General features: G+C 44.5%; 1 protein-coding gene and 1 long non-coding RNA gene across 2 annotated transcripts; one reads left to right on the top strand and one right to left on the bottom strand.

Annotated features, from left to right (window-relative positions):
- Positions 1-15891: 15891 nt before the first annotated feature.
- Positions 15892-29197, bottom strand: SHH (sonic hedgehog signaling molecule). Its single transcript, XM_064445029.1, has 3 exons — positions 28661-29197; positions 23654-23915; positions 15892-20142 (listed from the first exon to the last, which is right to left on the bottom strand). The coding sequence occupies exons 1-3, from the start codon at positions 28967-28969 to the stop codon at positions 19436-19438; spliced, it is 1278 nt and encodes a 425-aa protein (XP_064301099.1). The 5' UTR covers positions 28970-29197; the 3' UTR covers positions 15892-19435.
- A 10936-nt stretch (positions 29198-40133) lies between these two features.
- On the top strand, positions 40134-42894 carry LOC135311762 (uncharacterized). Its single transcript, XR_010371345.1, has 3 exons — positions 40134-40258; positions 41377-41519; positions 41718-42894. It is a non-coding gene; the product is annotated as an uncharacterized LOC135311762 (long non-coding RNA).
- The last annotated feature ends 28880 nt before the right edge of the window (positions 42895-71774 follow it).

Raw genomic sequence — 71774 nt, 5'->3', positions numbered from 1 at the left:
GAAGGCGAGCATTTTGAAACATCAGAAAACCTGAAAGCAAATGAAAAAATCCCAACATGCTTTGTTCAAATCCGCTGGGTTTTTAAAGTATGGAGTGGGCAACAGAGGGATGTGAACCTTCTCCATGAAGGTGATATTTAGCTATAAGATATTTGGTTTTGCTTCCTGAGGGAAGGTGTGAAGTCACCTGTGACAAGAAACACGAAAGCCAAGCTTCACAAAAGTCCTCAGGGCTTTTTTTCAGTTCGGTTGCCTTATGTTGGTGAGTGTCTCTTAAGGGAGGATGCACCAGTGTGAGAGAGTGAGTGCAGGGCTGCTGCCAGCTCTCTAGAAGGTATTAAGAAAGGTGTTTTGGCCCTTGTTGCAAAGACTCATGCTGGGCATGATGGTACAAGGGCTTTTCTTCTTCCTCAACCTCATAAAGTTAAATAATTAAGTCTGGTATATGTCCTTCAATCACACCTTTGCCCATCCTCAGGCCAACAATTCATGATGCAATTCCCACGGGCGTGGGGAGAAGTCCTGCCCCAAGGAAAGCACCTCCCCCCTCCCCTCCTGAACTGCCTGCCCTGTTCGTGCTGCTTCTCCTAGCGCAGGCAGTGCGGTGCGGAGAGCCCCAGCCCACCTGGGAAGGGGTCCCTCCATCCCAAAAAGAGCCTGAACCCGTCTCTTAACCATTTTGTACTTTAAGTGCTTACCTTCCCGTTCCTTTTCCTCTCTCGACAATAAGATTTCATGATGGAAGGACATAGTCCCATACGGAGCAATGGGGTGGGCAGGAGTGATGCTGGGCCACCAGGGAGGAGTGATGCTGAACTCGTGCCAGAGTTTTGCCTACACCTGCCAGGCCCAGAGGTACCGGGAGAGGGGTCTGAGCAGGGGCTGGTGCTGCCGAGCCCCCTGGGGGGCTGGGGGCTGGTAGCAGGTGGGGAGATCAAGACCCCATTTCCACCAGAATGTGGCCCTTATGCCATTATTAGAAACACCCCAGGGAAACAAAAAAAAAAACCCAACCCAAACCAAACCAAACAACCAAAACCAGAGAGCCCCTTGTTGCAGCTTGAGACCAGTGTTATTTATACCAAATGCCCCAGAATATTCTTAGAGAACCAGTTTTAACAAGTGATTTTGGAAAGGGCATGAAAAACCTTAGGTCAGGCTGAGCCAGAGATGTAACCAGTCTTGAAACCCATTTACAGGAACCAATTACAAAGGGTTTGGATGTATTTCCCCCACTCTGGCATCCCCAGCAAAGTCTTTAGACAGAAGAGTAATGAACAGGCAAGGAAGCAACCAGCTCTGGAAACGCAGCCCGCTGCAGCACGGGATGGCAGGGGGAATGCTTCTTGCCGGACAACTCTCCAGGAGCTGGGCATTTGCAACCTGTAGAAACCAAGTGAAACACCCAGGGAAGCCAGTTACGCAGCTCCTGGTGCCAGCAGTGGAGGGGCCGCGAGCCGTGGTGACCTGTGTGTGACAGCTGGCCCCCTTGAGATGCTCCTCCAAAGTAACCCTGAGAGAAAACATTTAACTTGCTAAAACACTAAGTGAAAGTGAAAAACTAAGTATTGCACCAGGGCCCACGAGCCCAGGTACCCCAAGAATGCCACCCTGCAATGGCAGAGGCACCCCCCCCCCCCCCCCCCCCCCCCCCCCGTGCAGGGGCATCCAGGCTCAGCCTCATCCCCCGTGCTGCCCTCACTGCCCACCACTGCAGGGCTGCAGCCTGTTACAGGCATTTGGCCCTCTCTGCCACCATCCTTGCCGTAGTCAAAGAAGGTCAGGGCAAGATTTGTACATCCTCAGTCCTTTTGCTGGGTTTTGGCCTCGGGGGAGAAGGTTTCCCAATCCCTAGTGTCATCCTTGCTGACAGAAGCAAGGACTTTGCTGGAGGACTCAGTGGAAACACTGTCCAGCTCACAGCCATCCTCCATGTAGGAAACCAAAGTAGCAGATTTACAGAGGAGATCAGGTAGAAAACAATAGTTTTACTCAATTTTGTTGCTTAGTTATAGTGTTTGAGGGATGTGGGAGCCTGGCTAATATGCAGCAGAGGGGAAGGATAATACAGGGGGAGGTGGGAGGAACAAAAAGTGATTGCCGCCAGTGAAACTTTTTTACCTGCTGGTGGATGGCAATGAAAACCATAACAGACCAAGAACTGAGTCTACCGAGACCGTTTCCATATTTCATGGAGCTGAAAATTCCCAGGCCCTGCCTGCTGCTCTGCAAGGCTGGTTTTGGGACGGGTGTCAGCAGGTGGTGCTGGGAGTCCGGGCAGGGTAGTAGAGCATCCCCCAGCCGCTGGCATGGCCTCATCCAGGGCAGGGGAGTGAAGTCCTGAGCGTCAGCCTAACCTGGAAAAAGTGATTTGGATGGTAGTGGGAAAAGTGGTAAGTGGTAAAGCATGCAGTGTGATTTCCATCCTGCTGGCTGCTTTCTAAATTAGTTTCATTATACACATAATTAAAGGAAGAGATTTGAACATTATTTAGCGGTGTTTTAGGGGTATTAATTTCAAGACTGAGGGCACCTGGAGATTAAATGAATTACCTCACAACCGAATGAGGTTAATTGTCATTTTCTTTACCTGGAGTGAAGTTGAAAAAGGGAAGGTTTTGATTCAATAATAACAGTGGATATATTAAAGAAAATTAGGTTCTTGACCAGAAGGAAACTCACTATGAGAAGTGGTGAACTGGAAACCAAGCGGACATGAGCAGAGTCAGGCGGCAGCATGGGATCCAGGGCCGGGGGGATGGAGAGGGCATCCCTGGTGGGCATCAGGGCTGTGACACAGCCACCCACATTCCTGACAAGGGAAGGGGCCCAGACACTCCCCTGCCCTCCCTGTTTCCTTTTGGCCGCCTTTAAGTGGATGCCTGTTGTGTAGTTGGACTGGAAGCTCCCAGTTCCTCCCAGGCACGGGTTGGAGAGCCCATAAACGTGGGGCTCGGACCTGCTGCCAGGCATATTGGTCCTGGGAAGGATGCAGAGCAGGGGAAAAGCAAACATGGAGCCCGGCTTTATGTGCTCAAATGCAGAGCCTGCGCTCAACCTGGAAGCACCCTGCCTGCTGATTAAAGCATTAACCTAGCAAATCTAACAGAAAATGAAGTGCCAATACAACATGCAAATTAATCTTAAATAATTACGGGTTTGCAGTCTCAACTCTTTCCATCAGCTGCTTCAGAGCACTGCCCGGGCTCGGCAGGTCCCACAGCAGGCTACAGCATGGGCAGGACACGGCGCAGGCAGGGATGCTGCTGAGCACAGAGACCTGCCCAGGGCTGGACGCAGATATTTGGGGTGGGTTTTTTGCACTTGAAGGATTGGCCTGGCCCTCCCAGGCATCCCATCCAGGCTGCAGGTCTGCATGCTCGCCCTGCAGCTGAGTCTGGAGCGCTTGCCTGCCAAACAGCTAACCTCTGCGTTTGACATGCCTGATTTACTAGTGCTTGAATCTGGCTGGATATGTTCAGTGTGCTCTATGCATCTATCTGTCCTTTAACCACTGCTCCTACACCTATAGGTTAGGCTTGTCATCCCTGAAAATCTGTTCTGACATATAAGTGCAAGATAAACACTGCTTTGAATAACAGTTAACTATGGAGGTATCTGTGAAACCTGATGAAATTCCTAGAGAGACATGATGTATTGCCGAGTGCTTATTTTTCCATCACTGGTATGAATGACCACTGTTAATGTACATGAAGTGTGGGCAACATTTCAGCAAAGGACCTGTCTCTAAGCCTTCATCTTTCAGGGTCCAGAACCCCCTGCGTTTCTTCCTACATCTCTGTCATCAGACTCACTCTAATCCTAAGCAAAAACTTCAACTTTAAAACCCCTTCCTTTCCATACACATGTGCTCCTTCCCAAAGCTTTTCCCATAACTCTGGTGGAAATACCTCACCTGATACCTCCTGGCATTATATTAGCTTTTTGCATGGGTGTGCCACATTCATGATGCTTATATGGAGGTGGCTAATGCCTGTAGGACTCGTTTCTCCTCTCTTACCTCCAGTTTCTAATAGGAATAACTGTTTTTACTCCTTATGATCACTTTTGATTATTCATTTTCACATAATTTCTATTTATCTAGTCAAGGTCATCTCATGCTTCCTGACCAATATTTTGGTCACTTTTATTGACCGTGGCAGCTCTCGTCTTGTCACCCACCACAGCATGCTCCTAAATTTCTGCCAGGGGTATTAGAACAGATGAGTGAAACAATCAATGCTTGAGGAAATCCATATGTCTCCTCCTTCCATTTTCACAATGAGCCCTTCACAGCCCCTTGTTCTTGTTGCCAAGCCTTCAGCTCACACACTTGTTTCCATCTTCTTGGGCTTAGGTAACATATACTGATGTAACATTGTTGCAAATTCTTAGATCAATTGTTCTGCCTAAAAATAAAATTGCTGACTTCATCGAAGAACCATTCTATGTTAACTGACCCAATCAATCCGGTACTTTATATCCCATTTTCTGTTTGGCTCTCTATCTTTGATCCTTCTTTTATCTAAAATCTGTTCTGTTTCCCTGTGCAATGCTGGGGTCAAAGTATTTGCCCTCTGATTGCTCAGGCCCCCTCCTCCCTACCACAAATTAGAGTTTCTGCCTTTGCAGTTGTCCAGTCACCTGCCAGCACAGCCGATTTGATGGATGTGTTTAACACCATCCTTCCTGGACACATCATCTCACATGTTGGTTCTCTCCCGCGCTGGGAGAGCAGCAAGGCTTGTTTTAAGGGCATAAAGGAACAAGTTGCAACAAGAAGCACTCGGACAAGGCCCTCAGAGACATGGTGTGAATTTCGGGCTGTCCTGTGCAGGGACAGGAGTTGGACTTGATGATCCTGTGGGTCCCTTCCAGCTCAGGGCATCCTATGATTCTCAATTTAATTTCCATGGTGGATGCAGTCATTTTCCATAGATAAACTTGTCACCATTTTTCTATTCCTCCCATGTTCAATATCAGCATCCTCTTGCAAACCACGGCAAGGCACTTCTTCAGCCATACCTCAGTTATCTCTGACTCCCTCCTCTCTGCAAGGTGAACAAAGTTATCTTTGCACAGCTTCATCTTTATCTGGATGTTTCAAGAACCTTTAGCTTTTTCCTATGCAAAGCCGAGCTACAAAACCTGACTTTTGGTGACTTGCCTTGTAAACCTTCAAAAAGATTGGTTTCTTTGCTGCTCAGTGGCTTGCCAGCTTGTCTCCAGGAGTGAGATCTGCCTGCAGTTATGGCAGTGGCTGGTTCCGCCTTGTGCAAGGGTGCCTAAGGAGGACTAGAAATGCATTTTCAACACTGTTGGTATCACAAAATTGGTTAAAACACAGACACAGACCAGGAAGACGCAGGTTAATTTCAATACCTCCAAAGGGCTTCATGGTGCGTTCGGGCAGCACATCAGAATGTTGTCGTTTCAGTTAACACAAGGTTTTGTTGGCAAATCCTTTTTTTTTTTAGCTTTTGGCCCTGAAATGTGCTTGGCAGCTTGTGCAGCCCTGCCGGAGCCAGGGAGCCTTGTGCTGCTAACGTTTTGTGACATGCTCCCCTCTGGTGCGAAGGAAGTCGGGGAGGGTGGCTCCGTTTGGAAACCCATGTCAGGAGGTTGTGGGGAGGTGGGAGCAGAAGGGACCTCCCCAGCCCCAATGTTAGCCGCTCCTCTCACCCGCTCCCTCCTCCAGCATTTCTGAATCCACTCTTGGGTGCCAGGGCAGGAAAAACAAAACTCCATAGATAGTTGTGAAGGGTCTGCAGGAGCATATTTTGCGCCGCTTATTTCGCCAGGGTGTTTGAGTAGTGTCTGTTTCCGCACTCCACCATTGCTTTCATTCCCAGTAAATCCAGTGAGACCTTTTCTAAGGAACACGTTGTCAAACGCACTTTCCTTAGGAAAACTTTCCTTCAGATGGTGGTGAACCCCTTATAAAATACGCAATACCATCATGTTTCACCTCCTTCAACCGAGCGCCCGTGGAGGACCAGGGTGACCTACTCTCTTGTAGACAGCCTGAGATGGGTGGGGTGGTTTCCAGCTGGCTGGTTTATACTTTTCTGTAGCTTCCAGCATCAAAGAATTTAAATGTTCCACTGTGCTACTTTTGACTTGTCTCCTGATGCCAACTTCAATTGTGCAAACCTTACCATGACATAAATATAAGACCATTTTAAACTCGAGTTTTATTTTAATTTGCTTTTTTTCTTTCTTTGCCTCCAGGTCTTCAAGATTTCAGGTTCACCTTAACATCTTTGCTGCAAATGACGAAGGCTGGAAGCTAACCTGAAAAAACACCAACATAATCTGAAATTCGCACGTAATCACATGGCTCACAGAGTCAGAAATTTAAAAATTACTCTAAGTATTAGGATATTCAAAGCAAACAAGAAAGAGGTTTAGTAAAAATACTCTAAAAAGTCCAACTATTATGCACTGTTGTTACTGAGAAGTTCTGTCATCAAGATGATATTTCAGCAGCTTGAGACAGATGAGACTTCTAAAGGGGATTTCTAATTTGTGTTTGTTTTTAATTTGGGGTTTGGATCACAGCAGCAGCAACAATTTGTTTTGTTGTGTATTTATGGCTGCACATGTTTAAAATGGTAAATCTGCAATGACCTATTAGACCACAAAAGTGAAACCAGCTTCTGTATTCTCATTCCTTAGCTGGAAAAATAAACCCACAGCATGCATGTATAAAATAAATTATATTTTTACAGCTTTCGGCTTTGGGACTCAAAGGCTGTGCAAGTATTTCAGATTATCACAGCTCTGGCTTTAAAAATAAGGAAATGGTTCTTTACCAGAATGTGACTCTTTCAAGACAAAATGCATTTTTCTAGCTGCTGCCTTTCATTAAAATTATATAATTTTATCCAAAATGAAGTTAAAATTAGTAAGGAGCTTAATACAATATGCAAGTTTCTTTGGGAAAGAACTGAGCTACAATACAGAAAGATGCTGGTTTGGTTTAATGCCAATAGAGATATCTAGGTCTAAAAGATAATTCAGAGTTACACCGGATCATCCTGCATTGAGCACTCTGCTTCGTCTTACCTACCTGTTTTTATTGGCTTTGCTTCTCGTGACAAATAAAAATGTTTTCCTTCGGTCTCTAAGCCTTAAAAGCAAACACAGGTCAAGTAATATTTGGCTTAACAGAGAAACATGAATAGGACCTGTTACTTGCCCCTCCCCCAGCTCTGAAGGCTTACCCGGGCAGAGCAGAGAGCCTGGGCTGGGTTTCTTTGGTAGCTGGATTCATTTTTTGATGACAAATCTATCTCCTCTGGCCAATGTCTAAGTCCTGGACAAGCACATGCATAATTTCACTCATTCAAGTTGCTTCATGCCCCAGGGTGGAGGAGGCTGAACCCAGAAGATGCTTCTAAGCGGCAGCAGGTAAAACCATAGGTTGACAATTAATAACAGCCCAGTTTCCAGGTCCGACTGGGGCATTTTGGGGGTAGAGAGAAGCGGTTGTCAGGAATACAGCCCAGTTTTATACCATGGACACCCTCCAGAGAGGCAGAAGGGTGCCCCAGCATCCCTCGCAGAGCTGGTGGGGCAGGCAGAGCATTGGGCCGAGTTGGGAAGTCAAACGACACCAGTTGCAAGACTTCTCGTTTCCACGAGAAGTCCTTCTGAAATATATCTCAGGAATGTCCTAAATAATACCTGCTAGTGGGAGTAGAAGATGCTGACAAATCCAGGAAAAAAAAAAAAGGAGCTTTATTGCAAATGGGTGATGAAAGTAGCACTGACCACAACAAGGGAGCACGTTTCATTACAGCGGCTGTGGCACAGCCTCTGCGAAAATTACAGGGAATGCTAAAGCAGCCCTGGAAAGGATTCAAACAGCAATTTGCTCTCGGCGTGACCATCGTGGAGAGCCAGCAACAGGGAAGGAGAGCAAGAGGGAAGCAATGTTCTTGTCCTTCTCCCTGCAGATGCCAAACCTCATGGTCTTTAATGGAGGTGGGGATTGGAAAGAATCAAAGATGAGATTGGAGATTAACTTCTTTGAAACATATATGAAACTAAAGCAGTTGGGCGATTCTTTCCTGGCAGGAATAATGTCCTGTTTTACATACAGTTCTGGTTCAGAGATTGACACGTTTAACCTACAGAAGATATATTTTTTTAAATATCTGCATTCGGAGTCTCACAGAGCTGAGCATCTCCTTCATGTCCGTCCCTCTCCCCCATGCCAAAGGGATCGATGATTTTTGCTGCCTTCCCCAACCCTGAAATATCCCTGGGGAATATTAGGCCAGAGCACACAACTGTCTCGCTGCTGACTGAGCTTCCCCTGTGATGCCTCTGAATGACTGCATTCCACTTCTAACCTCCTTTTCTATTGATTTTCATGGTAAATCGACATAATTTGGCTGATATATATTTTTAGTTTGCTCCACTGCTGATGAATTGTAACATCCTCTCTCTACGCTCTTTTTTTAGAAAAAACTTGATAGTTTGGGAGGAAAAAGATGACCTTGTAGAGGTGAAAATCTCTCTCCTGTTGTCCAGCCTGGTTGAACCCAGGGATGGGTTTGGCTTAGCCCCGCAGGAGCACTCCGCACTCGCTACACAACTGGTAATAATTTTGTGATCAGCCTGTGACTGCTCCAAAAAGTAGGAACAAACGAGTTAAATCACAAATCTAGCGCACTTCCTATCCTGCCTATTCCCAAAGAACAGCACGTCAGCAGTGCCAGAAGACACATGGATGATAAGTTACTAATAAATTCATTGTGTTGCTTATTTTTAATGGGCTAATAAAAACAATCCTCTTCTTTTAACAGTGCACGACTTGCATGAAAAGAAACGGTAGGGTTTGAGAAAATATTTTATACTTGAGTTGTAGGAACGGTCATTGTAACAGTCATTAATTGCTATAATTTAACTTTAATCAGGTATCGATTGCGTTTACAGCAGATGAGAGGTGATCGTACCATTGCACCACTCGTGCTCTGTGCTGGTGGCTGCCGAGCTGCACGGTTAACGGGGAATCACTAGAGGTCACTTTGATTCCACCTAAAGGAACAAATCCTAAAAGATCTGGGGTTTTGTTTCTGCTTCTGTTTTCAGTGAGACATTTCTTAAAAAGCAAACTCTTTTTGCACATGTGTATAGTATTTGTTTATAGAAACTCCTTGGGCTGAATTTTGTTCTGGTGTAAAGAGTGAAACTTTAAAGAAGTTTATAAAGCTGTGCCTATATTCATCAAGAGGAAATTTGGCCCTGAGTTTCTTTTTTAATATGAAACAGCTTCCACTGGATTTGAGATTCGTGATAACAGATGTCATTATTTAACTCTCAATAAATAGTTCTGTCCTGTCAGGATCCCTATAAATAGGGAAAGAATAGCTCCGATGTATAAATCTGCAAGAAGATATTCTAATTTTGCTGCTTATTCTGTTATATCCAAAGGTGAAATAATATTTAGGTGTGTTTCATTCTTAGCTTTGGTTGATAATCAAAGTGCAGACATTTCTTCAATAAGAGAAAAAAAACCCTAAAACTGAACACCTTGTGATCAGGCAAAATCCTTTCCTGCTGCAAAGAGCAACTCCAAGGGGAGATCAAAATTGACTTCTTCTACATTTGTAGAGTGACAACTTGCCTCCTGCAGAACCTACAGCATGAAATCTGACTTTTCTTTCATTTTGGAAATCTGGGCTCACTTGGGCCCTACCCTGCCAGCTCCTCCTGTTGTGGGGTCACAAGCGCCTGAGGAACCCACGCCACAGCTCCCTCCAAAATGGCATCGCTGCCACCCAGCTGCCTGCCCGCTCACTCCCTGATGGGGCGGGGGCTGCAAGGAGACAACCCCCCTGTCCTGATGAGCGGTAGCATCCTGTCCATTACTAAGTGCAGTTGGTTTATTCCTGTTCTGGGAAAAGCAAAGCCCCCTTGCAACTCCAGGATCTTATCCAGGGAGGTTGAAATCTCTTGGTGGTGCTTAGATCCTTCTTGCTGTGCATACGTCAGCTTTTGCTGCAATCCGCTGCAGCATCTGACAGGGTCCACTGGTGAGGTCTCACGAAGTTTCACCTTTTCTTCTGCACCCGGTATTGTTCAACACCTGCTGGAAGGCACGAGGGGAGCCAATAAAGCAGCATGACCCCATGCACTGGTGGGTACCAGCTGCATCCCTTCCACGGTGGCACCACCATCTTAGTTCCAAGCTGTTCAGCACTGACGAAAGCAAGACACCAGAGTTGATTTGAAATGAAAATGCTTCAGAAGGGCTTGTCTCATGTCCTGTGCTCAGTGCAGAGGATGCATGCCCTCACGCTTGGGAACGAAGCCTCTCCCAGAGGTGGAAAACAGCCCTGCTTGTCACACCCTGGTTGCAAGGACCAAGGCACTCGCTTTCTGTGAACGAGCCCTTTCACATCCACACACCACAAAAGGCCTGAGTGACTCCCTGGTGTCTCCATGAGTAACTTGGGAGCAGCAGGCGGGAGAGCTGTAGGCTGTTCTTCTGTGTCTGATGCCCGGGACAGGTCCTGGCATTAGGGCTGAGTCACCGAGACTGAGCGCTGGCGCGCAGACCTGGCTGTGGCATGCCCACACCTAGATGTTTGTGACTTCTCCTGTCCTTTCCATGAGTTTCCAAAAAAGTGGGCTTTGGAGAACAGGATGTTCCTGAGACCCCAAAAGGTCCCAAGCAAGAAGTCAACATTGGGTGGGTGTCAGGGCAAGCCTCCATCCACATGTCCTCACCTTGGAGAGTGGATGGACTTGGTCTCTTGCTTTCTCTCCTAGAAACACGTCTCTTCTTCCCTTCAACAGTGCACAGATTAAGGGAAATTCCTTTCCAGGGGCAGGTCTCCATGCACTCCATGGTGTTCCCTCAGCCCTCCGGAGTTTTTTATCCCCCTGGCACTGTGTGTCCCCCTCCAATTTCACATTAAGCAATGTGATGAGCACCTCTCCCATGAGTATCTATCTCTTCTCCCTTCTTTCCCCCAGGGGAAAACTGAGTGGGAATAGTTTTAATTAACTACACTGTACGTGCACAGTGTTTATACCAACGCAGGCAAGGCTGAACAAGCGTGCTTCACTCTTGGAAAAAGAGGCACTGAGGTTTGTGGCCACTCTGAAGTCCTGAGATCGTCCCACAGCAGAGGACCAGCCCTAGAGAAAGCTCTGGCTTTGGACTATACTGGGCTTACCCCAGCATGGACACAGAGGTGGGGCGAATATGTCAATGCCCAGAGCTCTGTCACTCTGCAGAGCTATGGAAAGTCTATATGCGCCCCACATTAGAACCACTGGATGAGTTCAGGATGCCCCAAATGTAACCTAGCACCCCATGGGGACTCTCCACAGAAAACAGAGGGCTGAAGTGACATTTTGGGCAGGATTCATCTCTAAGTTCAGGCACCTGTATTTAGACACGTAACTGTAGTTGTCTGTGTGAGATCTTGGTGTCTCAGCTCCCTCATTAGTCCATGGAGATCTTGTTCACCAGACCCCCCGAGCCAGCCAGCAAGTACCTACTTCAAGGGGAACCAAACTGTCCTCTGGGGCCCACTGACTGCACTAAGGCTCACACGGAGACAAAATCGTGTCTTAGCCTTGAGCTGGATACTGCCTTGTGGGTCCTGCTTGTGACTTACATGTGCAGTGCAAAGCTTAACATGTAAAAAGCTAGCTGTCCTCTTTTCCAAAGGTGTTTAGAATGGGCTTAGGAATCCTGTAGGAAACATGCTTATTTTATGTATAAAGATACCTAATACTGGGAGTTGTGAGCAATTTAAAAATTAAATGCAATTTGTTAACCAATATATAAATAGGAGGGCTTTCAAATGGGCCGCCATGAAAGGTTCTAGATCGTCCTTGTGTTTTACCATGTACACACAGAGGAGATCACTCAGAGTGACACACAGACAGTAGATGATATCTGAATCACCATGTTTCTCATCATGCAGACCACATAGACCACGGAAAATTATCCTTAGAGATGTTTTTCTGCACACCTCTGATGAAGGCAGAGAGACAACAACCTACTTGCTCAAAATCAGAAGAAACCCCATCAAAGGGGCAAGGACCAAACCCGGTTCACTCAAAGCACAGCATCATTCTGGCAACTTGTTTGTCTGTAATGAGGGATTTTTTTACTGCTTTCTCCTTCAGCTGGCATTCCTACAGCTATTTATAGTTTCACTTCATAACCAATGGTTAATATTTTCAAAGTAGTCTAGCATGTGGCCACCCACACAGAAGATGTGGCTGATTCTTCTGTGCTGCCTAAATAGCGTTGCTCATGATGTTCAGGATCTTTCTGCAAGGGACTGTGGGGAGCTGTTAGCAGAAGGCAGGGAAGATGCCCTGCTGCCTGGGGAAGGTCTTGCTGAGGCCACCATGCTCCACAAGGCTGTGTGTGAACTTGCAAAGCTGTTACCTTCCCCTGAAGATACCCCACATTGGGATTTCATGGATTTTTTTTTTTTCTAGTGAGTTTAACCCCCCCCTTTTCAAAGTGCAGCTGTGTGCTCCTAAATACATGAGTTAAACCTTATTGCACTCTAGATCAAAGACTAGTATTTCATGCCTTCTCCTGCAGTGTTGTGTAGTGACAAAGTTCCTGGTGACTTAAGTGGGAGAGAGGCTGCGTCCTGGGAGACAAAACTTAATTGAGTGTAATACCACAGGGCACGTAAAGTAGGACAACAGAGCCTGACCTCATTTTGCCCATGCATAACCCTACTGACATCAATGGGAGCTGCACATATGCAGTCAGAAGATGACATTTGCCCACTCTTGGCTGCTCTAGGAAATTCCTGCTTGCCTGATAAATTCTGTTATTTAATCATGCAATATGAAAGCGAGGAATACACCGAGTAAAGCTGAGCAAACACAGCTCAACTCCCTGCCTGTTTGAAGTTGCGGAAAGACTCCTTTTGACGCTGGTGGTTGTTGGATTGAGCCCATGGTACACAGTGATTCATAATCATTTTCCTCAATGAAAGCAACCAGGTTGGTTTGTTGTTATTTGTGGGATCACATGGTTCATTATTTGCAAATATTTGAATGGCAGTTGGACTTTCTGATGCCTGTGAACCCCATAGCTTCCACTGGTGTTAGCACAAAATGGTTATTCATACAAATACTGTGCCAGAACAGACTTGTTTGATACTGTACATTTATTGCACTCCTGTTTCTAGAAAAACTTTGCAGAGTAGAAAGGGCATCATTTGGCAAAGCCAACAAAGCTTACACCAAACCGGTGACTATTTCAAGAGAATTGTTCATGAGCAATCCTGAGACTAATATTTATTTGCATTCATCACAGTCTAATAATTAAAAACAGTGCTTACTGCTGTAGAAAACAGGACGGGACTGACTTACAGAGAAAAGGCTAGCTGGGCAAGTAAAGTTTCATCTGTCTCTGCTCGGTGCAGGCTGCAGGAGCAGAAGCACAGCTCGGCAGAACTCTGAATGTCCCAGATTTTGAACCTAGTATTTCTTAAAACTGATCTTGTTTTAACTCTTGGGTCTCTCCCCCCCCCAGAATAAGTACAAGGAGAATATAAAGGAAGATTCTTGATAGATGGAATGTGATCCTGCACTATTTAGGCAAAATGTTAGCCTATTTAACAACAGCAGTTACCCAGAGGGATGGTGGCTTTCCATCCTTGGAGACACGTGGGACCTGACAGAAGATGGCCTCCAGCAGCCTGATCTAAGTTGGCACCCTATGGGCCAGGCTTGGACCTGGGACTGCCAGAGGTCCCTTCCAGCCTAAACTCCTCAGAAAAAGCTCATGAAATATTTTAATGCTCCAAACTAGCCAAAGCCTGATCTGTACCCTGCTTGTAAAATAAGTTTCCTCCACCCAGTGAAACTCTATGACAGGTCTGTGACATAGTGCCTGTGTGTCATGATACTAAAAGGATGTTGCTGTAATTACATACAGATTTATCATCCATTCCCTTGCAGTGAATGCCATCAAAAGACTCAAGACTTGGAACGATACAGCATTCCCAAGTATATTTTTCCTGTGAGCACATCCCCTTTTCAAGGGAGACATCGTGGTGTCCCAGAGAGCTGGTCCAGGCAAGCATTGCCCCAGCAATGGGGGGAGGAAGGGGCCCTTGTGCTGCCCCTGGTGCCGAGTGAGCTGGGCAGAGCCACACAAAGCACACAGTGCTCTCACAGTGTCTCTGCTCCCCTGCCCATGTCCGAGCCCTCCTGCCCGTGGGCAGCAGCCAGATGTGAGTTTGGTGGCCAAGGGACCCTCCACGGTCACGCCACACAGAGAATCCCTTGTCACCTCTCCTTCTCGGTAATATGAACAGACATTTCTTTACACCAAACTGAGCAAATCTAATATCTATTTCACATTTAGGTCACAGGACATCAAAACAAATATTTTTACCCAAACAGATTTCCTGACCTTGTGGTTTCACTCCTGTTTTGCAGTAATTTTTGTCCAAAGAGTTGGTTTTCTCTCACTTAATGATAGATGGAAAAGAAGTCATACAGGGTCCTGTACTGGTCTTTAAGGTAAGAGCACAACTCCTTCTGTACCCCGATCAGCTCTGGATGCTGCTCTTGATTTTACTGGGGCCAGGACAAGATTATTAATCTCATATTTCCTGGATTTGCTCACTTTTCAGTCCTGAAAACCAAAGTTATTTAAATAGATAAGCCTAAACACCCCAAATGCAGACTATTAAAAATTACATTTAACAGTCTCAGCATAAACAGTGCCTGTGGGCCTCATCCTGCTCCCATCAAAATCTGAGACAATACCATCACTTGTAAAGATGTACTTTTTAAAGATGATTTTTCCCCTTTCAGCCTGTGTTGGCCAAGGGTCGCATTAACACTGCTCTATTGAAAGCTCTGAACTGTTCTGTGCATGGAAAAATGACCTTTTTAGGGAGGTAAAGTTTGCACTAGTTTTAAGACAGAAACTGCTGGAAAGAGGATTTCAAAAGCTTAGGAAATCTAGTGGTCCCTTATGGCTTGCAGTAATAAGTAAAATAAAATGCTCTTTCTGATTTCCTTCCCACTGTAATTGAAATAGTTGTCATACTGGAGTTGCAAAACTGCTGCCAAATTATCACCCAACTGGGCTGATTTACATCGTGTGCTCAGCCTCAGTGTGATGTGAAATGCTCATGAGGGCCAACATAAACACATTTATAGCCTAGTAGGATGTGCTGAGCTCTTAATGTATGGATACTACTACTATATATGTGTACATGCATGTGCATATATAAATAAAAAGATATACCTAAGCAAACTTTCATATGTGAGGGCACAAAGAGCTGCTGGCTGTGGCACGGCATGGCTACCTGGATGTGAAAGACCTGGTTTACTCTAGTGCTTGACTTGGATTTTAATTGCACTGTGGATGTGACCCCCTTCTACTGGCACATCCAAGCTTCCCTTTGGTAGGTTTACCTGGTGTCTGAGCATCAGGGCACCACATGAGTGACCGGTTAGATAAACACAAAATAGCCCCAGTCTCATTAGGGTCACTTCTCATGTTGGCTTGGATGGAGCAGGCTGGGGGCGACAGGCAGTTGCTGATGGGCTGACCTTCAGGGCATCTGCCTCCCCACAAAACCCTGCCAAATGAGTTGGCTTTGCAGAGCCACGCGGTATTTCACAGGTAAATGACAGACTGTCTACGTGGCTCTAGGTGGGACAAGGAGGGGGTTGCCACCATCACATGAAGTGGCATAGGCACAATTCCTGCTGTGTTGGAAGGGTCCCACGCCAAATCCCGCAGGACCAAGCGCTGGGCTCCCCATGCCCTGCTTCAATGTCACCAGGGGAAAAACCACCGAGCTGAGAGTGTGCGATAGGAATGCCGTCACATAACAGACATTTCAGGAAGTCTCTGTAATTTCTTTAATTATTCAGACAATAGAGCACAAGGATAATAGCTTCAAGTACATTCTTATACATCATTTTAACAATAATAGATATGTATTTAGTCATAAACTATTCTGTAGCCACCACTATGTGTACATTTTATACAAACTATTGCCATACTCAGACCCTGAAAATGGACGGTGACATCTCCTAGACGTTTTGCACAATGTTATGACAGTACATCCTTCATAGAGAGCTGTAGCTATAGGTTGGAGCGGTCCGTCTAACAAAGCACTTCTAATGCATACCATGGAGGGGTGATCTGGATGTGAGGCACCCAAGGAAGAGTTGCAATAAATATACGGTGAGAGGGAGGCATACAGTCACTCAAAATACATGTGATGGAGAACATGGCACGGCATTTCTTTGCTTGGCGAAACTGGTTGAGCCTAGTATAAGACAGCATCTTAGCTTCTCTCACACCACAAAGCTCTGAGCTCACCTCGGCCTTTCAGTGAAGATTAAATCGGCAATGTTTGATATAGTCCCTACCAGGGCACATACCCTACCCTGACACAAGCATAGGCTTTGGTCTAATAGGTCTTTTTAATCTCAGTTACAATTTAGACCAAAGCCCCCAAAGCCAACAGCTTTAAGTTTGATCATTGACATCCCTAAACACCTCCACCACCTGACCTCTGGAGAAGATAGGCCCCAACACAGTCATTTTTTGAGTGTAAAGGCTTTACAAAATGCAAGCCGCTGTTCAGAGACAGGTGTAAGAGAGCTCAGATGCCCAGACACCACCATATGAACGCCACACTCTTACAGCAGAGACTTGTTTGTTCCACGGTCACATTTTTATATGCCCCAAACCAGCCACGTTTGCAGCCCCTAACACACCAGAGACCCCAAAGACACGGAGGTGGCAGAGTCCGAGCCAGAGCAGCAGGACCTGCTGGAGCAGGTACCTGGCACCCACCGGGATGTCCACAGTCCCCCACGATGCTCCACACCACGTGGGCATTAGGGTGGCTTTGTTTCTATCCCGGCAGTCCGCACGGGTGCTGCAGCACAGCAGCAGTTGCACTGAAGTCTCACCCCAGCCATGTCCAAGCTTCAGAGGGTGGAAGTGGCCCTGGACTAGAAGCTGATGGGGAGGAGAGATCACATCCATCTGTTAGGGCTTGGCATGGGGGTGCTCATGCCCGGGCCTCGTCCACCAGCTCCTGGCACTGCTCCAGAAGCTCCCAAGCTTTCAGTGTAGAAGAGCATCATCTACACTCTCTGGAGGTGGCCCTAGGCAGGGACATCCCGGGAGGCCACCTGGAGCTGCCGTCCGTCCCGGCAGAAGATGTGGCTGCATCTCTGGAGCAAAAGGCTGCCTGATGGATGAACATCCTAGACCAGCAAGTAATGGAAACCGAAGAAAAGGTGAGAAGACATTCAAGGAAAGCTCCCTTCCAGCGCGGTCCTGTCGCAGACGCGCACACACACGCACACACAATGTTTTGCAAAATTTTCAAAGGGATCCTGGAATCCCTCAGGGGAGGAGCACGTGGTGCAGCAGAACCTCACTCATTGGCACCCATCGAGGATGAGCCCCTTGGCGGGGCTTGGGGCTGGGACCAGGCAGGGGATGCGGCGCTTACCCCACCACTTGGCTCCTAAAACACATCTCCAATATGTTCACCTATCGATGGCTCGGGATAGACTCTGATGTGTTACAGCTAAGGAAAGTCTCTCAGAATAAATTAACAAATTTTTATCCTTTTTTTTTGGTTCGCAAAGGGTGTTTTGTTCTTTTCTTGGAGACCCCAAGCACCGCATTGTTACTCAGGCAAGGTGGCCAGTGAAATCTGGTGGCCGTCTCCTTCTTCCAGCATCAGCCACAGAAATCCCAGTTAATATGACCAAAGTCAGTGTCTCTCCCCCAGATTTTCATCTTCTGGGCACCCAGATTAAAGCCGATTAAAATCCTGGTGCCGCCACAAGGTGAAGGCAGCCGCCTGCCTTCAGATTAACATGCTTCAAAGGGCAAACTTGATTTAACGCCCTCAGAAATCAGTTTTAGGAGCCGTCTGCAGCCTCCAGACGAGACCGGGAGGTGGGCACGGAGCCGGGGCTGGAGCTGGAAGAGGGGAGCATCGCCTGAGCGCGGACTGGGAGCTGGGCCTCTGGCGAAGGGAAACCGCATCTCCCGGTCGCTCGTGCGAATAAGTGAGGTTCAACTGGTAGTACAAGAGATTCCAGGTCACGCGCGGATGTGATGGATTCATTTCCTTAATTAAAGTACCAAAATTAAAAGTTATAAGAAACACATCTAAAGAAAATAACGGGCACTCCTTTAGGCATCGTGTTTCCTAAACCAATAAGCAAAAAGGAAAAAAAAAATGGGATGCACCAAGAACTCTTAGTTATTATATACTAACCAGACTGTGCATGGCACATTTTATTTCTATAAAACTATTAAAACTATTACAAAATATTCAAAAATACATTTTAGTAAATTTACAGCAGTTATTTCTCAATTTATTAATGCAAAACATCCTTTTCTCCCCTCTGTACAAACTACTGTCTCCATCATCACAGAATTGCCGCCATGTGCGCTTCTTAAAAAATATTATTTTCTAATAAATTTTTTTTGAAGTTAAAAATAACAAAGTTTCTTACGGTTTTTGCAAATAAAAAGTTTGTGTAACAGTCTTGACTTCCATGAACGTGGCCAAATGGTGTTTTTACAAAGCAAAACATGGAAAACAATACAGGAAATGACGTTACATTTGAAACTATTTAAATTAAAATAATATATTCTCATATTTTACACTATTTCAAAAAACGAAATGTGATTCAGTTAAGTATTGATCTCTCAAAAAAATCTAATTTACAATTCTGTGTATAAAAATATAATTTACGGACCCCCATGAAGTTTGTCTTTTTTTTTTGTGTTTGTTTGTTTGTTTGCTTGTTTTTTAGACTTGCTGAAATGAAGGAGCAATGCAATGGAGAGATGGGAAAGTACAGAATTTTGCTTTCTGAAAGTCAGGACACACGTGACATGTAGAAAAATAGACTCTGCGCAGTTTTGCTTGGCCTCACAAAATAATTTTTTCTCCTGTGAGTACAGTTCACATGATAATAAATTATCAAAGAAACTATTTAAGGCTCTTGAAGGTCCGGTTCATATCATTTAAAACATCTATTCAAAATACCAAAGAAATAAATATCCAGGAGAGGAGGAAAAAAAAAAACAACCAACAACAACAACAAACAAAACAACAAAACAAAAGAACAAATAAAAATATATATATATATTTATAAACTAAACAGAACAGAACTTCCCGGGGTCTTTGTTTCCCTTAAAGTCTACTTTGGACTGTCCTACTTAATTATTATTATTTTATTATTATTATTTTTAAGTCTTAATCCGTGCTCTCTTTTAAAAATATGTAAATTTTTTTCCTTTTTTTTTCTTTTGGGTTTTCTTTTTTTTTTTTTCCTTTTTTTCTCCTTTCTCTCTCTCTCCCTCTGTGTCTCTGTCTCTCCGTCGGAGGCTGGCGGGTGCCGGTGCGGGATGCTCTCAGCTGGACGGCACCACCATGCCCAGCGGGTGCAGAGAGTCACTATCCAGCACCCAGCTGCCGATGCGGTAGAGGAGGCGAGAGTACCAGTGGATGCCGGGGGCAGCAGGGGCACCCACCGGTGCCCCCCCGCCGGAGGGGCAGAGGGCAGCCAGCATCCCCTGGAGCAGGCGGAAGGGAGCGAACGCCCAGTGCGCCCAACTGTGCTCCTCGATGACGGCGTAGCAGGAGGCCAGCACCCGGTTGATGAGGATGGTGCCCTGGGCGGTGAGCGGGGCGTACGCCCCCGAAGCTTCCTCCCGCAGTGAGACGCTGTGCACGGCCGCTGGCAGGAGCTGCCGCCCGCCCTCGCCCAGCACGTAAACCCGCTGGCCTGGCCGTACGCGGCTGGCGAAGAGCGCCCGGCTGCTGGGGGTCCCCTCCTGCGACTGGTTGTGCTGGGGGGCCACGAAGAGGAGATGGGCGGCTGTCAGCAACAGCCGGGCCCGGGGCTGCCGCGTCTCGATGACATAGAAGAGCTTGTGGGAGCCATCCTCCCGGTCGAGGAAGGCGAGGAAGTCGCTGTACAGCAGCCGGCCTTCTGCATCGGCCGCCAGCACCCGGTCCCCAGGGCTCAGGTCCTTCACCAGCTTGGTGCCGCCTTGCTCCAGGTGCACCGTGGCCGAGCCAGGGAAGCAGCCCCCCGATTTGGCTGCCACCGAGTTTTCTGTGCAAGGAGAGAGGCACAGCGGGGTTAGAGGGGGCACCTGCTGGGCTGCGGCATGGGGGCATGAGGGGACACGCCGCTTCCCCGGCCACCCCCACCCACCCGAGAGGCATGGGTGCAGGATGCAGCCTTGCATCCCTTCCAAAATTCCTCCATCCTCATCTATGTGCCCGTTCGCACTGAGCGAGTCAAATGAGAGGCCCCTTCCTGCCATATTTGAGCTGGTGCATCTCCCTCTGGGTTAGGAGTTACAGAGGCAGTTTGCTTCATCAAGGAAATGGGCAAAAATATTTCCCCTGAAAAAACTGTTTCAGAACAAATCTCTTCTGGAAGAGCTTCCCACCTGGATACTGTTAGCCCTGCACCTGACACCTGATGTTGGGTAACTCTCAGGCTTTAAAAGCTGAGTAATTTTGATGGCATGAGGTTTCTTCTCCTCTAGGTGAGTGCCCATGCTTGCAATGCTCATGGTCCCCACACAGCTCTTACTCAAGGAGCCTATCTAGGGCTAAAGGAGCACATGATTTTGCCCATTGTCCCACTGGAAAGCAACAGCCTGGATTGCCAGAGCCCCCCTCCATCAGCCTGTGCATGACCGTGCACTGCCCCCAGCCCTCACTGCCCTCCCGCTTGGCACAGCAGCTGCTGGGGCACACGTCTGCCCCCTGTAACACCCCTGTCTGGCATCCCCAGCACTCCAGTTCACTCCTCTTTCTAAAAAAACCCAGTTGCCTCACCTCTCCCACCCCACTGGAAGGAGGATTCTGTTCCCTGTCCCAGGGCACGCGGTCCCCAGGCAGCCCCACGCCTGTGCCAGACCCAAGTACATCCCTCTTCCACCTCCTCCAGCCCTTGGAGTTACTTAGAGTTTAGATACTAAATGCTGTCGCCAACTGCTGCTGCTTTCCAGTGTTACAAAGAGGAACAATTGCAGGTGTAAAGAAAACAGAAACAGCGATGAGACTTGAAGTCTCTCTTTTAAATCCCCTTCTGGAAGCTCAGCCACGTGCGGGGTGGTGGGAGAGGCCCTCTGCCCTGTTCCAGGCTGGTCTCTGACTTAACCGAGGGACTCTGCAGAGTTCCTAAAAGCTCTGATTTTCTATCTGTTGGGTAGTAACCCACGGCATGCCACGGTAGCAAGTGTCTTTGCTATGGCTATTGACATTCCTCATCCCTCCCTTGCCTTCCCCTGGTTTCTCCCAGTTACTCCCTATGCCAGTTTAGAGTCCTGGTGATTTATCTCCTAAAGGCAGTCAGATTTTATATTTTGACTCTGTGGCTGGTACTGAAGCTCTTATGATTTAAATAAATCCTTGGAGTCTCTCCTAATCACTTTCTCAGGAAGGACAGGAAGGGCGAAAATTAGACCATTATTGATTTGCTAACGACTTTATCACTTCTCCTTCAGAAATGAAGCAGCGAGATCTCCAAGGCCTCTTCAGGGAGGACATGGCAACAAACAAGCTATGCGCCTTATTTGGAGCCCTCTGCTAGCAAACTACACCTTCCTACAAGCCGGTGGTAAAGGTCTGGCTAGAGCTTTGTTTGCATATTCAGGGACTTGATGAATAGATCTAGTAGTGTAGCAGCTCTACAAACATGCCAGTGAATTGGCAGAGGTGTGAAAATCTGCTTCTTTGAGCAGTGCTTGTTTGGGTTCTCTAATTAAAATCCAATAAAGGATCAGCATTGTCATTCTGATTCATGTAATAAATGCAGACACTCTTGGAAGAGAGGACACTTCCATTTTTTTCCCAGCTTCTTCCCCCCCTTTTCTCCCCCTCCCTATTTGTTCAGGTGCAGAAACCCTATGTGCCAATTCACACACATACTCTCCAAAAAACCCAGGACCTTCCAAGCACTATTTGCACAGCAGAGCCACTTTTCCAAGGCACTCAAGATCTGTATTTGAATTTTAAATGTAGAAGCTTGCTCTAAATACTTGCTGTAGCGCATTATCAATGTCCCTTTTACCACCCCTGCCTCTCCCTCCTCTGTCCTGGTGACAATAATTCAGGCCTTGGGGGAACTCTTCTTTGCATTCCAGTGTCCGGGATCATACTTTTTGCAAACAGAGATCTAGATAAAGAATCTTCCTGCCTGGCATTATGGAGTTTAATCTTCTCATAAGATGCTCTGTCATGAAACGAGGTTTGGACAGTTTGAAATCAGGCTGAGCGGGTGGAATTCAAGCCTGCACCCTTGCAGCCCGCGTGGTACAGTCACACGACCCTGCCTGACACCCTCTAAATATTGCCCCCAAGGCCGTGTGTGCCGAATCTCAATGAGCAGCTTGGGGTTACTTCTCTCCTATGAAATACCCGTGGGGGTGGATTAAGGGGTGCGCTTGGGCTAAGGTCATCGCGCACCACAATCGGACACCTCGCGTTATAAAGCCCATCTTCGCTATTGAAAGGGTTGTTTCATATCACTGCACGGCTGATAGCTTTGCAGGGCCTCTTTTTGGCGAGAAAGAACCAGGGAGCTGAACAAAAGCAGTAGCAGGCTCTCAGGACAAAGCCGGAGTGGGCCAGGAGTGATGCTACCTCGGCTCAGCCCCTGGGGAGCTTCGGGCTGGAGTGGGGGGACGAACCTCTCTTGCAGACAGGCATGGTGAGGCCAAGCTGGTCTCCCTGCCGTGGGGCTGCTGGTTTCGAAGCAAACGGCTATATTTAAAGAAAGCCCATTATTTTCTTTTACAACCAAGTGTTTCTTGACACTTCCAGCGGGCTGCTGGGCTGGAGGATGCCATTAGAAAGCGCTTTAGCTGCCATGCCGCCCGGTGGAGGGAGGCGGCGGGGCGGCCTGGCACTTCCCAACTGTTTTGCTCCCTAAAAAAGTGTCAAGTGTTAAGAAAATTTAACTGGGCGAGTCGGGGATTTCTTGTGAGCTGTTCCCGGGTTGAGACAGCGTGTGGCGTTGTAAGCACAGGGGAGGGGAGGGAAAAAAATTATTTGTATGTGGATCCCTATCTGGGAATTTCCTAGCGGCTACCGCTGAAGGAGGCAGGGGACCACGTTACTTATTTATTTTCCTGGCCGGCTCCCACTCGGAGATTAGCGATCGCGAGTAAGGCGTTCAGCCAGCGGGGAGGCTGGAGGCAGCCACTAGTGTTTGTGTTGAACATGCTCTTAGGTTGGGGAGAACAGCAAATCCCACGGGGGGAGGAGAAGGGTGTGCGGCTGCGGCGCAGCGCTCGTGGGAAGGCTGGGCAAGCAAATCACCCAAATAATAATGCTGTCCAGAAGTGCTGCAGCTGGCTAGGCTTCCCCCCCCCCCCGCTCCCTTTCCTTTCCCCACCCCTGTGCTGGCGGGATCGCTGAGAGGCAGGGGGGCTTGGCTGCGCCCTCGGGGGCTCCGCTCCCCATCCCCGGAGGAGCCCCGGCGGGGCGGCCAGGGCTGACGGGGACCCTGCCAGGGCAGCGGGGAGAAGGCTCTGGGAAGCTGAGCCGTGGCCCGGGGGTGTCCCACACACACCCCGACGTGTCCCTGGGCAGGCTGCCCGCCTTACCTGCTTTGACGGAGCAGTGGATGTGCGCCTTGGACTCGTAGTAGACCCAGTCGAAGCCGGCCTCGACGGCCAGGCGGGCCAGCATGCCGTACTTGCTGCGGTCCCGGTCCGAGGTGGTGATGTCCACGGCGCGGCCCTCGTAGTGCAGGGACTCCTCGGAGTGGTGGCCGTCCTCGTCCCAGCCCTCGGTCACCCGCAGCTTCACCCCGGGCCACTGGTTCATCACGGAGATCGCCAGGGCGTTCAGCTTGTCCTTGCAGCGCTGCGGGGAAAGGGGCACACAGGGAAGGGCGCATTGCGGGGGGGGGCACTGCTGCAGCCAGGAGCACCCCCCCTTCACCATCCCCCCCCCCCCGGGCCGCATCCCGCCCTCCCTCCCCAGCCAAACCGGCGGCAGTGTGTGCGCGCACCCCCCACCCCCCCCGCCCCCATCCGCGCCGCAGGATGGGCCGAGCCAGGGCTGAGCATCTTCTCCCCCGCTGCTAAGGAGGGACGGGGAGGCAAGTGAGGAGGAGGATGAAACTTGGGGACACGAGAGGAAGAGGGGGTGAAACACCACGAAGACCCAGCGGGCGGGAGCCGCCCCTCCCGGGGCACCTGCCGCAGGGGCAGGAGGGACCCCCCGCCCCACCTCCGGCGCTGGGGTGTGAGTGTGTCGGTTCAAAGCCACCTGCGCGGAGCAAATTCCTGCCGCTAAGTGCCCTGTCCCCTTCCCGAGAGCGAAGTTTCTGCCGAGAACAAACACTCGCCATATATCTCGGAGTCACGGATTTCCCCCCCACCCCGCCCCGGGAATGTCTCACCGGGTCTTTTCAGCTTAATTCTGCGTTGAAAGGGGTCTCAATACACGTTAACAGCCTTTATGTGCTGGAGGGAGGGGTGGGGTTTTTTTCCTCTCCCTTAGCCCATCACTCACTAGAGCCCTCAAAGCAGCAAGGGCTGGGAGCATTCACTCCGCTTCAAACATACGTCGGCGCTCGCCTACAAAGCCGAGCAAATCCATACAATAATATCGCTCTTAGTGGGAAGATGAAAAGCAAGGGAGGGCCGAGGAGGGAAGTTAAGCGAAGCAGGGATGCTGTGCAAGCTAGGAGACCCTTTGTGTGGAGTGAAACTGTTACCAGCTCCGTGGAGAAGCACTGCAGGGTTTTCCATCGCTCCTCCGGAGCCGCCGGCCTTCCCCGGGGCTGAGCCGGGCCCTGCAGCACCGGGGGCGGGCGAGGACCCAGCAAATGGGGGGGACGGCATGGGGGGACAGAGGAGGGGCACACTGCTGCGGTGGAGGACGATGAGCTCTACATGAAACCCGGAAAGTTTGGGGTGGGGGGCGGATTGCTATCTTAGCCAAGGGGGGTAATAGACATGCCAGCGTTAGGGGAGAAGGGCTCGCAGCTCCCCAGAAACAGGAGCTCAGCACCGCAGGCATTGAAAATCGCTTGACTAAAGGTCCAGAGCTGGAAACACGCGCGTTGCCAACTTTCCTCCCCCCCTCCTTTTTGAGAGGAAAACTACTCGTGGATGTACACGATGTGGCTCGTTTGCTACAGATATCGACGTGGATTAAAGCCACGGCGGGATGCAGTAAACTGCTCTTCCCTCACTTTTGCTGGCCTGACTGGGATGCTTGGCCTTCTGCAGGACCGACCTCCCCAGCGTGCTCCCAGCACGCCCAGTAAGAGGGCAGAGGCCCGCTCCCAGAAAGGCAAAGCCCCTCCATTCCCCCGACGACGCTACTTTTAGGGACGTGACAAGGTTGCTCAACAAGAAAGTTCCCGTGTGTCTATCAGCAGCCATAAAAAGCAATTCCAGCAATACACCGGTCCCCGAGAGATATAAAACGCAATCGTGAGCTCACTTTGGACTCTCTGGCCTACCGTTTTATGGAAAGAGCCGGGTGTTGGGGTTTCGGCACCGTTCCCGGCAGCAAAGCGCAGCAGCACAAGGAAGTTGGGTTTGGTTTACCTTTCCTGCCCTCTCCCTCGCACACCGGAGGGGATGGGATACGCTCCTCCACTGCTTTACGGGGGAAAGGGGGCGAGGGATCAAAAGGCTTAGCTACTGAAAAGGCGACAGCCCCGTGCGACACGGCGATGTCTTGCCCCGGCGCTGCGCGGGCGCGGAGGGGCGGGCGGGGTGCGGGAAGGGGTGCGGGGCTCTCCCCTGTCCGGCCCTGCCAGCACCAGCTCCCGGCTTCAGGCGAAATAAAGAAGAAGAAACGACCTCCTAAAGGACTTTCCTCCCTTTTATACCGCCTGAGCTGGATTGTCAGAGTCAAAAGCCGTGAAGCCCAGACTATTTATTAATTCATTGGGTCGTGTGCCACAAATCAAGCCCAATTCTGTTCAGCCACCGTGAAGCTCAGCAGGGCTGCCTCCACTAACGCTTTGTGTGGAGGCAAAGTTGTTCAACAAGCCCTCTCCTGCCAGCTCCTAATCTCTTCACAAATGAATTGCTTGAAGGAAGCACTTAACAGGTACCTGTCAGTGTAAACAACCTGGTGGGCTTCCTAAATGCCAAGTTGATCTCTAAATTCCTCACATCACGCACCGGTTGTGTGCCTGCATTACACGAGATTGCTAGTTTATTTCATACAAATTCCAGCTTTATCATACTGACCTGGCCTCCTTATCTCTCCCCCGGATCCAGCCAATGGCTGGGGTGGGGGGGAGGGAAGGGAGGAAGGGGGGAGCCTTCAGCAAACTGCTGTTGTCACCTGCAAAGTTGAGAACCTGACTTACCTACCTCTGTTTGCGTTGTTCCCCCCCTTTCTGGAGTTAATATTAACTAGCGGCTAATGCATTCGGCGACTATTCTGCAAGTTTACCGATTCTATTCAGGGAAGATCTCGCCATGCTTGAAGGGCTCGCGAAGCAGGCGTTTAAAGGTTGGGGTTTAAGGAGAGGTTGCTGGCCGGGAGGGAGCGGGAAGGAGACGAAAGCAAGGCAGGGAGGCCGGCGGCAGGCCGGCACCTCGGGCCGCTGCGGACCCGGCCGTGCCCGGGGCAGGAGCAGCCCCTCCGCCCCCTCCCCAGCCCCGCTCCGCTCCCCGCCTGGCCGAGGGGTGCCGGAGCGCGGCTCGGTGCCCCCACCTCGCTCCCCTCTTTGCCGCCGGGTACCCGGCGTTGCGGCCTCCCCGTCCCCGCTGCCCTCATCCACCCCACCCCCCTTTGTGTCCAAGGCACGGGAATAAGCACTGCAGGAGGAAAAAAAAAAAGTATTTGTTTTCGTTTCGTTCGTCTGAGGGAAGTTGACAGAAGGTCAGGAGTTCAGATGCTGCCAGCTGATGCAGCGAGAGCGGCCAGCCCGTAGCCGGCGCGGCGTGCCCCGGGAGAGCCGCGGGGCCGGGGTCAGCCCGGCCGCCGCCCCCGGCCCGCAGCGCCCCGCGCTCCCGGCCGCCTCCCGGCTCCCCCCGCTCCGCCGCCCCGCTCCGCTCCGCCGCCCGCCCGCACCGGCGCAGCCGCGCAGGGAGGGATGCGCCGTGCCCCGGCGGGAGCCCGTCTCCCGCGGAGCCGCCGCCGCCGCCGGGCTGCGGAGGGAAGGGGGAAACCCGAGCCGCCGCGATCGATCGGCGAGGGGAGTAAGTGGAGCTGAAAATGCGAGAGATGCGGCTGCCTCGCCGCACGCCCCGCACCGGAGGCGGCGGGGGCGGAGGACGGCGGGTGCGCGGAGCGGCGCGGATGGCGGTGCGCCCGAGCCGGGGGGACCCGCGCCGCTCCGCACCCCTGCGCGGGGCAGCGGGCGGCGGCGGCCGGGCAGAGGCGCGCCGCCGCGCTCCGAGGTACGGTGCGATTTAAGGTGGTCGGGAGGAGATGGTGGCGGCCGCCGGTCCCTCGCCCCGGGAGAGCCGGCAAACGTGCGGAAAATCAGGCCGAGGAACGGGGAGAGTTTGGGAAATTCCGCCCCCCACCCCCCTTCCCTGCGTCCACTCCCCGCCTAGTCCTTCCAGGCGAGTCCTGTTCTAGCACTGAAGGTGGGGCTTAAATGTATTAATATTAAAAAAGCGCTGTTGACCTATATTTGGAGGAAACCCATTTCCAGTGTCTAGATTGCATGTAGTTTCAGAAACTCCGGGATTGGCAGAGCAATTGACTTCACCGAGCTCTCTGTTGAGCATGAATAATAATTACGAGGTGACTCTCGGAGAGGTTCTCTCTCTCTCTCTCTTTTTTTTTCATAAAATGGTTCCGCAATCTTATTCCACCCGAGATCCAATATTCACCCAGTTGTAAACCTTGTGCCATCAGATTTTTTAAAACAGAAGGCGATGCAATGCCGATAAGTTGCAAGTCCCTCCCCTGTGGAAGTACCAGAGCATTGGTGGAGAGCATCCTTAAAGAAATATCAATATATTTACGCTCTGATGGGCACAATTGCAAATGATGGTATTGCAATACGAGCTATATAATGCGGAATCAGGAGAGGAATGGTCGATCCGGCTTCAGCTGCCTTTTGTGAGTGCACGACTGCATGCCTACTAAATTTAGAATATGCTCGCGAGGAAAAAAAAATAATGATGAAGGCTAAAATGAAGAGAAGCAAAAAAAAAAAAAAAAAGAATGAAATAAAATATAGGGGAAAAAAAATCAAGTCAGCAGGCGTAGCAACCGAGGACGACGTTTGTAATAATGAGTGAGTGGCCTGGCGGTCACTATACACTTGGGGTCCTCTGAGCTGTATGCAATTCGTTTGATCAAAGTGCATCCTTGGGGACAAATGCAAACAGCAATCTCTAACCAAGTTACAGGGAACGCCATGGCACGGTAATGACTGTAAGTATCACACAGATTCCCCCACCAAATATCTAGATAGCTCCAGCTCCAGCCCCTGCTAACTTGTCTGGATAGATGGTATTTACATTCAATGGGGGAAACTAGCCGAGTTTGGAGGGGCGGGGGGAGGAGGGGGAGAGGGAAAGGGGGGGGCTTTCAAAAATACTAAGACAGATGCGTCCTTTAGGATTGCTCAGAGAGGTTAACAAACACAAATACAGGTATCTCTGTGGCTCTACCTGAGTCATCAGTCTGTCAGCTCCCGTGTTCTCTTCATCCTTAAAAATAATGTCAGGGTTGTAATTTGGGGTTAGTTCTTTAAATCTCTCGGAGTTTCTTGTGATCTTCCCTTCATATCTTCCACTGGCCCCTAGGGTCTTCTCTGCCACATTGGGAATAAACTGCTTATAGGCTAAAGGGGTCAGCTTTTTGGGGTGTCTCCTTTTTCCAATGCCCCTGCCTGGTCCACAAGTCAGCCCAGAGGAGACTAAAAGAGCGCAGATGAAGCCCACCAAGAGAATTCTTGTCAACAGCAGCATTTCGTCCATTGAATCCAATTACTTCAAAGCTCTCTGTGCCTATCCCTGGCTGTCTCTCTAGAGCTCTCTCTCCTCCTATGTCCTTGTCTGCTTTCTGAATCGTATACTATCCACCGATCCCTAGCAAGACAGGTGCTGGAATGGCAGGCTTTAGGTCGCTGATAACGGAACACATCGGAGTTTGGTCGGGAGACAGCAATCGAGAGACAAAAAAGGGTCTGATTTTAATGGTAGCAAAGCAAGACGCTTGTGAGAGGAGTCTGCCTTTAGTTCTATATTATAGCTGCCAGGGCCGAGAGCTGATTGGCCAAGGCGAGACAAGCTTGTCTTCTGATGTTTTAACCCTCAAAAAGGCAACAAATTCTTGAAAGATTTTTTTTTTCCTTTTACCTGAAGGGCTTGGAGCTGAGAGGGGTGGAGATCGCGCTTTCTTGGGATAACATCAATTACACGCTGTTTTTTCTTTTCTTTTTTTTTTTTTTTTTTCAAAAACTTTCTTGGCAGAATGGTACATTTGTCAGCAAGAGGAACAGATGCCTCTGTGAAAGAGGAAAAAAAAATAAATAAGATTAGCAGGCTGCCTCAGTGTAAGTCAAGTTTCTAAGGGCAGTTGCGGTTAAATAAAATGCCGAATTATCGGGGTGCCGTGTAAATAGAAACGTATTGGGGAAATATTACCGCCCGGGGGAGGGGGGGGGGATGATGCCATTTAAGAGCGCACCCACCTAAGTGGCTTTGTAACAGGTTTCTTCCCCCTGAAAAGGGAGATTGCTCTGCCTCCTAAAGACATACATTTTTAAACGCTCTCGCCTTTTAGCTGATAAATGACTACTTTAAAGGCAGAAACAAGTAAGTCTGATGCGAGGCGGCAGTTATATGAAGTTAACGTGTCTGACTTGAGTATCACACAACTGTAATGTGTGAGATCTAAATGGCACTTCTTGGCTTTTTTATTAAAACCAGGACTATCACCCATTTTAAAATAATGTTATATCTTCAGAAGTGCATGAAAAGTCATCTGATTAAAAATAGATGGTCTCCTGAGCACGCCGGGGCTATATTCTTTGTTTCTTTGGTCGAAGTGGAAGAGGAGCGTTTTAGACTCTTACACCTCCTTGCGGGGTGTCATTAAGTTTTTAAGAAAAGCGTAGTGTTGAAAGCATCCGCAAACACAATTAACAGAGATCGATCCAAGCAAAGTGAATGGAAAGGGGACAAGTTTAATGTTAAATTAATTGTTATCTCATGCAGTGTGGCAAGTGATGTCTTTATCCCGATCTCCAAAAGCTACTAATCAGACAAAGGTGTTGAGAGACGAGCAAAATTGCAGAGATGGGGCTGATAGAGCAGGTTAGGCAGAAAAGCAGAGTCCCATATGAACAAACACTTCTCTGCCTGTAAAGAGCTCGTTTACTGTTGCTCCTAAGAAAATAGAGTTTGTCCTAGGATCTAGAAACTTTCAGGAGTTTTTTAGGAGTTCTTAAAAATGCCAGGACGACACGCTGAAGTAATTCAAAGTCCACTCCCTCAGTAAAAGACAAAAAAAAATCACCTTTATTTAAGTTTAAAAAAAAAATAAAAAAACCAACACACACACACACAAAACCCCAAACAACCCGCTCTTTGGGGCGAGCAATTATATGGGAGCTTTCCGGTCTGTGACATCGAGCTGAGTCGTAATCAACTTAAACCACGTGAAAATGGACTTTAAAATTAGTTTTTAAGTGATAAAAAAAGTTGTATATCCGTAAACTGCAACAAGCAGGACAGCTCGGACTTTTCAAGGGACAAAGTGGTCTTTTCACGTAAACTTCAGAAAAGAGCCGAAAGGAGTGATCCGAAGCTCTCGCACCGACCCTGACTGGTGCTCTTCCCTCTTTCTCAGCCCACACTTTTCTTCTGCTATTTATGTTTCTCTGTAGAGTTCCAGCGAATCACTGATTTCTCTTTCCGAGCTTTAAATTCAGGAGTTTTGACCTGGGAATGGGTACAAAGTTGGAAAGCCAACAGCCAGGCTTCTAGGTTTTTATCAACCAACTTAGTTGCAGAAACAAGTTGTATAACAGCTAAATACCTGCTTCGTGCTATTAAAAAACAAACTTAAATTTTATCTCCCCGTCTGCGTGCATGTGAGAAGACAGATACAAGGAATATATAATTTATACAAAAGAGGGTATGTTCTTTTGATGTGGTTGCTTAAACAGCATGACTTGATATAACAGTTGATTAAACAGTGCCAAGGAAGAAAAGCTATTCTTAATGGTGTGGGATACTGCAAATCTTTTATCACCCTTCTTACCTTGCCCCCCTCCCCACGGAAAGATGATCGATATCCCAGGCACTAGGCGGGTGGACATCGCAGTGAAGAAGTATAGGGAATAAGGATAAACTCCCTCATTATCAGATTGCCATATGTACAAAGCAGTCACCCAAAGATTAACAGGAAAGGAAACGCAAAGAAGGAATTAATTAAATGCAAGTAATAAATGCGCGGGGGGGCGGGGGGGGGGGCAAAGGGAGAAATCAAGAAAAGTTGTAACTGTGGGAAGCTTGAAATCACCCTCCTATCAAATTAGATGTGAAAGAAAGCAGAGCTGGGGGGTGCGGGGAGGGTCTGCTCAGTTTCAGCGCAGGCTGGGGCTGGCCGCGGCCCCGCCGGGAGCCGGGCGGGGGGAGCCGGGGGGTGTCAGAGGGAGCCCGGGGGAGCCGGGGGGTGTCAGAGGGAGCCGGGGGGAGCCGGGGGGAGCCGGGGGGAGCCGGCCCACCGCTCCCGCCCGCCCGCCCCGCCGCTCCCCGGGCCTCCGGGATGCGCCTGCCTCTTCTCCCCTAGCTTTTCTGTTTCTTCAGATGACACAGTTTCTGGGGAAAAACAACCCCCAGGTCCCCCCAGAGTCACACCAGCGGGTAAAGGCACCAGAGCACGTTTCCCTCCGAGGGGTGTCCTGTCCCTGGCACGGCCAGCCGCGCTCACCCGCCAGCCCGAGCCCAGCGCCTCTGCAGGGAGCATCAGCGCCCGACCCACACCCAGCCCTGCCCGCACTCACTTTTTAACAACAACAACAACAGCAACAGCCCCAAACCAAGCAACAACAACAGCCACTGGTCGGGCAATGATGCCTTCTGTAGAGGGATTAATCCCTCGGACGCGGATTATAAAAATCAATGTTGTGTCCTGTTGTCCCCCAAACCTGCAGGCCGCTCTTTTGCTCCCTGGAGAGGGAGGCTGGGGCTGTCCCAGTCTGCTGGGGGGGCAGTGAGATGCTCTGCACCCCTCTGCCCATGCCACCATGAACCAAAGCCGCTGCTGCTCCCCACGGGGAGCGGCCCCTGGGTCCCTTCGGGGCAGCCCAGGGCCAGGGTACCCTGGAAGGCCCTTCAGTGCAGACTCACTTGCTCCACCAGCCCTGCCCGCACTGCCACGTTCCTCATGGAGCTGCCACCGGCCTCCCTGTCAGGCCCCAAAGCCCTGGTAAAGCGATGGGGATCTCCTTGGGTCATCTGGACTCTTGCTTCCCCACGGTGCAGCAAGCCCTACAGTCCCAGGAGCACCTACCACTGACCCCACAGAGTCCTATTTTTCTTGCTCTTGTGCAAGCATCCACCACAGCCCCATGGCCCAGCTTTCCTTGCTGTCGTACGGGCTCTTCCAGTGGCTCTGCCATACCCTGTGGCAGCTCCAAGGCTTCCCTCACCCTGTGGGGCCATGCACAGAGCCCGGGCCGAGGAGGGACAGCAGTGGGTGCACCCAGGCCTAGGCCAAACTATTTGAGAATCTCAGTTAGGGTTGTTTTTTTTTTTTTTTTTTTTTTTTTTTTTTTTTAAAATGTGGACTTGCTGCCTGCTGTTTGCTCTGCATAAATCCAGGGAAACGTTCAGACTCTGCAAGTGAGGTTGCTTGTTGGCCATTTTAAGGTCACTGTGTTTCTTTGCGTTGACATATTTTAGTTGATGAATCCCAAAATACAGGATGTTTCCCTCAGAAAACTGGAGAGGCAAATGTCTGTGTAGCTTTTAATTGGGTCTTAATTACTTACCACCCTTAAGAGCCACCAATTGTGCTTACCCTTAATATATGAATTTTTAACAAATTATCCATTTTTAGCGTGTTACAGCTTCATTCTCATAGCCTCTTTGCACTTGTGATTTTCCCAAGAAATCTGGGACCAAAGCGATCATTGAGAGAGAAGTAAATCATGACAAAATTCAGGGAAACCAGAGGTTATGCTAGAGCAAAACTGGTATAAATGGAAGGAGACTCAGGCCTTTCATCTGAAGCTTTGTTTGTTTCCTTCATGTACCCCACCCTCCTTCATGAAGACGTTCAACTATTTTATTTAAAGGAATTATTGCATCTCCCTTTTTGTCCTTCCTGGTGGTATTGCAATATCTATCTTGAAAATCAACTTAGAATTCAGAATTACAGGCTAGCTGGCAACTATACCTTTACAGTGACAAAAAGAACAGGTCTTATTCCTTGGAATTTCCTTCCAAAAAACCAAAAATCCTGGCACCGACAGGAAAAATTATGCTCATATTTTTCCACCCGTTTTGGTTTGTTAGCAAAATTCAGGGAGTGATGCGGCTGAAGCCCCGTATCTGCTTTGATATGCCCTTAGTCTGGCAGTAGTCTATGAGCATTTCTTCTACAGGAAAAAATATTCTGTGCATATGGAAAGGAAGAAGATTGTAGCTTTCCAGAGTAACTGTGTCTACGTGCATTGATTTTACAGTTTTCATATCTATCTGCTTGTGGATTAATGCTAATCATTGGCTTGAATATGGTCAATAAAGCCTTCCATCATACATGCAAAAATAATGTAGGCAGCATGATTCACAAGACATTGTTACCTACGTTTTGTATGTATATTTGCTCTTAACCCAAAATTTAAAGCAGTTCCCCACAGGATTCCTTATATCCTCAGCAGGGCAATACGTAGTTTCTGATTTTATAGTAAACCCCTTAGATTCCTCTTTTAGGTCTTTTTGCTTCTCCCTGAGTAACCCAACTTTTTCCCATACCAAAAGACCCAGGTAGGAATGATTCTAATTTTTTTTTTTCCCCTTCCTGGTTCATGATCTGCCTCCCTTTTCAGCCACTTCCTTCTGGACGTGAGTGGGGAAAATCCCAGCTGAGGTGTTTCTATCCACGCAGGGAAGGTGGGAAGGAAGCAGCCGCTAGGGGAGCTCGATGTTGGGAGTAACCTCTGAGCATCCTCCTGACAGCTTACACAGCTTTCTGCAGTCCCCAGGAGTGGAAGTTAGACAGCAGGTGCTCAATTAACAACAACAACAAAAAAAAGCAGGAACAAACCAAATGGGCAAGTTTCAGAGCTTTCGGGGTTTTTTTGTTTTGTTTTGGTTTTTTTTGTGTTGGTTTTTTTTTCTTTCTTTTTTTTTTAATAGCAGGCAATTTTATAACCAAGGATTTGAAAGTTCTTTTCTTGTCCCTCTGTACACTGAATTGTGATGTGTGTGTATGTGCGTGTGACCTTATCTGAGTGCATGGAGGCAGGAAGTAACCATGTCACATATTTCTTAAGTTTCTGCTGACCCATAAAATTAAGAGATATTGAAATGTAGCAGCTTAAACACCAGCCACGAGCACAAGAATATGCAATGTTTAGTCCCAGTTGTAATGTTGACTTGCTTTCCTGGTCATTGGCAGGTGACTTAGGTCCAATGCTTGCATCATATAAACATTACTAAGAATAAACCTTCAAAAGAAATAATATATTTTTCTTCTTGTTATAAAAATTGTTAACTAGAGTATTAATGGTTAGTATGTTAATTTGGGTTTTGGTTGTTTATCTAAGGAATTTATCTGGGTAACTGAGTCAATGGTCATTAGAGGTTGTGGGTCTATGAAGAGCCAAAATAGATTTTTTTTCCCATGCAGATCAATACTAGCAGGTTCTTACTTGGATGTCTTGGGGTTGCACCTATTCTGAGTATAAAGAAGTTATTTATTTTAACAGGCTTGCTCTCATTGCTTTCACTGTCAAGGATTATTGAAGTGTGTAAGTTTAGGAGAAAAAAAAGGGCCTAGGTTTGATATATATCAATACTCTCCACAAATGGTTAATGGAAGGATTACCTTTTAGCAAGATCTACACTTTAAGGCACTGTTTTCTGTTCAGGAAAAAAAAAAGGCAGATACATAAATCGTATTGCAAAATGCAAGTAACGCTGGCTGTCTGACTTGCACTGTTCTTGCATTTTAGGGCAAAAGTGCAGAGTCATATTTTGGAATATCGAGTGATAATACGTCTCCTGGTCTGTGTGATATGACAGCCAGACAGGGGATGCTAAGAGAAACCTGAAGGCATGAGATAAATTCAAACTTAACTTGCTGGCTCTTGCAGTGTGAGGTTGGCTTGCCCAAAGTACACAAACCAACAGACTGGATCAAGGCTCTCTGTTTGGGCAGAGATCAGAAACAAAGCTTGCCCTCTAAAGTCCACCTCATAGCCAGATCCAGCCATGGTAACCACTGTATTCACTGGGCCATGGTAGCAGGAGAGGTATGTGCATGATTGTCTTAGTTTTTCTTGTTTCCTTCCATTTGCAGACTATTTTTGAGCATAGTTTACATGTTTTCTTTCTTTTTTCCTGGCATATTTACACCCCAGCTTTTTAAAATGCTTTGTTCATGCCAGTCAGTTTAGCAATGTGCTTGTTAAAACAGTTCCTACTATATTGTATATGACTGAAAATGACTTAATTGTTCTATTTCTTTCTGACCCCAATAAAAAATGTCCCTGATATTGTTTGAGTTGCCCTCTGTTCACAAGCACCTACATATATGTCACTGGGTGACTTTGAAACACTTCTTAGATACATCAATTCAATTGCTCTCATTTATTTATTTAGATTTGTAATAATGACAGTAAATGGCCATCTGAATCAATCTGGGCACTTTGCAGTCATTAATACTGCAGCATCGATATCACATAACACAATTATAGTGCAATAAATTACCCATATGCCTCATCTGTTGCCCAACCAAAATAAGAGCCCCCTGTATCTATCACATTGCTCATTTATGTCCTTTCCATCTAAAACACCTTGATAGTGGAAAAAAAGGCTCTGGAATGTTCCTGAAAGCTTAACAAAACCCTGTCCTTTCCAAGTGAAGCAGCAGATATGAGAGCACAGGAAATTGTGTGTGGGATGCTCCATCAGCTAATACGTCCTCCTGAACAGAGAAGGGCCCAATCCTCTGCACAGTCAACTAATAAGGTTACTTATATTAACATCAGAAAACCTCAGAAGGATGTTTTTTTATTCAACACATCTGCAGCTGGATTGTGTGACAGTTCAGGAAGTCTTCTGGACACTCATCCCAAGGCACATGGGGCTTTCTAAGCTAAAACCAAAGCTTTGAATTTTGTGTGGAAACCCGTGCAGCCCAAGTAATAATAACGGTTATGAAATCAGTGTGAAGCCAGAACTAGAAGTAGGCTGCCACACTCAGCATCATCTTCACTCTATGGGTTGTTTTCAGAAATAATGTAACATAATACCCATTTCAGCAGCTTCCATGCATGGAAGGACTGGGTAACTGCAGAAGGATTTGCACCTAAACCCCACCATCCTCTGACAAGTGATGATATAAAGAACTCCTTGGCGCAGCTTCTTTCTGGCCATGCAGTAGCAGCATTGATCATTTTTGCCTCAGATGGCTTTCTGAAGCATCTTTCCTGGGGGGCCGGAGGGGGGAGGGTTCTTGGGTGCAAAAGGTCCTTTGTGAACCACAAAGCTCTGTGCTCCTGTGCCGTTGCGTCATGGGCTGGAAGGGGAAAGAAGCTGAAGTTGAACCAATGATTTTGCAAAAGCAGTGGTTCGAAACCTCAGTAATCCCTGGGTTCAAGAAATTGGAATCCTTTTTCCAATTTCCCGTGGGATCCCCTTAGAAAACCCATTAGAACAGCAGACTTGACCCTGGTAGGCCTTGATTCAAAGTCCTCTGGATTCAGTCAGAGCCTTTCTGTTGTTTTCAGTGGATTTTGCATCACTTTGATGTTAAGTCCGTTACATTTGTGTTGCTCGGAGCAAACTGCTCTTGGTGCTGTTAACAATTCCTCAGATTCATACATAAAAGCAGAGAGGTAACACAATGGTTTTATAGCATCAAAGTAGCATGCCCTGCTCAGTTCCCCGGTGAGATTTCCTTGGGTAACTCAACAAGCAACTCTGCAGGGTAACAAACTGTATTAACTATTCATGCTAGACGGTTATGTCTCCTTCACAACTGCGGCAGCATTGCCCAAATCTGCTGTAACACGACAACTAATCTATTGGCCAAATTTGTTTGTAAAATTAATCAATTTCAATCAGTAATTGCCTTTGGGCAGTGGTTCAATTATGCCCTCAACTTTTGGCTCTCGCTATTGTAAAAACAGCTAAGTAAGTTTTGAAGAGTGATATGCCTAGATGCTTTAATGCTCCAGATCAGACAGTGTTGATGTTGATGTTTATTGTACGCATATAACCATGTTTTGTACACATGGCTTCTCTCTGGGCATGGAGTAACAATGCACTGACAATACTGTAGTGCACAGGGTACCCAGCTGTATGTAAAATAACGTTAATGACCAAAGAAGGCCACTTTTGAGGAGTATGATGTATCTCTCAGGCCAGCGCTGGAGTTATGAGAACTTAGTATCTCTTAAGGTTTGAAAAAAAGATACTGTTTTTCTTTTTATTTCAGCCTTTCTCTGTGTATATTTTTCTATATAACAGAAAAAAATTAAATTTGCTGGAAGTGCAGAGTTTTCTTCATAAGAAAAAAACACACTCTTGAAATATTCATAATAAAAAACAAACCAAAAAACCCACACTCTATTACTTTACTCAGCCTTCCTTTCGGAAAGCAAAATAAATCATAATTTATGCATGGAGGCTTGAAAATCAAAATAGTCACAAAGTAGCATAAGGGCAGACTGACAAAACAGGGCACAAACCATGGGCTAGAAAATAACCCACCATGTAAACAAGGTGAGTGACACAGACAATTGGGCACTGAGCTTAGAGTTTTGTGAGACAGGGGAAAACGTTTTGCTGATATAACCTAAGGGAATTTTGAAATCACTCCAAAATGCACTACCTGAAGACAGGCAATTTTTGGAATGCGTTCATATTATGTCATTATATCTAAATATGCTGAGCAAAGAGCAGGATAATATTTCCCCTTCCTCTATGCTGCTAAAATGAATTCAATTTGGAGCAAAATTACTCAGCCTTAATCAGTATTTTTTTGCTATTAGTATCCAGTTGAATGCCAGGGCAAGTTAAGTAGGCTGCAGACATTGGTGCAGCTTGATATTGCTATTTTTATTAATTTCTGTTTATTGTGGCAAAGCTTAGAAGCCAAGAGACACTCAAGCACCATTTTACCAGGTTCTACCCAAACAAATCCAAGGTCTCTTCTTCAGAGAGCCTACGCTTTTATTTGTACTGTTTGTACTTCACCTTATCTGCATGAAGACCCATTGAAGTAAGTGGAATAATTTACAGAATGAGGCACATTAAGATTTCCAATCTGACATAGCAAAATGAAACTTCATAAAAGTCCTCAGCTGCTGTTAATAGGATGAAGTGTGAGAAATGCCTCACTTGCCTTGGCTGAAGGTCTCATCCTTACATTTTAAAGCTTTCTGGCCAACCTCATCTCTAGATATTGCTGAGGCAATTAAATGCAGAGTGTTTCAAAAAGGACTGGATACTTACATAATTGCAGTGTCTATGCTGAGTAGACGGTTTTAAATGATGTGGGAGCTTTGGTAATTTTTGACAGAAAGTTCCATTAATATCCGGAGCCAGCAGGACACTCTCCCTTTAAACACCTTGTCGTGTAAGTACCCATTTTGAGAGTCAGCCAACAGTAGTCACTGGGCCTGGCTGGAGCCAAGGGGGGAAGGTTTTAAAGACCCCTGGTGATTTGGTAGCACAGAGGCCCTTCTTAAGGAGTGACTTGTGCATCTGCAAGCTCCGGCACAAGGTCAAACTGCAACAGCTTCACAAATCACTTCATGGTTACTGTCTGAGGGGGCACCCTCACTCATGGAGAAGAGGTTTACGGGACAGGCTAAGCAAACTCATGTTGCTTGGGAGGTGCAGTAAGCTAGGAGAGCATGCGTGGCTAGTTACGGCAAGTGAGCTGCAGCGTGGTAACTAATTCAGCCTTGTCACTGCAGTACTTCTTTGAATCCTACAGATCCATAAGTGGCTTTTGAAAATGTCACTTAGGTATGAAAATGTTGTCCAAGTTGGTCAGTGAACCAAGAATCAGACTGTGGATGGCAAGTCTTCTACAGAGGAAAGAAGCAAAAGAACCCCACACCTTTCATTCTTCAAGCCAAAAACACTCCATGGAGAATTGATATCTTTAATTTGTATTGCCATTTTCTAATCTGATGTCTTGAAGTTCATGATATTAAATTACATTTTCACTAGAAATAAGGATTATAAGCTATGTTTATAAGATATTATAAACCTCCAAAAAAACTCTGCTACATGGCAGCCACTTAGAAAAACAAGATTTTTTTGTTCTTGCACTGTACACTTTTTATTTCCTGTTGACTACATTTATTATACATTAACATAATTACTTTAATTTATTACCTTAGTAAATGTCAGACCCATAAGAAGATGTCAGCGTATTACGCATATTATGCTGCACTCATTCTGTTTAACAAAGAGCCTTGAACAAACGGTCAAACTAAGCGTCAAGTTTCTTCTTCATGTAGGCATTTTTGAGAGAGTATTGTGCAATAAAATGTGCACTTGTAATTAAATTCTGCCTTTGTTTATACCTACACACTTCTGTTGGGATCCATGCAGTCTGAGACCTGCAAAGCCTTGTCCATCTCGCTGGGATGCTGGAAAACCTTGTGTTGCTAATTCTAACCATAGTACTTTTAGTATATTAAATAACTCTCACACCCTGAATTTAAGGACCGGGGTTTTTTTTCTTTCTTTTTTCCCTGTTTTTTCCCTAAAGTTAAAAAAGATTAGAATCCTCAAATTTGTTATTTAAAACAACCCTAGATTCTGGTTAGCACTATTATGGGATAGAATCAGAAAGGAACACAAGAAGTATATCTAGCTTTATTTCTTGTGCCAGATCAGGATCACCTATTTACACACTTCACTACCAAACATGCAGGTTTTGGAACAAGTGTATCTTAGAGGTACTGGCTTCAACACTGCCCATCTTCTGTTGTGCTTCGTGGAGAGAGATCTGCAACATCCCCTTTCAGCCCTTTTGAGGATTCCTCAGCAGTAGGTCCTTAATAGGTAAGTGCTAACCATGCACTTTTCTCAGAGAAGGGCTGCAGTGTTCTTCTATATCCTCCTCAAACTCTTCGACCTTTTATGCAACCTTTTTTCCTCTAAAGAAAATATGTCGCTTCCTGTCGAGGATTATATACTCATGTATTTTTCAAAGGAAAGTATTGTGAACACTATTCCTGATCGGCGTTGGCAGAATTCACTGGAATGACTCCATAGAAGTCATGCTCAGTTCATATACTGTCAATAATTGTAAGAGTAATATCCTAACCTGGCACCTTCACACTTCAAAGATTTAAAATAATTTCACAGATTTACCTCTGATTATGTTAGTGCAATGTATTGACAGTCTCTAAGAAGGCAGAGCGCTTCTTGACAAAGCATTTGTACAGTATATTTCCATAACATATCACGATGACTTTGGAGAGGCCCTCTTAAAACAATGCATAGTGTCAAAGATCTATGCTACAGTATTTAAGATGTGTTAAGTTATGCCTACTCTTGATTTTCTAATGAATACCTGTAAAACAAAAAAGTGTTAGGGGTCGAGACCAAGGGAGATGAAAGCTACCAGAGAACCTGTGTCTCTCCAGAATGGAGAGAAAACAGTGTTTTCTTCATGCCACCCACAGCACTGTGAGGCAAGTGCTTTGTGGGAAGGATGTCTGCTGAATTTAGGGACACACATCTGTACAAACCTGTTTGATTAGAATTCTGTTGGACCAGATTTTCTGTATGTGCATAGTCCACAGAAAGCCTTCATTAGGGGTACTGGAGCCTAATACTGTTTATGAAAGATCACAAATATTTCCTCTCCAATGAACTTAATTTATTTTTGAATTTGATAAAGAGTTTCCAGAACAAAGATATACATTTTCTTAAAATGAAGACCTCAACTCAAGGTTGCTGTTTCCAAGCAGCAAAGCCATAGACATTTTTAGTTGAAATCTGCACATCTTTTTCTTGACAAAAAACCCCAACAATCTTTTCCTGATAATTTTTTTAAAGTAATGTTTAAAATGGTTCTGAGGGGAAAAAAATAAAATTAATAACTTAATCTCCAATCCTTCCTCTTTCAATTTATTATTGGAATGACTGAAATCTCTCAACCCATTGCATTTTAGACAAGACAATTTGCATCTATTAGGTGCCAGCTAGAGACCAACTTCTACCCACTGGTTGGGGTGCTGCTACCTGTTCTCCCAGCTCTGATCATCACCAGGTCACTCTCCTTCACCATGATTCCTGGAGGAACAGAGGCCTGCAGGTAACAACCTTTGCAACAGACACCTTTGTGGATGATTTGTCATGTATTCATGAATGGAAAGCTATGATGTTTTCAACTTAATCTTTTTCTGAGATCTCTGTTACGTTCTTCCTTGTTGAGAAATGCACAGGATTTGAACTTTGAGACATTTAAAGAAGTAATATGATCAAAAATAGCATGTCTGGTTTCTCCTTTCAGAATAGTAAACTTTACTTACTCTCTCAGCTGAAGACTGAAAAGGAGCGTTCTTCCCTGCTATAGAAGAACATTTTCTTCACCTGTAAACCGTCAACTACTAGACTGCGAAGGACCCCAGTTGGGACAGCACTTGGTACAAAAGTGTGGATTGGATTGGATTGGGCTCCTGTATCTGCTTTTGATCAGAGACTAAAAATAGAGCAGTTCAACCTTGCAAATGTCTGTTGCATGATCTAAGTGCTGTGGGAAGATGTAGCTTGACTCAGAGGAGGCCCCTATCCCTCCATGGACAGAGAAAAAAGCACAGGTGGAAGTGACATGTGGGATCTTTTCCCAGACGGGTAAGTTGGACTCTCTTGGCCTTCTGACATCAACTAAAATTTTGATTTCATCTTCACAACCTCATTTTGAGGTCAGTCATGGAACAAGAGACTATCACTGAGAAGGCATTGTGGGTAACCTGTTTTCATTCTTGCATCTTCTTTCTGCTGGGATCACTTGATCCATCAAGGATTCAAGATGTGCTGGAAGATACCTCTGTTACCTGTGCAATTTGTGAACTTAATGTTGCAAAGTGAGGTGCCCTGGGCTTTCTTCAGCAGATTTTTGAGGGAAAAGAGAATCTCACATGAATTAATAAAGCATATGTTATGATGAATGCCCACCACATCTTTGAAACTTATGCTTAGCTACATCCTCTGTGTGAGTGCTTCAAGCACCTTCAAGTTTTAGGTAAATGCTAAGGCTACTTAAAGATAGTTATCTTGGTTCTATATCTTTTGAGTGAGGTACTGCAGAATCAATCTTTGCATGAGCTTTCCAGTAGAACTGGGTCATTCGGTTTCAGTCACGAGTGGCTAACAGCTACAAGGTCTTTCTCCAAGCAGAGACTGTCAGTCATGTCAGATTTTGGGTTTGTGATGTGGATAAGCATTCAAAAAGTAACAGGCTGAGACCAGTAAACCCATTTCATTTTCAGTCTGTAGCAGATTTGAACACGGCTTTTATACTGAAATACCAGGGTTCAAACCAGCTGGTTTCACCACATCTTTGGCACTGCCCCATCTTTTAACCCACAGTAGCAGAATCACATGTAACAATTTACGAGCTCGTGTTCTCCCAAGAGCTTGTGTTTCTTTGCTTACCATACCTTTCTATCCATAAAGGAATTAAATAAATATGCTTAAATGAGTCAGTGATTATTGAACTGGGAAGCAGATCTGAGTATGACGATTAAATGTAACATGTCCATATTGGGGTGGGGGGAAGTAAGGAAAAAAAAACAACAAAACTTTAACATTTTCACGTGCCAGAAAAACTAGCTTTCATGTACTTTAAATAAAAGAAAAGTAAGGCATGTTTGGGAATAAAGCCGTAGCCATCAAATTTACTCTTCAAGTATACTCTGTTACAGCAGCATGATTCCTTTTATGATTGTATCCATCATGCTGTCAAGAAAAGAAATCTTATCTTCACTCATTACTAAATATACAAAGAGCTGGGATTTCCACTTGGCAAATGCTCCTGTTTACCTGAAGGCTCGATTTTACCTGCACTTTGATAAAGTTCATTTGCAGCGATAGACTAAACTTTTTAATCCTTAAACTACTTGAGTTTGTAAACCAAGTTTTGCTCTGAAGTAAGCAGTATGTGCATGAAGTTGCTACTTTCTTTAGGAAAACTAAAGATTTTATTATGGAAGGAAGCCAAAGGGCCCATCTGGATCCGTCCTGTCTGAGCTGTGAGTTATAGCTCCTGTTTACAACAGCTCTGCAAAAAGAAGTCTAGGTGAGGATGCCTTCATTAGTCATCTTCAGCCTTGTCTTCTCAAGATTTTTGTCTTCAGGAAAGGTTTATGAATAAAGGAGACAATCTCTTGGCATCTGTCATCCTTAGTACGCCTAGACCTTTTTAACACTGTCTCTCATCGCCTAAACCTTGCAATAAAAATATCAGAACTTGGCCAGTTTAAAAGACGCAGGATCAGACCCCTCATGCCATATGTGCACTTTCCTTTATAATGAATGTGAACAATCCACTGTGAAAAAATTGATGCAGATGAGCTTCCTGAATCTAAGTATTGCTCCAAGTGCCCTTGATTGCTTCCCTTTCTGTTGCATGAACATTTATTATTATTACTATCGTATCTATTATAATGACAACCACAAACCCTCAATGAAATCATGGTCCCATTTTTTTGAGCCATGTTTAAATGTAAAATCACAAGCAACTGTCTACCTTATTTAAACAAATACAACAGGGAAAAGGTGTTACTGTAACTCAAGTGCAGAAGTGGTTTGCACAGTGGTAGAAGTGATAATGTTCCCTTTGATTTGGGACTTTACCATCAGCTTTAGTGGTCACTGCTGTGTCTGTGTCTCAGGCTGGCACACCTCTATGGCCTGTACATGTCTCTATACCTCTACAACCTCTACTGTAGATCATTTGTTCTGAAACACGTCTCCTTTGATCTGGAGTCTTGGATCTATCTGTTTGGTTTTTTTTATTCTTATTTTTTATTTTAGTATGGTACAGTTTCCTGCAGAATTCAGACTCTACAGTTCACTCTGGAGTCACCAACCACTACAGCAACCTGGCATTGCACCAACAGCTGCTGCCACTGAGGGCAGTGCTAAAATTCACCCAGATTGAAAAGGAGGAGTTAGACCAACACCAAAAAAATTCTACTTCTTCATCTATTTAATAGTTCTTTCTTGTCCTTAATATTAACTTCTATTATATAGCATATATCCTCTACAGCATTCAGTCTCATTCATTTCATGTTCTTAATTCAAGAACTTAATCCCAGGTCTGGAGCACTCTTTAAGGACTATGTTTCCAAGCAGGTATGACAGTCTCGCTAATTTAATCATCTGGTTCATTGATTCTTTAAGGTCACTGGCATACCTATATGATCAACCCTCATCCACATACTAACCCTTTCTGAGTTATGCCCTCCTATCCTGACCTGATTTCATATGGACTTAATCTATAGGCCAGTTCTTTATCAACAGAGTGATTGACCTTCAGCCAATACTTAAGTATGATGTTATGCTTTTGCACAGCACTATATCCAGAAGTCAAGAATTCTGATTGCTTACATATGATTTTTCTGTAATGTCGACTATCTTTAATTAAACAATAGCTTTCTAGGTGTTCCCTTACTGCGTTCCTGATTAATGTTTCCAGTACCTTCTCAGTTTATGAATCAAAATCTGCAACTGTTATCATTTTTATACTTCTATGGACTGAAATTCTTGTCCTGAAATAAAGCTGAACTTTGCAAATTCTAGAAGATTTTGCTGTGTAACGTGTGCGGGTGCACACGCGCACACGCACACTCACACACAGACACAGTTAAAATCTGCAGCTTACTCCCAGCCTGTCCCCAGCTGCTCGGCAAACAGAGGCCACATACCTTTATCTTCTTAATGACCTGCAGAACATTGGGTGAATGCTACGAAACCCACGAAGATTCAAAATATAAGAACAGCTATGTCTAGTGTTCACCCACAAATATTTGGCTGTTTTTCAGGGAAGGTTATTTTATATAGAAATCCTGTGGAAAGCTGTGTTTTCCCCACACCTGGCTACTTCCACTGTGAGTGGCGTATTTTATATGGGACAGAAGGCAGTTAGACGGATAATATTCAGCAAACTTCTTTTAAGAATTCTGAGATGAAGGCACTTAACCCAGGCAAGGATTAGAGGGTACCTTTGTAGGACTCGCACAGAAAATTGCATCATTCTGTTCGAGAGTCAGGGCGGTTTTTGGCAGGTGCGATGGTGCAATCAGACAGTGCTCATATTCAAAGGAGCCCCAGCATTTCCAGGTATTTCCTGGAGTAGTGCACTTCTGTCCTCTCCCCACCCCATGACCCAGAGTGGGTATTGCTCACTCCTGGGCCCTGCTCCTACCTGCCCCGCTGAAGGTTTAAATGAGGAAATTGCCATGACGTAGTTGAGTTTAGAGCTGTTTTTCCAAAAGGAATGATACTAAAAGTGGTACAATTTCCTCCCAAAATTCAGCAACTTTGCTTTTCTGCTGGCTCCCTTAACAAAGGTGAATCCAATTATTTGAACAATGTGAGTCCTCAGTGGAAGAACTTGGCCTGAATTTTTCCCACCATAAAGCATAACGAGAACTTCAGCCCCTTTCCACATGAGGGTGAAAGCAAGAGCCAGCGGACTTCACAAAAAAAAAAAAAGACAGAAAAGTGTACTTGACAGCAGTCTCCGTTTGCACCTGGGGTGCAGAAGACCGCAGGAAGGGCTGGCTTTGCCTGCTGCAGAGGAGCCACTGCGGATTGGGTTTCCCACATTTCCAGTGTGTGTCCTAACCTCTGAGTTGTTTGGGGAGCGAATTTTCTCAGTCTTTCCTGTGAGAACTTGATCATTTATATAAATAATTCATCACCATAGGGACAGAATCCCACTTATTTCTTTATTAATAATCCCTCATTATGTCCTTGCCATTAGGTTATTAAGACTTTTACTGTCTCCTTCCTATACACACGCACATTTTATTTTGATCAGAACCTCTGCTCCGAGCTTGTGTTGTCACTAAATGCGTGTGATTTTTTTTACAAGCACTGTTTCTACCTAACTGGAGGTTTGCAATGGAAAGATATTTCGATCAAACTCATTTATGCCATCAGGAAAGAGGGGTAATGCCATGTCATGTGATCTAACTGAACACTGTAATTCATATTTTTGAATTAGCAAACTAGTTTTTGCTAATTATGAAAACTAAAGAAGTGTACAATGGAGATGTAAGTGTGCATATACCATATATGGTATACTAATAATAGCATTTGTAGCCATTGCGATTGCTTGTTTCTCCACTATTTTTGTATATGCTTCTGTGTTTTTATCCTTGGGAATGAAAACCAGGTAGCTAAGCAGTGCTTGCTGCCATTCTGACTGCATCGTGCAGATGATGTGTCCTCCTCTTTTTGCTTATTCTTTGGGTGAAATATTTCTCTTTGAAATTAATTGTTTTGTTTTGTTTTCTTTGCCGCTGTCTTTAATGGAACCGAATATTTCACCCATATTCTTTAGTCTTGCAAGATCCTCAGGGTAAACCAAATCTTGGTACATCTACTCCCATTGAGTAACATACTCCTTGAGCAATCCCATTGGCTTCTGTGAGACTATTTGGGACTATCCAATAGGAGCAAAAGTACGCGAGTCTGGCCCCAAGGTACTTACACACCCCCTCGTTCAATGGGACCTCAGTTTCGGTCAGTGCCTTTGGGTGCTGCTGTATTGCAGCATTTAATAATCAGTTTGTTTCAATTCTCATAACAAAATTTTTATGAACAGTCTGTTAGGTACATGTAGAAACCCAATCTGTGAAAATGAGGAGATATTCAAGAAAATGTTTTCCTATGGATACTTCACAGAAGAAGAAAGGATGAACTCATCCCAGCAAAAATTTGCTTAGTTCTTGGAGATTTATGCTTCCATGTCAACAGCTCAAAGGTTGTCTGAACTTGCAATGGACTCAAATGTTCTGTATTTTCATCCAAGAGTTATTTCCCATGGGAGAGAGATGTGAGTACCCTACCACCTGCTGGGTTCATCATTCTTAGAAGGCTTCTCAGCTTCTGCTTTGTTCAATCAAATTGTTCACAATTCTGGACTGAGGCTAGGAACACACTTTGTTAACAACATGCTTTAACCAGAAGTGTAACAGAAGGTTCAGTTTTCAGCATACCAAGTCCAATATATAAATTTTCAAAGAGGCAGGTATGGTGAAGTCTTGGAGATACTGTCAAGGCTGAGAAGTCCCATCACAAGGGATTAATCTCACCTAACTTAATCCCCTTGTCACTTAGCTATCTAATCTAAATGGATTGTCTAGGGCTCCCCTATTGTCAGTGAAAAGAGATAGAGTGCAATGAATAGCTTTCAGGAGCTGTTTATGTCTCTCTACACTGGCTATAGGTGTAGCCCAGAAAACTGATCTAGAGTAAATGTCTAACTTCTCATGGGCTGTAGTTAGAGATGAGATAAGTGGATCCCACCCTTAATTTCCAAAAGCCTCATCTTCTTCCATCTGTGACTCAGGAAAAAAATAATATCCATGTTTACATGTAAGGAGTGTCTAAACTAAAGGAAAATATCAATTTATTGTAAATCCTGGCCTAGGCTGAGGGTATCTCAGTGGGATGAAGCAGGAGCCAGTCACTGGGTTCACTAGGGGGAGCTAGGAAGAAACCGGTTAGTCTCACCATGCTAATGGAGACCCTGCTGCAGAATTATTCAAGAGGAGGTAAATGAGATCTCTTCTCCGCCAGCTCACGGACATAGTGCTGTATTGTCATACCTAGTTTTCCAGCTGGATTAGAACTTCTTGTCCTTTTGATCTTAAGCACTATTTTTGAATGTCTTTCCTGGATAAGACTTGACATGTACAGAGGAAAATGTGGTACAAAATAAACATGTATTCGTCTTCAGAGAAACAATAACAGCAATGACAACAGTAAACCTATCTGGCTCTGAGACTACATTTCTGTCTTGGCAAGACTTTGGACACATGGTTACTGACGTACCTCTAGAGTTGTAAGACATATTACACGTGTGTGTGTGTGTGTACGCATATCTATATAGAGATGCATATGCCCTGTATCAAGATTTATTTTTCTGACAGTGCATCAATAAAAAAGGCTGACCTGACTCATTTCTTTCTAACTCCCCCAGGTCAACTCACACTTCAAACAGCAGTTCTTCACATCGACAGCATCTTCCATTTCAGCGGGGTGAGAAAAGACAAAAATCTTGCTACCGAGATCACTGCTTTAGCAGCCTCTGTTCTGGATTGCTGAACTCGGATGAGCATGAACTTTTTACAGGAGCAGTCCCAGCTCTGCTAGATCTAGCTGGTTTCCCTGAAAGCGCGTGTCTGCCTGCAAAATTGATATCCCAAAGCATTCTATTTTTATGCTGCGAGTTGCTGCGTTGAGATCTAAAATGTTCAGAATTATTTTTATTGGACAAATGCAAGTACTGAAATCATGAGGTTCTGGCAGGCTCCAGGCTCTGCCAGCTTAACACTTATTTGTGCTTGGCAGACAAAACAGTTTTTAATATTTCAGTTTTACTTTGCTAGTCTCCACACAGTGGGGGTAATTCTTAGTGACTTTAATCAAAAGGTAGGAAGCATGCAAGCACTACTGTGAGACTTTTAACTGAATTGAATAAACCATTCTCTGATCGATTTTAACAGCAAAAATGCAAATTTAATTTTGGGCACAAACTTGTATTATTTTCTGCATCTTGTTAGCCAGCTGAATTACCTGGGGTGCTCTGCGTCTGACCGTATGGCTGAATGATGCCGATTTATTTCCAGTGCTGGTTGTGGGATCAAACCCTGCTCTCTATAATTCAGTGTAAAAGCCCAAATAATTCCTTTGTTTTGAAGGAAGTTATGTTCTGTTGACCTTGGACCTTCAGTCCCCTTCCTGCAAAACACAGGCTCGGCGAGGTAGGTTTGGTATTTGCTTCGTGCGATGAGAAGCAGGGTGTAAGGAAGGAAAGGAAAACCTGGATCATCTCCAGCAGTAAAAGAGCTCCAGGTAGATCATTGCCAGGTTCTTTTCTGCAGATAAGCTTAAATAAGTGTTACGCCCAGTGAATGCTACTCTGACCTGCAAATGCTACAGTGTGACGGAGCCCCGTAGAAGAGGTACAAATGAGAGGGAAAATGGAGCGAAAGTCTGTGACCTGCAAGGGAGCGGTTCCTCTCTTTTTTTCGTAACGCTGGTACAAGTTTGGATTAATTCTGCCAACATTACTATGAGACTGCAGCAGGACTGCTGAGCCAGGACAGTGTTATAAAGACAAAGTAATACATCCTTTCAGAAGCTTCTCTTGCAAAATATTTTTTCCTGGTGATGTGTTTCTCTGCCTCCTGATTATTATTTCTCGTGTGCGTCTGACATAGAAGGATAGTTGCATAAAATGCAAACTGAAACCGCGGCCTCAGCAAGGATTTGAGCAGCTCGGTGAGCTCATCATGGCTCAGCAGTCAGGCAGAACTATAGATTGTAATTTACAGCAGAGCCCAAGCTCTGAGCAGCAGATTCAATTTTATAAGTGCCTTTCTAGTTCAGCCTAGGTAAGAGTCTCTGGAACAGACATCCTCTACATGTCCTATAAATAGTGAGTGGTTAAATGTGTCTTTCGGCTCCCTCAGTACACATCATTGATTGCGATGCAAAGCACATACTCGCGAATAGCCAGCCTCTCCCCCCTCATCAGGTGACAGGGTATTTATTTATTCCTTATTGTCATTACAGGCAAATAAGAGGTTTGACCTAATGTAACAGAGAGGTGGAAGGCTGATTGTTTTATTTCCACAGTTGTTGCATTGCTGTGTTTTATAATATGTTTATAAATCACCAGCATACTGGCACGTTATTATAGCTGGAAAGTTATATATTCAAGGAAATATATTTTTATTTACTAAAAAGGAATATGAATAGGTAACTATCTTATCAGAAAGCCTGTCTTAAGTCCAAGAACAAGGTCCACCCAGATACTGATTAATACCAACAGTATTGATTTTATTACTCATACTTTATAAATGACATTGATATTCTTGAAGACTGCAAACATTTGCTTTGTTGTGCTATTGTCTCAGCTGGAGTGTAAATCTCTCACTTTTGATTTACACACAGTGATTATTGTTCTGGTCATTGTATCATGACTGGAGGCATTTTAATGATGATTTACGGGGTCATATATAGTTGGACTATAAACTTCTGATTGCAATTAAAAACTGGTTAAATGGAAACTTTCAGCTTGGAGGCAGTATCTGTTTATCACAGCAAGATATAAAGGACTAAAATGTGGTATTTTGAAAAAAAATCAATAAATAGTTGGGTTTATTTTTCTCTTTTCATACTAGAAGGCAAAGGAACCTTGTAGAAATCCATATTTGCTGCGGATTTTCCAGAAGTATTTTAGAAACATGCTACCCTACCACTCTTGAACAGCTAGACATTTCTTTTTTCATTATTTATACATCCAGTGTGTGCTCAGCCCAGAGAAAGAGACTTTCTTCTCACGTTCTGTCAGAACTGTGAACAACCCTGGGTGCTCTCGATTGTTCCTTGATGAAGAAGTAACATAAACCCTGTAGGGCCTCATGAAGAGGAAAACAACTTTATTTGCTATCACAATGAGTCTCCTTCCATGTCAGGGTTCTCCAAGCTAGTTTCCCCATTTCCATTTCTATCAGTTATTAGTATTTTCCAATATGGCATTAGCCTGAGATGTTACTGTCTGTACATGAAAAATATTACCTCCAAAATGCTCCTGAGTTGTTATGTAATTACATTGGCCAAGATATAATCAATTTTGGGTTGAGTTTGCAAGATGCAAGCAGTGCAAGCAGGTGCAGACAGTCCAGGAATGCCATTTAAACCTGTGTGTTTGCATACATACATATAGGTATATGTATGCGTTACATCGTCATACCACTGTGGCTTATATGAGCGTGTATGAATCCATACTGTTCAAGAGTTGTTTCACTGACAGCTGAAAGAAGTTGCTATACAGCTTATCATAGAATTTATTGACCGTTGCTTGTTATGTACTTCACAAATGAATTATTGTAAAATTTTCTCAGTCTTTAGAAAACCCATCGTGTTCCCACTACTTTTCCTTCTCTCTTGTGTCTCATGGGTACAACTGTGTTGGCCACCACAGACTCTTGCCACCGATGGGGAGGGCTAGAGGTGAGAGGGGTAGTCAGGCAGGCTGAATTTGAATTTTGCACACCTTTTTGCTGGTGAACCCTGTCATAGGAATACTGCCACTACCCAGTCCCATATTGTATGCACAGAGTTATTCTAGCCTTGCCGTCTACAGGGCTAAAGTTTTAGCCCTAGCAGTTTCAGCAGTTTGTGAAATGCTATTGCTATGGCACACAGACATTTCTGACATGGAAACAGATTAAAAAGGCACAGAGAGGCTGAGCTTTTCCATGAGTTGTCTACTGCTTAAATCTCATAATTCTCCTACATTTTCTCTTGCAATAGGGATTTCACACAGGTTGGTGTAATTTGGTATATCCCTGCCAAATACTAATGTCCTATCTAAACAGTGGATATGCTGGAGCTGTGTCTCTTTGCTCTCTTTCTGTTTTTATAAGACTGTTAGAAGTTGTATATACCCCTAAAGTACATGCATACATCTTCCACTTTATTTACTGTGTAAGCAAATGAAAGATGAGAAATTGTCCATTTAAAGGTGCATCCCTGACTCTAATATAGATGTTGGATTGTCTTCTCTGTAGCAAATTTATATTTTCCATCCATAAATTTCCAATTTATATTTTCCTTTATTAATCTCTAGAAGAATAGGCTTGAAAGACAAGGTTATATGCACTTAATGTCTGCTTAGCTCCTCTGTACCTTGGCAACTTGTGCTCTTTTTTAGAGATCTTCCAAAGAATAAAATTTGACAGTTGTTGGTGTCTCCTATTCACTTTGTCTGGACCGTACCTAGCACCGGACACGGGCTTGAGAGGAAATGTCGTGAGATGATTACAGGATCTAACAAGATGTTTTTTGCTAACTTGGGTTGATAATAATATTCTTGTCTATAATGAGTGAGTGGGAATATTTTGAAATGAGGATAATTTTTTGAACATACTGCTTTCTATAATTCTCTTACCTACTTCATGTGCCTAAGGCACTCAGAGCAACTGGTGGGTACTTGGATATTGACCATTTACTGATGAGCATTCAAGGACTTTCACAGTCTTGTGTACATGCAGGAATGTGAATTTCTTTGAGGACATCATTATTGCCTAAAGTAGGCAATGCTGGCACACAGATGACAGTTCTACGACCTTAGCTTTATTCCACTTGTTTTCTCCACCTGGGTAGGACATTTTGGTGATCAAACAGTTCAGCTGATTTTCTCTTTTTTTTCCCCTTCTGATGATCACTGAGCCAGGTTGGATCCATGGCTGCTGTACTCTCCTTAGGCAGAAGCTATCCAGAGCATACGTGGGCTGTGTTGTTATGGCTTCCTATTCCTTATACTTAAAGGTGACCAGCTGCTGGGCCTCATACTGATCTGCAGAGCTGTGGGCATTTTTCTTTTCTGTTTATCCTTCCAATATCTTTCTAAATTCCTGCCACCTCCAGAAAATGCAGAGCGGGTTCTTTGGGTGACCTTCTATTTCATCTGGCCAGAGGATCAAGATCAGGTTGTGAAGAGCTCAATTACATTGCAACTCAAGTAAATTTATTGTTAAAATATCAGGTGCATTTGAAAGTAGTTAAAATCAAAGCACCTAAGGGAAAGAACAGCAAGAGGTAGTAGGTTATTACAGGTAGGATATACCTGAAGATATATAATGTAAAATCTCTGTATCCCCATGCTCCTTTTTGGGGACCAGTTTTTGCCATGGTGTTATTCCTGCTTCCTACTGCTGTAACTGAACTGAAGCCCTTTCAATTACTCTGCTGTGATGGCAGAAAGCCATCAAAATGAACTGAGGGGGCCCTTCACAGGTTTTAAATATAAGAGCTAAAATCCTCCTAGGACATAAAGTAGCAAGCTGTTACCAACTGCCATGATTTTTACCAAGTGTTTGGGACAAACTTCTGGCCCCACTGGGATCAAAATGTTGAAACACAGGTCAACTGCAGTGGGGTTTGATGGTGTTTTAAATATCAGCTGTGAGAGTCATCTGGGTAAGAACTTCATCTTCTCCTTCCTTCACGAGGATGAAATAAACCTTGGTGATGGAAAGGGAAACTATACTGGAATAAAGCCTACCAGTACAAGCATCAGACTGCAAAGAAAAGTAACTTTTTCTTAACCTCCTGAGGTTTGCAAGCCAGCCTGCTGTTTGCTGTAGCCGGACTGGCAATTTTTAAACACTCATAGCTGCTGATACGGTAGGATAGCTCCACAGAGGGTAGTTATGAAAGCTGACATCAATGGATGAACTACCGCAGCTTGGGGTCTGTGAATGTTGGGCAACTGCCTTAAGCCTTTGCAGTGACCCCAAGGTGCAGGGCATAACATATGGGGTTACACCCTCAGACCCAGTGGCAATCAGGTACATGAGCAGTTCTCAGGGGTGAGGTTTAGCATTGTGTTAATTATTAACCCAGGACTAGGACCATATATATTCTCTTCTTGATCCACAATGGGATGAATCAGTGGTGTTACGGGTACTGTTGTTTCTGCAGGAGTATTGTATGGGCTGGAGCAGCTTGTAACAGGCATTTTTAGGAAATAGGCTTCAATGTCTATTCGTGATGTGTTTGTACAATACAGGCAATTTGCAAAATGCAATTTGTCTGGTGCTCTTCCTCTTTCTCCCCAGCATAAATGCAATAGATCCTTCTAACTCCATGGCAGTGAATCTCTTTGCTTCAGCTGCTCTGTTTTTAGAACATCTTGATTAAATGAATTGTCACTGTATTCCAGATTTTTAGTAACAAATGCTGTGAGCTGACACACTAAATTAAGAACTATTTGAAACCTGCGATACAGGTATAAAAAGATGAAAATTCCTCTTTACTATGGCTATAAATTCACATCAACTTTTCTTAAATAATTGTTACATGTTACTGTTTTGTGATTTGTCATAGGCTCCTGTACACGCCAGCACAAATGAAGCCAATGTAGCTAACGAATTAGGCAATAAATACCTACAAAAGAATAATCTTAACAAAAATGCTAAAAAAGCAATATTGTAAAGAAAGTCTCCATCTACACAAATCAAATAGGAAATAATCTTGGAAAAATCTGAAAATGAGTACAAGCGCTACTGACTGTTACTCAGAGCAAAGAATTATTGATCCTTGCCTGCTTGTATTGATTTTATGTCACTTCTGTGATTTAATCATGTTTTCCTTGTTATCTCTTTGCAGTCTTTCTTCTATTGTCTGGTATGAAATCTCAGCCAAGGCCTTTCGAGCCTATGGTGGTGGATCAAAATAACTTTGCCTTCCATTTGCATTGTTTTAAAGAAATGATTAAACAATCAAGCTTAGGTGACCCTTGGACAGGATTACACAGTATAAATACATCTCTGAAAAATGAAAATGCCTCCTTCTTTTCCTTAGTCAGGCATTAAGAAAGGTTGTGAAATGCTTCTGCAGACAATCCAGTATGCAAACCTATGCAAAAGTGTCTCAGAGCTTTGCTTTTGCATTAATCCATCTATTAGTTTCTTGTTAAAATACTCAAATTGCGTTACAGCTTCTGGCCACTGAAGTCTATGGGTACAAATTTGCATGTGGGAGAGACAAAACTTGCACTTTATTAAAGCAGTATGGCTACTCTCACGCAAACTTCTCTCTGAGATAATACTGTACTTCTCCTACAAAGTGCTCAAATTTCACTTGCAGGAAAATGGCTGCAGTGAAGAGCAAGATTTGGCCTATTTCTTGACTTATGTTTAGAAACACATCTTTATGGTTATGTTTTCATTATTGGTTTTGAAGGAAAAAAATCCTGGAAAAAGTAATTTCTTTGAAAGGACAAATATGAGGTATATATTAATAGGTATATATAGTGAGATATATTTTAATAGGGCATCATTTAGATATATACTGCTCTACAACTCACTGTTTTCAGAACGTAATTCTTGATTTTTTTCAGTTTTGATTAGAATATGTTTTGTGCACATAGATGCACACAACTGGCAAAACACTAGTTCCCTCGCATGTACTTGAAATTGTTAACATTAGATGTTTCTTGCTTTCTGGATCTATTTCCATAATGGAGTACCTTTTTCACTCTTTGTATTAAGATTCCATTTAGGAAGGGTTCAGAGAGGTTTAATATAGAGCCAGTAGATTTATGAGTGTGTTACATACATAACTATTATAGATGGTTATAAGCACATCAAAAGGAAATGTAATAGATGTTTGTAAGCTCTGGTTACATGAAGCCTGTTGGACTCTAACAACTGAATCACCATTTATTAAATGTAGCTTAATAATCAATCATAGCCTTATTATAGCTTTTAACATAATGCTCAATTATTTATTTTTCCATTTGAATCCAGACTTTTTAACCTAATATGCATAGGCCATAGTAAATTCCACACCAGGAGAGGGCTGCATTGCCAGTGCATGGGAACTGCAGATTATGCAGGTTTACACTACCCAAAGGTCTAGTCCATGCAAATATATATATATATACACACACAAGCTTCTTGTGTTCTTTTTTAAAAGTCTTAATGAGATTGTGGTATGCTGGAAGTTGTACAAAGGACAGAAGCATACTTTACCAGATTCGTTCTTTGTAGACCGTAATGTTGCATGGGTCCATGGTATCTTTTTTTGTAAAATGGGCCATGCAAACCTTTCAGCTCTCCTCCTTATTTCTTTGAGCTGTAGTAGAAAAGACATAGTAAAGTGTCTTGGAGACCACTAAATCTCTGCCCATCAAAATGGGTAGGGGCTGGTCTTATGCGACCTGGCGACCCAGTTGGCTTTCCAATGGACATCTGTGGCAGACAAAAGGTCAAATTGGAGGCGGAAATCAGAGTGGGTGGGGAAAAAAACAACACATAAAAATGCCACTGTGCTACTTGTTGCCCTATGACAAAGATAGTGTGGGAGGATGGATTGGAAATCCAAGTGAGATCTTCCCTGAGTACCCGCAAGTTGTATTTTGCTACAGTCCAGCGTAACTTTTGTGTTCTAGTTAACAGCATGTGCTCTAAGCCCTCAAATAAAAATAGTTACTGGTGACTCATTCAATGTAATTCTTCAGCTATGTCAGTGGGACGCAAGGGTGGCCTTATGGGTAAAGGCATGGCTTTCAGGCAGGAAGTGCACATTTTATTCTTGCCACTTGCCACAAGACAAGTCATAAGGAATTTCTTTAGTCTTTCCATTTGTAATTTTGTGAAAAAGAGAGGAAAAATGTTACTCCCTTCAGAGCAGTATTGTGAATTCATCTGGGGTCAGCAAAGCATCCATTTGTCAGTGTCAGGACTGCAAAGGACTGCCAGGGCCCCCACAGCCCACTTTGCTTATGCCAGTGTGCTGGAGAGCTAGCCGGGCTGCTGCTGCTGCTGGGACTGGGGCTTGGGCCATAGCAGCTCTCCTGCTGGGAAAGGAGGAGATCCCTCTCAGAAAACAGCAGGCACAACTGCCCCAACTCCTTCCACATTACAGATCAACAAGCCCAGATCTCCTCCCATCGCTGGTACATCCACTGTTTCTCTACCATTATCTCCCATGCAAAACCATCCCTGCCTTCCTCATGCTCCTGCCCCTCATCCTTGGTCCAGCGATATTTGACTTTACAGGTGGCGCTGACAGGCCTTGGGCTAATTCAGGTCTATTTCTTTTGCATGCGTGATCTCTTGAGACCTTAGACTTGCTTGGGTACTTCAGGGATTGATGTGTTCTGCAAAAGAAGATGCAGTATAAAGGTATCTGGTGTGGTTATGAGCTATGGACTATACCTCTCATATCAACCATGTCTGGAAAAGTATAAATTAAATAACACTATAGAACTGTTCAGCTTTGGGTGGGAAAAGATGCTTAATTTCTTAGGATTTTACAGCTGCTCATTATATGTGCCTATGATTACTTAAAATTGTATAGACTACAGGACAGTGTGTTGCTTTACCGACTTTGTGTTTCGAAGTCTGCATAACTTGGGCCTGAACGAGCAGAGCATACTCTCTGCAAGATGATTACACAGTGAAACCTGAAACAAAAGTTTTGAAACCAAATCACCGACCGCACCGTTGTTTATTTGTAAAGCAGGATTTAGCATTTAAGGATGTGGAGCTGACAAAAATGCAGTGTTCAGAGCATTTTAGGCATGGTCAGTTTTTGGTCAAATGTAGAGAATAATGCCAGTTGATTAAATTTGCACTTTATTCAAGCTGAGACTCCGTTATGGCTTAATTTTGCTTTCATTTAGGTATGTGTAGTGTACATCCCCTGCACTTCTTTTCTACCTGTGCCTCACCACTCCTGAATGATATAATTCTGAACTGGGAGTCATATAAGCAGAAAACCATGAACCAAGGAGGTACGCTCAATGGAAAGCTTTGCCCTGTTCCAAAGCAGGGCTTAACCTCCCTCTTGTTTCTTGCATGTTTGATATCAGAGTTTTCCGATGGAGCATTTCAATAGCAACACACAGCTTACTCCCATATATTCAACAAAAAGGTTATTGACAGTCTTAGTTGAGGGTAAGAGATAAAAAAGGGCAAATATTTTCACAGTGCAATAGAGAGGGCAGCTCTATTGTAAGGCTGCACTCCTCTCATGCAGAAGAAAGACTTGATATATAGTGAGAAAGCCTCATAGTGCATGTATCTAGCTGCCTTCCCTTAAAAGGCTCCTGACTTGATGTAATGTCTATATAGTTGATATTCTTTGCAAGTTCACTTCAACAGCTACATCCTGGTATTGAGTTTTGTTATATTATACGGCCGCGCTAACGCTTATGCGTTTGTTCTTGCTGATGAACATCTCCTAATATTGAGTTATGTATCAGGTTATTGCAGGAAATCTGAGTGAAGATGTAATATTTCACATGCTTACCTTAAGAGGAAAGAACTGCTAATATCATGAATAATTTCTCACAATAGAGATCCAAGCTGTCAGCTCCAACTATAATATCTGGGCCCCAAGGGAACTCAGGTTTTCATCTGGAGGTGTACAGATCCAAAGGAAAATTTGGCAGTGTTATCTTGACAGTGGTGGAGAGTTCTACTTCCTTACTCCAGAGTTCCGTTAAATACATCAATAGATACAACATATTATGAATTTTTAAGCACATCTCTAGAGACAATACTTAATACAGAATATTTGAGGACTCAGCCACTGCAGGGTTTGTTCGGTGCCTTAGAAATGTTTCTGCTGGGTAAATTTCTGTGGGAGTAGAGTTCGGCCCTTTATTTTAATCTGCCTTCTTTCAAGATGAATGCGTTCGTTCTTAAGGTCCAGGTGACATTGGCAGATTCTTTTAGCATCCTCAGACACCATGGCTGGAAGATACTATAAATGTGTTTTAAAGCATTGACCAAGACAAAACTAAATGTTCTATTTTCAATGTTCTTACCATTTACCTTAAAAAAATATCAAAGATACACAAAGAAATTATTTCCCTTTTGAGGAGAAATGAGAACACTGTGTGTTCTTAAAGAGAACGTGAGTGCAAACAAGATCCTGGGACACCATCAGCATGGACTCTAAGTGTGTGAAACACTTTCTGCCATTGCTGCAGACTGGATTTCTCTGAAATGACTCACAGATGTGAACAACCCAAAAGTGCTTTCTGCTCTGCTTTTTAACAAGAGACAGGAACCATCTTTAGCATCACCTGCAAGAAATGGGCTTGATTTTGCATGGTGGGGTGGACAGTTGAACCTAATGGGTGCTTCAAATCCACAGAAGAGGAGTCCTCAGAAAGTTTCAGGGACAGGGTGGAAGAGTCCAACAGCAGTCATCTGGCAGCCCATGTGGTACTGCAATCACTCCTGCCCTGTGTACAAAAAGTACGAGGAACTCTGAAATAATAAACAATAAAGAATTTGCTTTGGTCACCCTGGCAAAGGTCTTGTTCTGCAACCTGAATATTAACATACTGTGGCATCTTAGTAGGGGAAGTGAATTTTCTTAAATGCATGACTTCATAGTATATAAAGTCAGCCCCACCATTAAGCTTAATATATGGCATTAATTATGTCAGAATTCTTTAAAGCAACAAAAATTCTCCCCAGTGCTATGGTTCAATTAGAAGAGCAATCTTTTAAGGCTGGGTAAAAAGACCATTTCAAAACCCAATATCTTATCTTGGTATTAGGCATTGCTTTGCCTTCAGCCTGCGGGCCTGCTGCTCAGCTGATGTAAATGTGGTAGATTTTTCACTTGCTTGTGCCAGCTTATTCTGAAACTAGCTGCTTTATTTGAAAACAAAATAAAGCACTGATGACTGTATTTTTGGTGCATGTACAGAAAGTGTGTGAAAATAAGCAAAGAAAATTAACTTACAGCTAAATTTAAAGAAACTAAAATGCACACAGGGTAGGAAGCAGGAACACACACCACTTCTGCAAGGAGAAAGCTTTGCACTCTGATGTAAAGATCAGCCAAGGAGAAAATGGTTAAAGAGGCAGTGAGACTCATTGAGAGGCTGGTGACCTGATGGCAGGCGCTCAGAGGCGTCTCACATATCCACATGATATTTCTTGAGCTAGCAAACACAGCAAGGACAAAACCATGTTTGCAATTTGCAGGCAAAGAAAGGCTGTATTTAAGCTAATTTATTACCTAAGGTATTTCTGTGTGTCAGTATGAGCTTTCAAGCCAGGCTTAAACTGCAAGATCAGATACTGCTAGCAGAGATGGTGTGTTAGAACAGAAATTGTGGTGCAAGCTCTGTCCACGTACACCAGGCTCCCTGCTTGAGTCACTGCGGTCATCTTGTCAGCTATAGAAAAGACTGCTTATAGGCTCAGAGAGATCAATTTGGGCGTCTTAAGCATCTCTGCATAATCACGGCTGGTGCCTATTTTCAATCTGCACATACTTGGTGTGATGTAGTGGCGTGAACCTGTATCCAAGTTTGCATGCGATAATATCAGTCATTTGACCACTTCCTCGAGTACGCCACCACCCTCCTCAGGATGTTTGACTGAGCAGATGTGTTTGGACCATATGTTCTAGCTCTTCTTGCCAATCCAGAAATGCACATCTCTGAAAGGTTCAGGTCTATCAAATGGGTTTGAAATGTTGGTGCTGGCTGTTTAGAGTTGCTTACATGTGATAACCGCATGCGCTTGCTTTCAAATTAAACCTTGTTTCAGAAGATTTGTAACAGTTGTGGTGTTTTTTCTTTCACAACATAAGGAGGCTGCTTATGTGTTGGAATGAGAAAGATGTCCTATGCAAATAGTAGCTCCCTTACGCAAGGAAGAGTAGTCACTTAGGAACGGCGAACAGAAGTGTTGGAAAGAGGAAACATCTACCTCTCATTCATGAAACATTGAAGCTGTCCTAAAATGTAGATCTGGATTCACAGCGTGGGTTAGGCTCCTAAGCACTATTAATTTAACAAGAAAGAAGGGTTGGTACCTGGATAGATTTAGCATTATGGCTTAAATTATACAAAACACTTCTAATTAAAAGCAAGTGCCTTATTCCTTTGCAATCAGTGGGATGTAAGCACAGGCCTGTGTTAGACACGGAGGGAGAGACTGCTGAATTGGTGCCTGAGCAAGGGACAAAACTGGTTTATTTATAAAGCACTCTATTTATAGCTTTTGCTGTGTTGGAATACACTAATTCATTTTAAGTGCTCTATCTCTGCGAATGAGCTCATAGCTCTCAAGAAGGTGAAGTTCTCTGTCTGTGCTGCCTTTTCTGATGCAGTCCTGCTTTCACTGAAGAGGTCTGAGCTCCTCACCATGGAAAATACCACCTAGGGGGGAATCAGAAAAATAGGCACTTCCCATAACAAGCTGTTAAATCAGCAATACACACCGTGAGGGCAATACTGTGCTTTTCTGCCGTGGGAGAGCTGGGCCAGGAGAGCAGAAGTAGTGTTGTGGAAGGGCTTCGTTGAAGAGAGCTTGATCCAAGGGGACCAATGCACGATGTGGGACCTGTCCATGGAAATGCATTGTGGGGGCTGCAGGGCTGGAATGAACCCAGGCACACAACGCACATCTCGGAGACTGTGTCTATCACCTTGCCCTTTCCTGGTTTGCCAGAATTTAGGAGAAAGCAGCACAGTCCGTTCCCTCCCTGTGGCTGGGCGGCCGCTGGGGAACAGCACGGGGGAGGATGCTGTCCTGCCAGCCCTGAGGTCACCACAAATCCCTTCACACAAGCCTGTTTGGTAGAGCCTTTCCATGCATCTGAAGATTTGGCCCACAGAAAGCAGAACCAGTAGTCTACAGCATGGTTCTTGCTGAGCACCACTTGCCTGTTGAGTTAGTTTAGAGTAGGCTGTATCTTGGGAGAAAAACAAAGCTTCAGTGTGAGACTGGCCTTGTGGAAGAGATAATATTGATGGGCAGAGAAAAGCCCTCTGCCTCCAGGGAGCAGAATATAAAACCAGCTGAAGCTGAGTCTGGAGGAGATACAGGGGATTTCTCTTCCTCCTCTTTAAACAGGAGCTGCATGTGAAGCCATTGTCCACACCCCTGGCAACCTATGCATGTCTTTCAGGACATCTGCTTCAAAGGATGCACCCCTGGAAGTGGGAGGAGGTGTGTTTTGTGTGGGGCAGGCTCCTCACTTGCATCTCTTTCAGGGAGCTCTGAGTCATTATTTGATCCTGGTGAGTGTGGCAAAGGTGGTTTTGGGCTACCCCCATGTTTTGAGCTCAGCTCCTTCATGTTTGTGGTCCTCTCCTAACAACATCTTGAGTTTCCAGTTTGGCCTTCATCTAAATTTGAAACCAGACCAACGAGTCAAATCCCATCCCCAAGGCAGACAACCCCTGAGAAAACCCCACAGTCCTGCTTCATTAAGGGATATGTTTTTAGGGAAGTCCTCGTGGAGATGCCATCTGAAGCTCCAGGAGAGGATGAGCAAACGGAAGTGGGTGACAGAATTATATGCAAATTTCATGATATAACCACAGTCTCATGTTTACAAACCACGCAGTGTCACCTTTGATTGCTTTCCCTTAAGCCCTGAGCACATAAAAGTGAGTAAATTAGACGTAACAAAACTTGTGCATTCCCCAGGCTTGTTCTTTTCCAAAAATAATGAGAAAAATGAGAAAGCACAGGTTAAAAAGGGCTCAAAAAAAAAAAAAAAAAGAGAAAAAAAATGCTGTAAGAGTTTGTTATTTATTTTTAAAGAATATTAATAGCAGTTTGGCTAAAGTGGCCTTCTCGTATGTTTCTCTCTTGAATACAAAGGAAACATTTTCAGGAGTACAGAGGATTTTTTCAATGCAGCCTGCTCTTGGCTTTATCTTTATTTTCTATCAAGTAACTGAAAACGAAACAAAGATCTCAGACATAGGTACATCTTTAAGAGAATTTGCTCACTCTTAACTTTGTTTGAATGGGTAAACCTCCTCACTGTTTGCCCTTAAAGCTATTCTAACAGAGAGCTGTTTTATCTACACTGGCTGCTCAGTAAGGAGAGGCATTTTCTTCCACCTTCAGTGCAGTTTTCTATGCCACTGTTGGGGGGTGGGAAGTTGACCTTACGTGGACCCTCAGGACAAAACCAGAGGCTTTAAGCAAGTGAAGAATAGGCAAACACTAGCCAGCAGTTGCCATATACAGAGTACACTGCTCAAAAATCCCAGAAATCTCACTGATAGAGCATTTCGCTGTGACTGGATAGGGCTTCTCCCCTTGTAATTTATACGTGTGTCAATAGGAGATTACGCCTGTAAGTACAGACTTGGCAAACTCACTTCTAGTGTTTATTATGGAGTTTTTGGGATAAAAGTAAAAGAAGTACTGCAGGTATTTTCCCCAGTCACAGTGCCTTGGAATGATGAAACTGTCTCTGGAGCTGTTTTGCAAAACCTCTTAAACAATGACTTTAAACAATTTTTTTAAACAATAGAAAATTTTCTGGGCTTTGGGGAGAGAGGTTGTAGCTAAGAGCTTAATGTTAAAGTTCACAGAGAAGCAGATGCAGCAAAATGGTCTCCTTGTAATTATTAATTGAAAGAAACTCCCTAAATCTGATTATCTCTGAATTTTGCATAGTGTGAGAAGCAGACCTGAATTCTTCTGACCTATGTCTCAGGGCTATGAGAAATCATCAACAGTTAAACAGTGGGCTCAAAAATAAAACTTATACCTGCATTGCACAGATGTGTTGATTTACCTCAAGCCCACTGGGAACAAGTTCAAGATAAACTGAATTAAGCTACTATTTAAACTATAGCAAGAATGTCCACAGAGACCTTTTGCAGTGATTTAATGGAATAAATTGTGGGGAAAAAAAAGTGTGGTAAACTTCCTGGTCTTTTCCCAGGAATGGGTTTGTGGTTGAGGCACTAGAATGGGTTTTAGGAAATCTTGGTTCTATTTCAGACTCTACCAAGTCATGTATCCTCTCTGTGCTTCTTTCTTTACTGTTCAAATAGCCATAATTAATATATCTCTGCCAAACATATAGCCAGGATGAAACTGTATTTGCTCACAGACTAAATTATTAGTATTAGAGGAAAAACATAAACATGTACAGGTGAAGTCTTTCAACTTACTAGCTGTTACCATTCAAAAAATTCCAAATCCTGGAAATTTTACAAGCACTGTTAGAAACTAAAGTTTCTAACCGCATTGGTATGTTTAGTTCTGCTACAAGAAAGTGCAGTGAGTTCTCTTGTAGTGCAAATGTTGTCCAACAGCTCTCCAGGAAGGACCATAGCAGTTTGGTTTTCAGATCCCATAAGTCAGGGATATTCACACACTTTTACATAAAAAAAAATCCATATCTGAAGCTTTCTCATGGACATGAGGATTCTCCAATGGGTTCCAATGGATTTTCACTGTATTTCAGGAGCTCAAATACCAGTCCTAACCTAAGACTGCATATAAAAATAACTACCTCAGCATTCCAAAAAACCAAAATAATTTTCCAGTAGATTTAAAGACAAAAAAATTAAAAAACCCTGATGCTGAGGTACATCTTCATCTTAATCCCCAAGCTTAATTTTAAAAATCCCAAAGCCAACATAGCTGTTTCCATGATTTTTATTTTTTTTATTCTAGAATTTCAACATATGTAATGCAAACATTACAGTGCTGCGATCTAGAAAGTGCAACTTGCTCTTCATTCAGCTGAGATGACGCAATGTGCTGCTTAGCCTTGCAGCTGCATTACATAAATATTATTACTGACGAAATGTGGGCTGGGTGTTAAGGTATTATGTTATAGTAATCCAAGGCAATGTCAGTGACAAGGTTTTTTAGACATTATCTAAAATATGGCAGATAAGCGTCCCATCAGAAAAAATGCTTCTCAGGAGACAGGATAGTGTATTGGTCATTCTTACTTTATTTGATCTGCTGGTGAAAAGTATGGAGAGAGACGTCTTGGTATGTGGAATCCAGCCATGCTTATTTGTGAATGGGGGTGTGGTTTACTGCAAGATATCTCAATACAGAAACGAATAAAATACCCTTTTTCCAGAGTTTGCATAATATTAGGGACAGCCATGCAAACACAGGCTCTACTGCCATCAAAACTCTCAATCAAGGGCCTAGTAAAAACTCTCCACAAAGTCAGTGGAGTTTAGGAAGTAATTCGTCTCAGCCTGAGCTAGACATTTACAATAAGTCAGATGAACCGGTCCTTTGCTTCTGGAAGCAGACAGGCAACAGGTAAGCTATGCATTGTGTCTGAACTGGTTTGGTGGGAATTTTTAGCTTTCAGGTCTTCTACGTGAACTCTTGCTCCTGCAGAAATTGCTTTATGGTCTTTGTTGACTATATGGAGGAAATGGGATCTTAGATCTAAAGGGCTCATTTGAAAGGCATGTATATGCACAAACACACATGCTCAAATATTCACACATCACACACAGAGGCAATAAAATCCATAGTTTGGAAACACACTTTCAGAGGCTTCGCTACCACAGTATCACTAAAAAGATGCTGTCAGGTTAAGCACTGTAAATACTGTACTCAGTATTTTATCTCTCTAGATTTTCAAAATGGGAATAATGCCAAAAAGGCATATATTTTTCTGTTAGCTTTTATCATTTTGTTTAGTTGGGACAATGATGAACAGCAGAATCCTCTGTCTTTTTGTTCACAATCTTTTTCATGGCCACTGTAAATTCTATTTCAGACTGCACTGGGTGGGGCTCATCCAGACTGACTGCTTTCAATTACTTTTTTTTTTTTTTAATGTCAAATCACATCTATTGATTTAAGAATTTTCCACAGTGTGTTGCTGTTGTTTTTATTAATATAAATTAAATTGATAAGGTTCCCTTAGTGCCGAGTAGTGAAAAAACATCTTCGTTTTGAAACCGAGCTCCATCAAAACACAAATCCCACTATGAATAGAGGACCGAATGATTACAACAGCCATATGTTTATAAATGAGTAATAACCTTTACATCAGCAGAGTCCTTCACCAGGAACATCACAGATGGCGATATTTACAGTAGTTCTCTCTGAAGGGCTGACACCTAGGGTGGGTGAGCCTCCGTTAGCACAAGCAATCTTAAAATGGCAATTTTTGACCTTCCAGGCTGGACAATGGAGGAGTTTCATTTTCCAGAAATTTTTTGCCTCCCTTCTGTCATCAGTTTTGCCATGTTGCTTAGTGACCTTCCGGCACTTGACCAGTCGGCGATTTTCAGAATGCAGGAAAATGTTCATCGAGAACAATGCAAATCCAAGTGCCAGCTTTCCTCAATACCCTGCTTTTGTATCTGTACAATTCAAAACCTGTAGGAGTTGGAGAGATATAATACTGCAGCAAGTAGGCCTCTAAACCAGCTATTGAAAATTCATATGTTTTGATGAGATAGCACATAAAACAGTGACTGGCACCAGGCCACAGTCTGATTGCAAATGTTCATATTTGTTGGCAAAAACTAGTCTTCTGTGACCTCCCAAGGTCACCTCTCCAGATTTCTCTCTCTGATTCATCAGTAGCAGTTTTGTCAGTGTATGCAAGCACACAACTATGAGCTCTTCTCTTTCTCCTCTGCTGGCCGAGTGCCACTTCTGAGCAATAAAGTTTCCGGAATTGCTTCTGAATATTGCCTGTGACACTTGCCCCGCTCCGGCTCCTGCTGCTTGCAGAAAGATGGCAAGAGAGCGAGCAAAAGCTCACCCACATGCAACATCAGAAAGTCAGCCGGCTGCCAGAATGCCACACAGTCTACAAAAATGCCATGAATTTGGGGAGTTCTAAGGCCAAGAAATTCTGTCCCAGGAGAGGCAGCGTCTTCTGGACGGGGAAGGGGTTTTAGGTGCCTGGGGCACACTGGGATGCCTGGGTTTCTGGGAGGTGCATGAGGTTTCCGGTCTTGCTTGACCAGTCAGGTTCTGCCAAGGTCCAATTTCAGCACCCACCAGGGCTGTCTGTGTTCTCAGCGGGCAGGGTCAGAAGGATTTCTGAAGAAGACACCTCAACGCCTCAGCTTGCACTTTCATTGGCTTCATGGGTAGGTGCAGCTTTCCATTCAGTCCTTGGACTGTGCCTTTGCAGTGCTGTTTAGCTTGTGATGAGGTGGTTTCACTGTTTCAGGAGCACTGAATGTAAATGACAGTGGTTACCAAATCCTGGATCTCCACACCCATCACCCTGTGGATGAAGACCCTTCCTGGACACTAACCACTTTATTGGTTTCTCTTGCTGCCCTGTGGGATTGTCCAACCTGAACTATTCACTTCACTGTTGGAGCTGATGTCTCATGAACCAAAATCCTGGCACTGCCCTTTTCCTCAAACACTGGAGCATTTTAGCCTAGGGTCTTCTCTGTTTTCACTCTGTCTTTAAGTTCATTGGCTCCTATTTCTGCCTTCCCTTGTCAGTGTGGCACCATTCATTTCCCCTTCACTGTGGTGAAGGGCTCAGGAAACTGATCTTATGACCCAATCTGTACATTTTCATAGTCATTTTGTCCACAGTTAATCCAGCTCTGAGTCCTTAATCCCTTCTATGCCTCAAGGTAAAACAGTGGCCCTTCCAGTGAAATCAGCTAAGTAGAAACACCATAACTGCCACAGGTCCCCTGATGGTACCTTTGACTCCTCCTGCAGGGTTTCAGATTTAATGACTTGGAATGGGTAGCAGATACTAATGGTTTGCACATCTGTTACACTGCAGCTGGAGAGTGTGTTCCTGTGTTAGAGGCTTGTTTTCATGTACTGAAAGTAGATGGACAAAAATAAAGGCTCATTAAATATTGAAAAAAGGTATTTGATATAGTTAGAATATTTACATCTCTTCAAAAATCAACGTTTATTAAAAAAATCTTATCTCTTCCTTCTGGTAGCAAATGATTCTCTTTAGCAAAAGAATAGGTCAGTGTTTCTTGGGGTCATCTCTATTTTGACTTCAACCCTCATCAAACTATTCCTCATTGTTGCTTTTTCTTCCCTCCTTTCCCCCTGCCCATTTTGCTTAAAAAAATAAAAGCTACCTTGACTCCTTGTGTATTGGAGGAAGTAAGGAGACATCCACAGAAGACAAAGACAATATGGGACACTCCCTTTATGCTTTTCCCAGTCACCTCAAAACAGAGATGTTCTATGACCTTCCTCCATCTTGTGGTGCTGTAAGATAGTCTGGGGGATCACTTCCAGGGAATTCGAACAGGCACTGCCCTTTCCAGCTATTCCCATTGCTCCAATAAAAAAAAATGTTAGCTATCCCTTAAAAACTGGCAGGTCTACAATGTACCAAACAAGAAAACATTTTGAAAAACATCTAAATTACTGCTCAACAGAACAGTGCCTTACCTTCTGTGCTTCTCTGATGAGAAGTGAAATCAAGGTTTTGCTTTGTATTTTGAGACCTTGCAGCATATTTTTATTTGAACTTTCAGAACTCTTTGTTTTTCACCGTCAAAATGACACTGTAAGGGCAGCTGTCCTCACTAAAGTTCTCATTTTCCTAATATTACATGGTTCTGTGCATAAAGAGCACCTAAATGTATTCAAGCAAGTGGCCTTTCTTATACAAGGTACAAACAAGAAAGAATGAAAATGAAGTCAGATCCTTGAGAATCTGCACTGGAGCAAACAAATGCAACAAAAATATTGCCGTTACAATCAACGAATGCTGACTGAACTCAGTGGGAGCTATCCACATCCATCTGAGCACAGGCTTTGACTCGCCTTAGCAGTAAAGTTTAGACGTGAACCTGACCTTGAAAGTTCAAGGGTGTTCTGATTTAAAGTTCTAGTTTGATCTCATCTGCACTCGCAACAGCAGGAAAACAACTTCTGTTTTCCCCGCTTTGTTAAAGAGGTCATAACTTGCCTTGGTTTTCAAAAGTTTGTTCTTTTCTTGGAAGGAAATGCAAGAAGAAAAAGAGGCTAGTGTTTTAGGTTTTTTTTTTTTTTAACAAGTAGATAAAAATAGGAGAAAAGAGAACTGCAAATGATAGAAAATAATTGTTTTATCTGAGAAAAAATAATGCTTTATTACAACAGCTGGTTTTACAGACCTTGTTTTTCTCCTTCTCTTTGTACAGCAGACGGAAGATGGAATGGGGCTGACTGTGAACATGAATATAAAGGTATGCATGGATGTAGGACTTTATGAACTGCATGGGGTAGGAGTCTTGATTAGTGTTGCTGAGTAACAGCTTAATTCCTTTAGCACTTTCCCGTAAACATGCCTGACTGTTTATAGAGTCAGGGGCCTTAAACTGAACGCATAACTTGAATTCTGCCTCTCTTGTCCATGTGAGCTGACATCATCTGTTTCTTCAGCCCATTTCTGATTTTTCTGCTTTGCCTGCCCTTTCCCTCAGCAGGGATTTGCTCTCCAGCATGCTTTGCAGGACTAGTCTGCAAAGGCAGTGTGATCACGGCAGAGCTTTGCCTGTGTTTGCGTCCTCCCAGCGACCTGGGGGCAGAACGGGGATGGGGGCCGTGCAGTCGGATGCTAAGCAGCCGCTCGAGGTTTCAGTACTGAAAGGGTTAGGGCCGCCTCCACTTCTGCCAACAGGAATCCTCCCATTGATTTTTCACTAGGAGCAAGTTCAGGCCCTTCTTCAGTAAGTTACTGACACAAGTATCACTGTTGATAATAGTGGCCCTGCAGCAGATGGAGCGCTTCAATTATCTTGGGCCAATGATGAATGAGTGCTATTGACAGCTGCTGCAAAATCCATAGCAGACTGAGTACTGCACAGACAATTATGATATCACTGGTAAACATATGGCAGGATTGGATGTCTTAAAAAACTACAAACTCAGGCTCTGCTGGCCTTGGGTTTGGTCCCAAGCCAAGTTCTAGGCTGAACTTCAGTCACACGGCATTGGAAAATCCCATAAGGGTGCCAAACCAGGGTCTTAGGGCTTTGGTATTTGGAGCTCATTCTGCCTTTGTCAAATACTATCTTTGAGTGTCGTTGGAGTTTATTTGGTGTGAGAAAAAGGAAAGTTTGTTTTCCTATGATACTGTTAAAAATGTATGTATGAATTCCTTTTAGCGTATTCTAATTAATTTTAATACCTACAGTACTACCTACAGAAGATTCTGTGTTTGAGCAGGTAGGTCAGAAGGAGAACGTACTCCTCTACTGACCAAGCCAAGGGGCCAGTAATATCCTTTTATTTTAGCCAGTTGCCTCCAGTTAGTATACCAGCCAGTGCAGCAGGAGAGCAGAGTTGGTTTTACCAGCTGTTTTTTTGTGGACTCCCATTTCTCTTTTCACTACAAAAATCTGGTGGATTTGGGAGTACCTGGGCAGGCTTACAGCCCCAGGAAAGGAACAGCAGATGAACTAGGTGGCTCTTCCATAAGATGGCACCTGCCTTGACCTAGAGCTGAAGGGGAGAAAGGCAGAAGCCCCCCCATGCCGAGCCACAACCACATCTGTGTTGCAGCCTTTGAGATGGAGGCGCAGACAGGCAGAGGTACAGCGGGACCCTGACCACTGGCATGTCTGCACCACTTTGACCTACATGCAGGTTGGGATCCAAATTCTCCCCTGAATAACACACAGGCATGGAGGACAGGTGCAGGCAGGGACTGCATGTGCTGTCTATGCAACCACGCAGGAGCTTCTCCTCCCCACGGCTGGGACCGTCCCTGTTCCACTGCCTGCTGCAAAGGGCTCCCCGGATGCAAACTACCCACTTGTTCTCTGCGGCCTCCTACAAGACAGCTCCAGTTTGTTTCAGCTTTTGCTGCTTAGTGTTCCCAGAAAGGACACTGAGATGCATACACATCCACCTTCAACCTCCATGGTTACTTTGGGCACAACTGTGACTGTCTCACCAGGGTCTGGGGGGCTCAGGACCCCCAAGCCTTCTCCAAGCTCAGTGGCTCGCAGAGCTTTGCCTCATGGTCTTTTCCAAACTCTGAGATGATGTCTTATAGACCTGGTCAGCTTCTGTGTCACTCAATCCAGAAAATATGTATAAAATTAAAGTTCTGGTTTCAGTCTTTTTCTTCTGGATCAGGATAGTATTTCAGTTGCTTTGTTATATAGTTTCTGCCCTTCTTTGGTGGTGTTAACTATAAGATTTGATTAACAAAGAGATGCAGCAAGAGTTGTGCATAATAAATGCCCCATCAGCTCAGGGAATTTAAAAAAAATGTTGAATATCTGCTTTTTCCTTTATTTGCTGAATTAATATTTTGAACTGATCCCCCTGAAACAGGCCGTATTCAGAACTCTGCATGTACATTAGACAATTGAGAGCAAAATTTGCCCTTCCTATACACTTTGTTTCTCCAATCACATCACATCGTGGTGCCTTCCTAGAAAATGCACTGATTTTTATTCTTGCTGTATTGTCCTTAACATTTATCATCTCATTGTCAGCTGGCAAAGTTATAAGATCAAAGGCTTGAGTATAGCAGGCAATCACTACTCTAAAATATTGGAAACATAGCTAGAACGATCTTATCCAGTTCTTTATTGTTTGGTAATTTGGGACTTTTGGATCTTATTGTCTGCATCGTTATTTGATTCTTTTTAATGGCAACTTGTTTCTTAAACATTACAAATTATGGTACCAGGTGCAACCATTTCTCAGCACAGACCACTCTGAAAGTCACCTTTAATTGTATCAGATTATGTTTTTATTTTGTTTTTAATAAATAAAAGTATGTGAACACACTTACAAAGACAAGGGATGTATGAGTTTGTTTGATTACTTTGAAACCTTCTTACACACAAAGAGTTCAAAAGCTTGACTCAGACATCACGCTCCGCTTGGGGGAGGCTGAATAAAGAGGTGATAAGGGGTCAAAGAGGGAAAAAAATTCAGCCAAAATGGGTACTGCAGATGACCACAGTTGATGTAAGTGCATGTATTTGCACTGAACTCATCAGAGATATCCCTCTTTGTCTGAAATGAGCATTTGGTGTCATTCAAATACTGGTACCTTATCTTGGCTACTAATA

The sequence above is a fragment of the Phalacrocorax carbo genome, chromosome 2 (genome assembly GCF_963921805.1).
Source record: "Phalacrocorax carbo chromosome 2, bPhaCar2.1, whole genome shotgun sequence".
NCBI classification, from domain to species: Eukaryota; Metazoa; Chordata; class Aves; order Suliformes; family Phalacrocoracidae; genus Phalacrocorax; species Phalacrocorax carbo.
The sequence above is the reverse complement of the archived record's forward strand: the minus strand, read 5'-3'. Positions and strand labels throughout refer to the sequence as shown.

What these genes read in the sequence shown, in the direction of transcription:
- SHH (XM_064445029.1), bottom strand. Translation starts at nt 28,969, where the DNA reads ATGGACGAAATGCTGCTGTTGACAAGAATTCTCTTGGTGGGCTTCATC. An exon ending in CTGACAGACTGATGACTCAG is followed by an intron (nt 23,916 to 28,660) that starts GTAGAGCCACAG and finishes CTTTCCCCGCAG; the next exon opens with CGCTGCAAGGACAAGCTGAA. An exon ending in CCACTGCTCCGTCAAAGCAG is followed by an intron (nt 20,143 to 23,653) that starts GTAAGGCGGGCA and finishes CTCCTTGCACAG; the next exon opens with AAAACTCGGTGGCAGCCAAA.